The 72,089-nt window shown below is 50.1% G+C and overlaps 3 protein-coding genes across 5 annotated transcripts; 1 reads left to right on the forward strand and 2 right to left on the reverse strand.

Moving 5' to 3' along the window:
• The first annotated feature begins 447 nt into the window (after positions 1-447).
• RRM1 (ribonucleotide reductase catalytic subunit M1) lies at positions 448-24,398 on the forward strand. 3 transcript variants are annotated; one of them, XM_083170589.1, is made up of 19 exons: positions 448-603; positions 5,720-5,808; positions 8,202-8,379; positions 8,783-8,883; positions 9,243-9,302; positions 9,395-9,434; positions 12,153-12,315; positions 15,831-15,972; positions 16,918-17,001; positions 17,249-17,410; positions 17,731-17,810; positions 17,904-18,105; positions 18,194-18,343; positions 18,458-18,679; positions 18,776-18,852; positions 19,010-19,145; positions 21,639-21,734; positions 21,899-22,087; positions 23,967-24,398. In XM_083170589.1, the coding sequence occupies exons 1-19, from the start codon at positions 585-587 to the stop codon at positions 24,150-24,152; spliced, it is 2,376 nt and encodes a 791-aa protein (XP_083026715.1). In that variant the 5' UTR covers positions 448-584; the 3' UTR covers positions 24,153-24,398. The 3 variants fall into 3 exon arrangements, with proteins under 3 accessions (XP_083026715.1, XP_083026717.1, XP_083026716.1); XM_083170591.1 differs by lacking the exon at positions 448-603 and adding an exon at positions 1,557-1,589; XM_083170590.1 differs by lacking the exon at positions 448-603 and adding an exon at positions 1,707-1,731.
• A 9,484-nt stretch (positions 24,399-33,882) lies between these two features.
• Positions 33,883-34,920, reverse strand: LOC146058628 (olfactory receptor 52K2-like). The gene has a single exon (XM_083170902.1). The coding sequence runs from the start codon at positions 34,918-34,920 to the stop codon at positions 33,883-33,885; it is 1,038 nt and encodes a 345-aa protein (XP_083027028.1).
• A 33,172-nt stretch (positions 34,921-68,092) lies between these two features.
• On the reverse strand, positions 68,093-69,085 carry LOC146058629 (olfactory receptor 52L1-like). Its single transcript, XM_083170903.1, has one exon. The coding sequence runs from the start codon at positions 69,083-69,085 to the stop codon at positions 68,093-68,095; it is 993 nt and encodes a 330-aa protein (XP_083027029.1).
• Positions 69,086-72,089: the final 3,004 nt, after the last annotated feature.

The following is a 72,089-nucleotide window of genomic DNA, read 5'->3' on the forward strand; positions in this document are numbered from 1 at the left end:
GCAGAAGTTGGGAGATATGTGATAGGACAATGCTCTAGTACAAGTAACAATGCAAAACACATACGGAATACTAAAAAGCAAAAGTCTTTGGAAAAGGTATTGCTAGTGGCAGGGAGGTGTTCATAAGGGTGTGCACAGCATTAGGGGGTGCCTGTGCACCCCTAACACTCATAGGGGCAGATGTAATAAGCCTTAATAAGAGATAAATACAGGGGTGATAAGGAGAGATAAACCTCCAGCCAATCAGCTCCTTACTGACTTGTCAAACACAGCCTGTGACATACACATACAACAAGCACTACAGACTGTCACGCTCTATGAGAAGGCAGGCCGCAGCTGACACATTGTATAACGGGATAATGTGTCTGCACACGAGGCGCCATTTTGCTGTAGCTTAGTGAAGTTACTGAGAGAAGGGGGCGGGGCTAATGTACATTTCCCCAGTACGCCCTTCCCCGCCAATACGCAATACAGCCGCGCCCATCGCTGACGTCACGCTTTGGCGCGGAATTTGTTTGCTGCGGGTTCGCGCTCATTTTCCGGCTCCTGACAGACAGAGAAAGACCCCGGAGCAGCTCTGCACCATGCACGTCATCAAGCGAGGTGAGATCCCCCCCAAATACACCCCAATGTCACCCCCGGCCCAGCTCAGCACCATGCACGTCATCAAGCGAGGTGAGACCCCCCAAATACACCCCAATATCCCCACCCGGCCCAGCTCAGCATCATGCACGTCATCAAGCGAGGTGAGACACCCTCCAAATACACCCCAATATCCCCCCGGACCAGCTCAGCATCATGCACGTCATCAAGCGAGGTGAGAACCCCCCAAATACACCCCAATACCCCCCTGGCCCAGCTCAGCATCGATGTCATGCATAGGGTGACCAACTCATCCCTTTAATCCGGGACACATATTAATTACACAGGTTCTGTGGCAGTTTAAAACCAGGTGAAATGGAGTCTTGAGGTGTAGCAGTTTAAAACCAGGTGAAAGCCAGCCCCAGAACCTGTGTAAATAATATGTGTCCCGGATTAAAGGGATGAGTTGGTCACCCTAGTCATGCACGTCATCAAGCGAGGTGAGAACCCCCCAAATATACCCCAATACCCCCCTGGCCCAGCTCAGCATCGATGTCATGCACGTCATCAAGCGAGGTGAGACCCCCCCCGGCCCAGTTCAGCACCATGCACGTCATCAAGCGAGGTGAGACCCCCCCCCCCAATACCCCCCCGGCCCAGCTCAGCACCATGCACGTCATCAAGCGAGGTGAGGCCCCCCCCCGGCCCAGCTCGGCATCATGCACGTCATCAAGCGAGGTGAGACCCCCCCAATACACCCCCCCGGCCCAGCTCAGCACCATGCACGTCATCAAGCGAGGTGAAACCCCCCAAATACACCCCAATACCCCCCACCCCCCCGGCCCAGCTCAGCACCATGCACGTCATCAAGCGAGGTGAGACCCCCCAAATACACCCCAATACTCCCCCCGGACCAGCTCAGCATCATGCACGTCATCAAGCGAGGTGAGACCCCCCCAAATATACTCCCCCGGCCCAGCTCTGCACCATGCACGTCATCAAGCGAGGTGAGACCCCCCAAATACACCCCAATACCCCCCCCCCGGCCCAGCTCTGCACCATGCACGTCATCAAGCAAAGTGAGAACCCCCTAATGCACCCCAATATCCCTCCTGGCCCAGCTCAGCACCATGCACGTCATCAAGCGAGGTGACACCCCCCAGCACCATGCATGTAATGAGCACAGTTTAGGCCTCCTAATACCCCGGGGTACTCCCCCCATCCCGAGTCAGCACTGCACAGTCCCGCGGTTACATTACCGTCTGCCTTTCCCCTATCCCACCCAGGATCTGCTCTGTCAGGGAAACTACAAGTTATTTCCCCCAGTGACAGCCATCACTAAATATTAGCCAGACTGATGATTAGACAGTGCTTTGTGATATTTACCGACCCCGTCTGCTACCCCCCCCCCCTCCCCAGCGGTCACAGATCACGTATAGGGTGGTGGTCACTGCTGGGTCTACCCTCCCCAGCGGTCACAGATCACATATAGGGTGGTGGTCACTGCTGGGTCTACCCTCCCCAGCGGTCACAGATCATGTATAGGGTGGTGGTCACTGCTGGGTCTGCCCTCCCCAGCGGTCACAGATCACGTATAGGGTGGTGGTCACTGCTGGGTCTGTCCTCCCCACAGCGGTCACAGATCACGTATAGGGTGGTGGTCACTGCTGGGTCTACCCTCCCCAGTGGTCACAGATCACGTATAGGGTGGTGGTCACTGCTGGGTCTGTCCTCCCCACAGCGGTCACAGATCACGTATAGGGTGGTGGTCACTGCTGGGTCTACCCTCCCCAGTGGTCACAGATCACGTATAGGGTGGTGGTCACTGCTGGGTCTGTCCTCCCCACAGCGGTCACAGATCACGTATAGGGTGGTGGTCACTGCTGGGTCTGTCCTCCCCACAGCGGTCACAGATCACGTATAGGGTGGTGGTCACTGCTGGGTCCGTCCTCCCCACAGCGGTCACAGATCACGTATAGGGTGGTGGTCACTGCTGGGTCCGTCCTCCCCACAGCGGTCACAGATCACGTATAGGGTGGTGGTCACTGCTGGGTCCGTCCTCCCCAGCGGTCACAGATCACGTATAGGGTGGTGGTCACTGCTGGGTCTGTCCTCCCCAGCGGTCACAGATCACGTATAGGGTGGTGGTCACTGCTGGGTCTGTCCTCCCCACAGCGGTCACAGATCACGTATAGGGTGGTGGTCACTGCTGGGTCTGTCCTCCCCAGCGGTCACAGATCACGCATAGGGTGGTGGTCACTGCTGGGTCTGTCCTCCCCACAGCGGTCACAGATCACGTATAGGGTGGTGGTCACTGCTGGGTCTGTCCTCCCCACAGCGGTCACAGATCACGTATAGGGTGGTGGTCACTGCTGGGTCTGTCCTCCCCAGCGGTCACAGATCACGCATAGGGTGGTGGTCACTGCTGGGTCTGTCCTCCCCACAGCGGTCACAGATCACGCATAGGGTGGTGGTCACTGCTGGGTCTGTCCTCCCCACAGCGGTCACAGATCACGTATAGGGTGGTGGTCACTGCTGGGTCCGTCCTCCCCAGCGGTCACAGATCACGTATAGGGGGGTGGTCACTGCTGGGTCCGTCCTCCCCACAGCGGTCACAGATCACGTATAGGGTGGTGGTCACTGCTGGGTCCGTCCTCCCCACAGCGGTCACAGATCGGGTATAGGGGGGTGGTCACTGCTGGGTCTGCCCTCCCCACAGCGGTCACAGATCACGTATAGGGTGGTGGTCACTGCTGGGTCTGTCCTCCCCACAGCGGTCACAGATCACGTATAGGGTGGTGGTCACTGCTGGGTCTGTCCTCCCCACAGCGGTCACAGATCACGTATAGGGTGGTGGTCACTGCTGGGTCTGTCCTCCCCACAGCGGTCACAGATCACGTATAGGGTGGTGGTCACTGCTGGGTCTGTCCTCCCCAGCGGTCACAGATCACGTATAGGGTGGTGGTCACTGCTGGGTTCGTCCTCCCCAGTGGTCACAGATCACGTATAGGGTGGTGGTCACTGCTGGGTCCGTCCTCCCCACAGCGGTCACAGATCACGTATAGGGTGGTGGTCACTGCTGGGTCTGTCCTCCCCACAGCGGTCACAGATCACGTATAGGGTGGTGGTCACTGCTGGGTTCGTCCTCCCCAGTGGTCACAGATCACGTATAGGGTGGTGGTCACTGCTGGGTCTGTCCTCACCAGCGGCCACAGATCACGTATAGGGTGGTGGTCACTGCTGGGTCCGTCCTCCCCACAGCGGTCACAGATCACGTATAGGGTGGTGGTCACTGCTGGGTCTGCCCTCCCCAGCGGTCACAGATCACGTATAGGGTGGTGGTCACTGCTGGGTTCGTCCTCCCCAGTGGTCACAGATCACGTATAGGGTGGTGGTCACTGCTGGGTTCGTCCTCCCCAGTGGTCACAGATCACGTATAGGGTGGTGGTCACTGCTGGGTCTGCCCTCCCCAGCGGTCACAGATCACGTATAGGGTGGTGGTCACTGCTGGGTCTGTCCTCCCCACAGCGGTCACAGATCACGTATAGGGTGGTGGTCACTGCTGGGTCTGTCCTCCCCACAGCGGTCACAGATCACGTATAGGGTGGTGGTCACTGCTGGGTCTGTCCTCCCCACAGCGGTCACAGATCACGTATAGGGTGGTGGTCACTGCTGGGTCTGTCCTCCCCACAGCGGTCACAGATCACGTATAGGGTGGTGGTCACTGCTGGGTCTGTCCTCCCCACAGCGGTCACAGATCACGTATAGGGTGGTGGTCACTGCTGGGTCTGTCCTCCCCACAGCGGTCACAGATCACGTATAGGGTGGTGGTCACTGCTGGGTTCGTCCTCCCCAGTGGTCACAGATCACGTATAGGGTGGTGGTCACTGCTGGGTCCGTCCTCCCCACAGCGGTCACAGATCACGTATAGGGTGGTGGTCACTGCTGGGTCTGCCCTCCCCAGCGGTCACAGATCACGTATAGGGTGGTGGTCACTGCTGGGTTCGTCCTCCCCAGTGGTCACAGATCACGTATAGGGTGGTGGTCACTGCTGGGTCCGTCCTCCCCACAGCGGTCACAGATCACGTATAGGGTGGTGGTCACTGCTGGGTCCGTCCTCCCCACAGCGGTCACAGATCGGGTATAGGGGGGTGGTCACTGCTGGGTCTGCCCTCCCCACAGCGGTCACAGATCACGTATAGGGTGGTGGTCACTGCTGGGTTCGTCCTCCCCAGTGGTCACAGATCACGTATAGGGTGGTGGTCACTGCTGGGTCTGTCCTCCCCACAGCGGTCACAGATCACGTATAGGGTGGTGGTCACTGCTGGGTCTGCCCTCCCCAGCGGTCACAGATCACGTATAGGGTGGTGGTCACTGCTGGGTTCGTCCTCCCCAGTGGTCACAGATCACGTATAGGGTGGTGGTCACTGCTGGGTCCGTCCTCCCCACAGCGGTCACAGATCACGTATAGGGTGGTGGTCACTGCTGGGTCCGTCCTCCCCACAGCGGTCACAGATCGGGTATAGGGGGGTGGTCACTGCTGGGTCTTCCTTCCCCACAGCGGTCACAGATCACGTATAGGGTGGTGGTCACTGCTGGGTTCGTCCTCCCCACAGCGGTCACAGATCACGTATAGGGTGGTGGTCACTGCTGGGTTCGTCCTCCCCACAGCGGTCACAGATCACGTATAGGGTGGTGGTCACTGCTGGGTTCGTCCTCGCCAGTGGTCACAGATCACGTATAGGGTGGTGGTCACTGCTGGGTCTGTCCTCCCCACAGCGGTCACAGATCACATATAGGGTGGTGGTCACTGCTGGGTTCGTCCTCCCCAGTGGTCACAGATCACGTATAGGGTGGTGGTCACTGCTGGGTCTGTCCTCCACAGCGGTCACAGATCACGTATAGGGTGGTGGTCACTGCTGGGTTCGTGCTCCCCAGTGGTCACAGATCACGTATAGGGTGGTGGTCACTGCTGGGTCTGTCCTCCACAGCGGTCACAGATCACGTATAGGGTGGTGGTCACTGCTGGGTTCGTGCTCCCCAGTGGTCACAGATCACGTATAGGGTGGTGGTCACTGCTGGGTCTGTCCTGGGTGTCTCGTGTCCCCACACTAATGTAAGCACGGTCTCTCTGCAGATGGAAGGCAGGAGCGCGTTATGTTTGATAAGATCACGTCTCGGATCCAGAAATTGTGTTATGGACTCAACGGAGACTTTGTGGATCCGGTAAGTGTGAGCATGCTGGCTTCCTTTTCAGCCTGTGGGGGAGATGCATCAACCTTGGCACCGCTTCTGACACTTCTCAAACATGGACAGGTAGCATGACACAAGCTGTTTACTTGCTACTTTGTCTCTCTCCAATGTTTGCTACATAACCCCGTCACCTTAAGTAACTGAGTTATTCTGTATAAAGGATTTCCTGTCCTCTATGTAAATTCATATGTGGTAACCCGGGACATCTACATGTCACATGCTCGGAGCAGTTGGTTGCTGGTTACATTTCTATAATTGTTGCCTGTTGGTAAAGGAGCAGCGGAGAGGCAGCCGGCTGGGGAATTGGGGGGATACCCCTCACACCGAAGCCCTCGGTCTAACCCGGGATACTGGTTAGAGAAGGGCCTCGGATTACTTGCCTCTTGCATGCCCGGCATCGCAGCCCTGGTCTATCGCCATTCTGATATGGCGATACCCCATTGTAGCCTATGGCTACGGGATCGCACTGCCCGAGCGGGGCAGTGCAGTCACAGGGGTCGGCGGGGGTCAGCGCATAACCGCGCATGCGCTGAAATCCCGGCTTCCGGGTTAGGAGCCCTGTCCCTGCACCCTCAGTTTGATAAATCCGGTGTCATCACACCGGCATCGATTTATAATGATAAATGCGCCCCTTAATCCTATTAAAAGGCTAGATGAGGATGGCTCATCTGTAACACCCTACTCCTTGGGGTGTGTTTCTCTCGAGCACCCCCAGGACTGGTTTGGGCATAAGGCCTAGTCATGTTGTGCAAGGCCTTGTTACAGATCCCTTTCTGTGGATCTGGTTCTCAAACGCCTTGGCCTGGTCCTTCATGCACCCACACTCTCTCCGTCCTGGGTGTTCTGTTCCACTCATGAAGGCCACAGAGAAATCCGATGTGGAGTGTTGTGTTTTGGGGAGGGCTGTGCCTGATGGCAAAGGGCGGCTGCTTTGTGTGGGAAATTTGGCAAGCACCTCTCGCCCAGGGCAGTGAGGCAGCAATGGAGCCTGACAACAGTAAATGGGAGCAGCCTTTGTTCCCTCTTCTGCATTTGTAAAATATTGCTGAATATGTGACTGGTAAACACAGAGCTAAGAAACCTCTGAGCAATTTGTGGAGTAAGTACAGGTGGGTCCAGGAGGTGGCATCAGCTCTCTGGTAACAGGATTGGTTACGTCTATCGTACCATCGGGTTAGTGCATCTAGCTGTCGGTGTGGCAGATGCATTCTGGGATAAAGGGAGTAACTTTATCATTAAGGTTTAACGGTCAGAACTTTGAGAACTCCCCCAAGAGAGGGCGGCACTCGCAAAAATAGGCGTTTCGCAGAACGGGACCACCCAACAGGCCTCCTATAGTAACAGGGAGAGCTGTTCTCCTGACTTCACCTGAAGGTGCTTCCAGTACAGACTCCAGATTTATGTAAAAATAAATCTGGAGTCTGTACTGGGGGATCTGTTGGCTCCAGTTATGTTACACCTGGGGCAGCCAACTCCAGTCCTCAAGAGCTACCAACAGTTAATGATTTCCAGGTCTCCTCACAGAATCACAAGTGAAGTCATTGGCTCCAGCGGTGGATCTTTTAAATTGTGTCAGTGAGTAATGAGTGCACCTGCTGAGTGACCTGGAAAACGTGAACTGTAGCTCTCGAGGACTGGAGTTGGCTACACCTGTGTTAGAAGGATGCTAGGCGGTCCACTAGTGTGATTCTGCAAGCTTCTACAGTACCCAGTGGATGGCGCTGTGTGGTTGTGCCGCGGATGACCTCACGTAGCTTAGGGTCCTAAGCGCCTTCAGATGAAAAACTCTCCACATTGTGAATGTATGTAAACGTGTGTGTGTGTGTCTGGATATATTCGCTTTGGTCCTTTCCTCTGATTTGAGTGATGGAGACCCGATGTGTGAGTGATACTTCTCTGTGGTTCTGTCCTGAAGGGTTTTATATTAAAGATTTAAGAGGTGTATCAAGCAGAGTAAAGCCTAAATATTATTAACAGATCAGTCTGAATAAGATTCATTATGTGGGAGAAAGATGCGCGTCACGTGGGAGCTGTCGGTTCCCTTGTGCCCTGTGTGCCGCGACTCATAAGATATGGCAGGTAGAAGCTGGTCTAATACTCTGCTGTGTTCACTGCTTGATACTGTGACCTTCAGGTCCCTATGTTATGTCCTCTGCCCCTATGGTCTGGTGTCCTCCATATGGATGTACAGCTCAGCCTGCCCGTTCTGCAGTATCACATGCTGATATTTTTGTACTGATTTACGGGTCTTCCAGAACAAACCCAGATGAGGCGGTGTTCTTACACCTGAGTGACGCCTGTTACACAGCGTTTGGAGATTTGTACTATTCATGTTAATGGCGTCCTTTGTGTTAACCCATCTGTAGACTCAGATCACAATGAAGGTCATCCAGGGTCTGTACAGCGGAGTCACCACAGTGGAACTGGACACCCTGGCAGCAGAAACTGCAGCGACCCTGACCACCAAACACCCGGATTATGCCATTCTGGCTGCACGGATCGCAGTCTCCAATCTCCACAAGGAAACAAAGAAAATATTTAGTGGTGGGTATAGTAATGTCGTGTTCTGGGCATGTGGTGGGCAGCCAGAAGGGTAAGAGTGAGTGGGACTGTGGGTGTATGCAGAGGCTTGGGGTGGGACTGTGGGGGTATGCAGAGGCTTGGGGTGGGACTGTGGGGGTATGCAGAGGCTTGGGGTGGGACTGTGGGGGTATGCAGAGGCTTGGGGTGGGACTGTGGGGGTATGCAGAGGCTTGGGGTGGGACTGTGGGGGTATGCAGAGGCTTGGGCCTTGTTTAGGGCAGGGATGGGGCTTGTGGGTATACCATTAGATGGAAATGACGCGACTGCAGAGGGCGACCCGACGGTCCGATTAGCTTCCGCCTTTAATCACAAGATATCAACAGCAATCGCTAGAACCGCATCTGAATCAGATCTCTGCTTACAGATGTCATGGAGGATCTCTATAACTACATGAACCCGCTGAACGGACTTCACTCCCCCATGGTTTCCAAAAAAACACTGGACCTCGTGCTGGCCAACAAAGACGTAAGCCCGCTATACCTGAGATCACATGTATGGTCATTGTCTGGGTTACATGGTGCCTGTTGTGGCGGGTGTATAGGTGGCTGCCTGTGACGTTCCTGTCCGCAGATCATGGTCTGGATCAGGGAGATATAAGGCCACTATGTAGGACAGTCATGTGACCATGTGACCACAGCTACATGTGTAAGTGGGTGGGGCTTCAGCTTTGTTATGAGAGTGTGGGTGGTAACTTATTACAGTGTAGCCAATGAACCGTGACATTAACTCTCATGGCTTGTCTGGGGTGGTCCATTTGGGGTGGGGGGGATAAGTGGCTCACATGATGTGCACCCAGATATTTATCAGTGTTATGTTGTCTTTAGCGCCTCAACTCCGCCATCATCTACGACCGAGACTTCTCCTACAACTTCTTTGGGTTTAAGGTGAGCACTCGCTGGCTGAATATATCAGTAGGTTACAGTCTGGAACGCGGACTCCTCATTGGCTGACCTGCATTATTCTGGTTCTCTTTCAGACTCTGGAACGCTCTTATCTGCTGAAAATCAATGGGAAAGGTAACGGTGCACAGTTGTGTTGTACTTGGTGTCCTCCCGCTATAGGCTGCTGGTTGGTGGTGAAGATGGTGATAGGCTGTGTATGTATATATTGCAGAGACAGGCAGATCTTTGTGGCTGTAATTGGTCATTGCGGAGTCAGAAGGATGTTTCAACCGGATTCCCACATTTTACTTCTCTACAATCTTCACTCTCCAATTTGGAATTCTATCACCATTCATATATTATATTTTATTTATATCTGAAGTATAAAGTTGGTTTCCACATTGTAGCGCTATGTTGGTTTGGGGTAAGGGGGTTGTTTGAGTATAAAAAGAACACACTGAAGTATTGTGCGAACTGAGCCAAAGCATGTCATTGGATAGGAAAGAAGAGAAGGCTTGTGATTGGGTAGAATGAATGTGTCTGACAATTGAACGAAGATGAGTATTGAGGGAACCTCTTGCAGCATTCGGTATAGGCTGTAGGGGCAATACATAGTAAGGGGCAGAACAGTAATCCGTGTGATGTGTAAGGCTGTGTACACACGGGGGGCGATCTTGTCTAATATCGCGGGCAATGGCAATATATCCCAGGTGCGCGCTCCCGTTTTCTCCCCCCGTAGTGATCGCTGATTGCAGGAACATGCTGATTTCCACTGCTGGGCTTCCCCGGCAGTTTCTTTTTCATCAGCGTCCATCTCTGGTCGCTGATGCAAACGGGACACTGAGCGATATATCCCCCCGTGTGTACGGGGCTTAAGATATAGCCAGAGCAGGCGGACAGCTAGTATATACATAGTATAATGATGACGTGGGTGTGTAGAACAATGAAACAGACAGAAATACAGCCATATGGATTGGTGAGACAATGATATAATGCAGACTAAGTGGTGTAGTAATGTCTCCTATCAGTGCTGCTGCTAATATAGTACTAGGTGATACACTGACTATGCTGGACACTGGGGTTTATTCTGGTTCACCCGCAAAAGCAAATTCCTTCTCAAATGGACAAAACCATGCTGCACTGCAGGGGGACAGATGTAACATGTGCAGAGATAATTAGATTTGGGTGAGTTATTTTGTTTCTGTGCAGGGTAAATACTGACTGCTTTATTTTTACACTGCAATATAGATCTCGCTGTGAAGTAAAACCCCACCCAAATCTAACTCTCTCTGCACAAGTAACATCTACCCCACCTGCAGTGCACATGGTTTTGTCCATTTGAGAAGGAATTTGCCTTTGCGCGTGAACCAGAATAAGGGCCACTGTCACATGCATATGGTGCAGCTCCTATCGGTAGGACTTTCATGTAGGGACTCTTGGACTTCTGCTTTTAAGAGGATCAATCATTCAGAAAACAGGACATTTTAATAGCAGTTGTGACCTGTGTATTATGTCCTAATGTAATATCAGCCGTACTTAGCCGTGATAAACTGCAATCGTTATACAGTCACACTATAGTATCTGCTATCATTAATACAATTCATTACTAATTAATACAAAACCAGTCTGGCCTTTGATTTTTGTACAACTCACTCACAAGCTCAGCGAGCGATCCTGGGGAATTAGCAGTGAGTAATGGCGGCCTATGTATGACCGCACCTCTGCTCTTGTAGTGAGTGAGGAGAAATGGCCTGTGTCTCTGCACCCCCGCAGGGAGCAGTGAGGAGAAATGGCCTGCAGAGATGGTGTGCACCTCTGCATGTGGGGGGGAGGATGGCGTGCGCCCCCGCAGTTAGGAGGGGGAGGCGGGGGGAGGTGGCGTGCGCCCCCACAGTTAGGGGGGGGGAGGATGGCGTGCGCCCCCGCAGTTAGGGGGGGGGGAGGATGGCGTGCGCCCCCGCAGTTAGGATGGGGGGGGGGGGGAGGTGGCGTGCACCCCCGCAGTTAGGAGTTAGGAGGAGGGGGGGGAGGTGGCGTGCGCCCCCGCAGTTAGGAGGGGGGGGGGGGGGAGGCGGCGTGCGCCCCCGCAGTTAGGAGGGGGGAGATGGGCTGCACCCTCACAGGGAGGAGGGGGGAGAGAGATGCCCTGTCCCTGTAGACTTAATGATATTCTAGTCCTATTTTTCCTACTGTAGAATCCTTTTCATAAATGGCTCCATGCTGAGTTACCATCCCTGTAGAGAGGGAGGAAGAGGAGGAGGCATGTCTGGTTGTGCGTGGCTGTGTGTGCGGGTCATGTGACAGATGCTGCAATACATGCTCTCTCCCTGCAGTGGCGGAGCGGCCCCAGCACATGAGGGGGGATCTGTCAGTGGGTTGTGTATGGCTCTGTGAGGGTCATGTGACAGATGCTGCAATACATGCTCTCTCCCTGCAGTGGCGGAGCGGCCCCAGCACATGAGGGGGGATCTGTCAGTGGTTTGTGTATGGCTCTGTGAGGGTCATGTGACAGATGCTGCAATACATGCTCTCTCCCTGCAGTGGCAGAGCGGCCCCAGCACATGGGGGGGGGGGCTGTCAGTGGTTTGTGTATGGCTCTGTGCTGGTCATGTGACAGATGCTGCAATACATGCTCTCTCCCTGCAGTGGCAGAGCGGCCCCAGCACATGAGGGGGGATCTGTCAGTGGGTTGTGTATGGCTCTGTGCTGGTCATGTGACAGATGCTGCAATACATGCTCTCTCCCTGCAGTGGCAGAGCGGCCCCAGCACATGAGGGGGATCTGTCAGTGGGTTGTGTGTGGCTCTGTGCGGGTCATGTGACAGATGCTGCAATACATGCTCTCTCCCTGCAGTGGCGGAGCGGCCCCAGCACATGCTGATGAGGGTGGCAGTCGGGATTCATCATTCGGACATTGATGCCGCTATAGAGACCTACAACCTGCTGTCTGAGAAGTGGTTCACACACGCCTCACCCACGCTCTTCAATGCGGGCACTAACCGGCCCCAGCTCTCCAGGTGAGTGTGAGAGGACCGCTGTCCGGCGTTTAGATCATGTCTGCCTACAATAGTAACTGGGAAAGGCCGCGCTAGCAAAAGAATATTCCTTACTTATTCATTTTTATTAAGCGTCTTACACAGAGCAGCAAATTCTGTTGTGTTTTACAATTGGAAGCGGTGATCAAACATTCTCAGTAATAACGGATAAAAAGGTGGGAGGGCCCTGCTCGCAAGCTTACAGTTTATAGGGAATGGGTAATGGTACATATGGAATATTGGTTAAAAAAAATCTATTTGTATGCAGCAGATAGAAGCTACAGCCTATAACTAGGTACTTCCACAACCAGATGTAACGAGTCATCTTCTCTATAGAAGTCCTCTCTGTACTGTACAATCCTACACCGCGGAGGGGACACTATATAATGATCGCTATCTCCTGTCTGTACTGTACAATTGTATAGTGATCGCTAACTCGTGTCTGTACAGTGATCGTTATCTCCTCTCTGTACTGTACAATCCTACACCGCGGAGGGGACACTATATAGTGATCACTAACTCGTGTGTACTGTACAATCCTACACCGCGGAGGGGACACTATACAGTGATCGCTAAATCGTGTCTGTACTGTACAATCCTACACCGCGGAGGGGACACTATACAGTGATCGCTAACTCGGTCTGTACTGTACAATCCTACACCGCGGAGGGGACACTATATAGTGATCACTAACTCGTGTCTGTACTGTACAATCCTACACCGCGGAGGGGACACTATACAGTGATCGCTAACTCGTCTGTACTGTACAATCCTACACCGCGGAGGGGACACTATATAGTGATCGCTAACTCGTGTCTGTACTGTACAATCCTGCACCGCGGAGGGGACACTATATAGTGATCGCTATCTCCTGTCTGTACTGTACAATCCTACACCGCGGAGGGGACACTATATAGTGATCGCTAACTCGTGTCTGTACTGTACAATCCTACACTGCGGAGGGGACACTATAGAGTGATCGTTATCTCCTGTCTGTACTGTACAATCCTACACCGCGGAGGGGACACTATATAGTGATCGCTAACTCGTGTCTGTACTGTACAATCCTACACCGCGGAGGGGACACTATATAGTGATCGTTATCTCCTCTCTGTACTGTACAATCCTACACCGCGGAGGGGACACTATATAGTGATCGCTAACTCGTGTCTGTACTGTACAATCCTACACTGCGGAGGGGACACTATATAGTGATCGTTATCTCCTCTCTGTACTGTACAATCCTACACCGCGGAGGGGACACTATATAGTGATCGCTAACTCGTGTCTGTACTGTACAATCCTACACTGCGGAGGGGACACTATAGAGTGATCGCTAACTCGTGTCTGTACTGTACAATCCTACACCGCGGAGGGGACACTATATAGTGATCGTTATCTCCTGTCTGTACTGTACAATCCTACACCGCGGACGGGACACTATAGTGATCGTTATTTCCTGTCTGTACTGTACAATCCTACACCGCGGAGGAGACACTATATAGTGATCGTTATTTCCTGTCTGTACTGTACAATCCTACACTGCGGAGGGGACACTATACATTGATCGTTATCTCCTCTCTGTACTGTACAATCCTACACCACGGAGGGGACACTATACGGAGATCGTTATTTCCTCTCTGTACTGTACAATCATATAGTGATCGCTAACTCGTGTCTGTACTATACAATCCTACACCACGGAGGGGACACTGTATAATGATCACTAACTCGTGTCTGTACTGTACAATCGTACACCACGGAGGGGACACTATATAGTGATCGTTATCTCCTCTCTATACTGTTCAATCATATAGTGATCGCTAACTCGTGTCTGTACTGTAAGATCCTACACTGCGGAGGGGACACTATACAGTGATCGTTATCTCCTCTCTGTACTGTACAATCCTACACCAAGGAGGGGACACTATACAGTGATCGTTATCTCCTCTCTGTACTGTACAATCCTACACCACAGAGGGGACACTGTATAGTGATCGCTATCTCCTGTCTGTACTGTACAATCCTACACCACGGAGGGGACACTATATAATGATCGCTATCTCCTGTCTGTACTGTACAATTGTATAGTGATCGCTAACTCGTGTCTGTATAGTGATCGTTATCTCCTCTCTGTACTGTACAATCCTACACCACGGAGGGGACACTATATAGTGATCGTTATCTCCTCTCTGTACTGTACAATCCTACACCGCGGAGGGGACACTATAGAGTGATCGTTATCTCCTCTCTGTACTGTACAATCATATAGTGATTGCTAACTCGTGCCTGTACTGTAAGATCCTACACCGCGGAGGGGACACTGTATAGTGATCGCTATCTCCTGTCTGTACTGTACAATCATATAGTGATTGCTAACTCGTGCCTGTACTGTAAGATCCTACACCGCGGAGGGGACACTGTATAGTGATCGTTATCTCCTCTCTGTACTGTACAATCATATAGTGATTGCTAACTCGTGTCTGTAATAGCACTTTTCTTCTGCTAATGCGCCAGGTATTGGGGGGACACGTCCCAGGAGAGGCCCCCCTGTCACTTTGTCAGTAACTCTTACCTGCTACGGTTATGTTGTCACATGCCCATAATACGTATAGAGGAAGGAGGGCAGAGGGCCTTCCCCTATAGTAGGGATTGGGAACTTTTGGAACTCACTCTGTTGGACTACACATCCCAGCATGCCCTGCAACTGTTTTGGCCAAGTAGCAAAAATGTAGCAGAGCATGCTGGGATGTAACAGCTAGAGGGCGGAAGGTTTCCACTGCCTGCCCTATTGGCATTTCCGATATTGGGGCCCATTTATCACATAATATAATATTTGCGCTTAATTCCCCCCAAAGCACCCATTTGCGGGGGTTAGCTGTAAATATGAAGTATCCCCTGAATGTATCAGGCGGAATCCTGTGGTCCCTGCTGGCGCATGCATCCCCCATAGGTTTCTATGAGGGACGCGATGCTGGATATCGGTGTTGGGCAGAATTGCAGTGGGACCCCGGGCTGCCGCCATTCTGGATGTGCGGTCAGGGGGGGTCGGCCTGGGGTCCGCGCTAACCGTGCATGCACAGACCCCCGGCGGAGTAGAGTGCAGGGACAGGCCGTTCTGTGTCTGCAGGGAGATACAACCAGGAGAGAGGATCGCATATTGTAATGGGAACCTGAGCAGTACATCCCGCCCAGATCCAGTAGTAATTGGGCCCCACTCAGAGCCGTTCTCTGCTTCCTATGGGACATAACCTACAATACACCCGTCTTTGCTCCAGGGGGCCCTCTAGTGGTCAGATTTCAGTGTTGCTCGCTGTTACCACATTCCGACAGCTGTGAAATGAGAGGTCCGATTCTGGGTGTCACAGGTACTTTCTGTGGGTTTTGTAATATGATGGCACAGGCTTCGGTAGTAATACCAGTATGGCGATGGCCTTTGAGACTGCAGGTAGTAACCCTTGTGGGCCGTAACGTCCTGTTGTGTCCCCTCCTCCCAGCTGCTTCCTGCTCTGTATGAAAGATGACAGCATAGAAGGCATTTACGACACGTTAAAGCAGTGCGCCCTGATATCGAAGTCTGCCGGAGGGATTGGTGTTGCCGCCAGCTGTATACGAGCCACTGGGAGTTACATTGCTGGGGTGAGTGTTACTGTCTTCTGTGTCCACCCTTTGGGTTACGATGCCCAGTGTTACAGGTGGGCATTAGGATCTCTGTGCATGTTGTAACTTGGAGTGGCCTTTTACTGGTAAGCCACGCCCACAGCTGGTTATGCCCGCCTACCCCCTGCATGATATCTTGTGTATGGAGTAACTACAGAATTCCCCATCTTGCCCCGATTTAGCGTAATACCCATCTTCATGCATGGCAGAAACCAAAATAAATTGTGTATGACCTATGTAATGGCAAAACCAGTGCTTGGGCTGCCAATCATTGCATTTGTGCGCAAACCGAAGCGGATCTCCGTCCGCCACCATATAACTGACTGATTGTACATGAACACCATTTACATATCATTACTCCTGAATTTCTCAGTAAGATACTATTGGCCCAGGGCCGTCGTGAACAAAATTAGTGTTCCCACTAGGCCCTGCCCAATTTTTAAAGGGCAAAATGCGCCCTGCCCCTCTGGCAGTGCCCCGCTAAAACAGCTTGCCTCCGACCCCTGTGGTGTGACCAGGGAAGCCCGGCCCGCTGTAGATAGCGATGCCCGGCAGTGTAGAGACTTCGGGGTGGCTGGGCCCGCCCCCCCTTCAGTGACGCCGCCCCTTTTCTTAACGGCTCCTGGGCCCGCCCCTTTTCGTCGCAGCCCGGGCACACCCCTTTAGTGATGTTGGCGTCCTGGGACCGCCTAAAACACTGACGTTGGTGGGCCCGGTCCTCTCCCCCCCCCCTACACTGCCCCCGTGCAGCGGCGCCCTGCCCGCCCTAGTTCCTAGAAGGAACACTAACAATGCTGTTACTCTAAGGGGCTGGGATTTCATGGAAGTTTGGGAACCACTGAACTAGATGTTAATAGAAGGATGTTTATGTATATTTCTATGTGTTGCACTGGAGCCCACTAATCGTTTGGTCTTGATTTCTAGACTAACGGGAATTCCAACGGCCTTGTCCCAATGTTACGCGTCTACAACAACACCGCTCGCTATGTGGATCAAGGAGGAAACAAGGTTTGTAGTGCGGCAGTGTTATAGCTGCGGAATCCGTGGGGATGTCTCTTGTGCCGGGTTCTCGGGATCGGTGGCTGTTGCTGTCTGCTCTGATGACACAGTAATGTGACGCGTGATGGGGACCTGCCTGTGGCACCTCCCCTTCACCTTCCTCATTGTGTGCGTCATTGTCACCTCATGAGGCGACCTGACGGCTCCTGTTCGTACATTGTGTGACGTGATCGGGGTTATGTCTGACTCGTTACAGAGACCGGGTGCATTCGCCATCTACTTGGAGCCGTGGCACTACGACGTGTTCGACTTCCTGGATCTGAAGAAGAACACTGGGAAAGAGGAACAGCGAGCAAGGGATCTCTTCTATGCCTTGTGGATCCCAGATCTCTTCATGGAACGTGTGGAATCTAATCAGGTGCGGCACACTGGGCTCTGTACTAAGTCTGTGGTTCTGTTCCGTGATTATACAGCGACCTTTTCATTAGCCTCTGTTTTTACCGTGAAGCCGGCGGTGGGGGTGCAGGGAGCCAGTGGTGGGGGTGCAGAGAGCCGGCTCTGGCGTAAGGCTACTGGTGCTGGCAACCTCCTGGGCGTTTGGTGATGGGTGCAGAGCTCACCTATGGACTGTTGCTGATTTTGGTGTTCTTTGCGCAGTACAACGCCCAATGTGGGCAGAATCTGTGGCAGATAACAGTTCATACCCTAATACAGAGTCTGTGCTTCTCCTCTCTGCAGGACTGGTCCCTGATGTGCCCTCACGAGTGCCCGGGTCTGGAAGAAGTTTGGGGAGAGAAGTTTGAGGAGCTATACGTAAGGTAGGAGCTTGTCCCGATATTGTAACCAGTCCACGGACACTGTTTGTGTTACATATTGTGGCACTGCTTACTAATACACGCTGTGTGCCGCAGGTATGAGAAAGAGGGCAGGGCGCGCAAGGTAGTGAAAGCCCAGCAGCTGTGGTACGCCATCATCGAGTCGCAGACAGAAACGGGCACGCCGTACATACTGTACAAGGACTCGTGTAACCGCAAGAGCAACCAGCAGAACCTGGGCACCATCAAGTGCAGTAACCTGTGTACGGAGATCGTGGAGTACACCAGCGACAATGAGGTGGGCGCAATGTTACACACCTGCCTGGCGATGCAGTCGCTACTATACAGGAGGTTAATGCATCTTGTCTCGTGTGGCCCTCTCGCAGGTTGCGGTCTGTAACTTGGCTTCCCTCGCCCTGAACATGTATGTGACTCCAGAACGCACCTTTGACTTCAAGAAGCTGGCAGATGTCACCAAGGTCATAGTCCGCAACCTGAACAAAATAATAGAAATCAACTTCTACCCTGTTCCCGAGGTGAGTGCTCGCTCGGGGAACCCTGCACCCAGCAGCGTGCCCAGACTCCGCTTCCAGCGCTCAGGTTTTCCTCTTCCATATACTGAGAACAATGACCGCCTTCTTTGTCTGCAGGCTGAATACTCCAACAAGCGGCACCGTCCGATCGGAATCGGAGTGCAGGGTCTGGCCGATGCCTTCATCCTCATGCGATACCCATTTGAGAGCCCCGAGGCCCAGTTACTGAACAAGCAGATCTTTGAGACCATCTATTATGCAGCCCTGGAGTCCAGCTGTGACTTGGCCAAAGAGCTCGGAGCCTACGAAACCTATGAGGGGTCTCCGGTTAGCAAAGGAGTAAGGAACAAATGGTTGTGATTGGCAGAATAGTTACCAGCCTCCTACACTCTTCCACCAATGACAGTGTGGCTAAGATTGGTTCTCTCTCCCCAGATCCTGCAGCACGACATGTGGAATGTCACACCCACCGCGCTGTGGGACTGGAAGCCGCTGAAAGAAAAGATTGCCAAGTGAGTCGTGGTGCCTGAGCTGTATATGCGCGTCGCTTGTGTTCCTCTGGCCGGTCCACTCAGGCTTATTACAAGTGGCGTCCGTGCAGTGGTTGCTGTAATTTGTGCCCCCTTTCCGCCTTAATAGATGGTACTAAGTGTGTTACTGATCTTTCAGATACGGTATTAGAAACAGTCTCCTCCTAGCACCAATGCCCACAGCCTCCACAGCGCAGATACTGGGCAACAACGAATCCATCGAACCGTACACCAGCAACATCTACACACGTAGAGTCCTTTCCGGGGAGTTCCAGGTACGGCTGCCCCTGTGGTAGTGTTTGGTGTAGTCCTGGGGAGTTCTGTGTAAGGCTGAGCATGCTGCCCCTGTGGTAGTGCTGGGTGTAGTCCTGGGGGGTTCTGGGTAAGGCTGAGCAGGCTGCCCCTGTGGTAGTGTTCGGTGTAGTCCTGGGGAGTTCTGGGTAAGGCTGAGCATGCTGCCCCTGTGGTAGTGTTGGGTGTAGTCCTGTCCTGGGTAAGGCTGAGCAGGCTGCCCCTGTGGTAGTGTTGGGTGTAGTCCTGTCCTGGGTAAGGCTGAGCAGGCTGCCCCTGTGGTAGTGTTGGGTGTAGTCCTGTCCTGGGTAAGGCAGAGCAGGCTGCCCCTGTGGTAGTGTTCGGTGTAGTCCTGGGGAGTTCTGGGTAAGGCAGAGCAGGCTGCCCCTGTGGTAGTGTTCGGTGTAGTATTGGGGAGTTCTGGGTAAGGCAGAGCAGGCTGCCCCTGTGGTAGTGTTGGGTGTAGTATTAGGGAGTTCTGGGTAAGGCTGAGCAGGCTGCCCCTGTGGTAGTGTTGGGTGTAGTCCTGGGGAGTTCTGGGTAAGGCTGAGCAGGCTGCCCCTGTGGTAGTGTTCGGTGTAGTTCTGGGTAAGGCAGAGCAGGCTGCCCCTGTGGTAGTGTTCGGTGTAGTCCTGGGGAGTTCTGGGTAAGGCTGAGCAGGCTGCCCCTGTGGTAGTGTTCGGTGTAGTCCTGGGGAGTTCTGGGTAAGGCAGAGCAGGCTGCCCCTGTGGTAGTGTTTGGTGTAGTCCTGGGGAGTTCTGGGTAAGGCAGAGCAGGCTGCCCCTGTGGTAGTGTTCGGTGTAGTCCTGGGGAGTTCTGGGTAAGGCAGAGCAGGCTGCCCCTGTGGTAGTGTTCGGTGTAGTATTGGGGAGTTCTGGGTAAGGCAGAGCAGGCTGCCCCTGTGGTAGTGTTGGGTGTAGTATTAGGGAGTTCTGGGTAAGGCTGAGCAGGCTGCCCCTGTGGTAGTGTTGGGTGTAGTCCTGGGGAGTTCTGGGTAAGGCTGAGCAGGCTGCCCCTGTGGTAGTGTTCGGTGTAGTTCTGGGTAAGGCTGAGCAGGCTGCCCCTGTGGTAGTGTTCGGTGTAGTCCTGGGGAGTTCTGGGTAAGGCAGAGCAGGCTGCCCCTGTGGTAGTGTTCGGTGTAGTTCTGGGTAAGGCTGAGCAGGCTGCCCCTGTGGTAGTGTTCGGTGTAGTCCTGGGGAGTTCTGGGTAAGGCAGAGCAGGCTGCCCCTGTGGTAGTGTTCGGTGTAGTCCTGGGGAGTTCTGGGTAAGGCAGAGCAGGCTGCCCCTGTGGTAGTGTTCGGTGTAGTATTGGGGAGTTCTGGGTAAGGCAGAGCAGGCTGCCCCTGTGGTAGTGTTGGGTGTAGTATTAGGGAGTTCTGGGTAAGGCTGAGCAGGCTGCCCCTGTGGTAGTGTTGGGTGTAGTCCTGGGGAGTTCTGGGTAAGGCTGAGCAGGCTGCCCCTGTGGTAGTGTTCGGTGTAGTCCTGGGGAGTTCTGGGTAAGGCAGAGCAGGCTGCCCCTGTGGTAGCGTTTGGTGTAGTATTGGGGAGTTCTGGGTACGGCTGAGCAGGCTGCCCCTGTGGTAGCGTTTGGTGTAGTATTGGGGAGTTCTGGGTACGGCTGAGCAGGCTGCCCCTGTGGTAGTGTTCGGTGTAGTTCTGGGGAGTTCTGGGTAAGGCAGAGCAGGCTGCCCCTGTGGTAGTGTTCGGTGTAGTCCTGGGGAGTTCTGGGTAAGGCAGAGCAGGCTGCCCCTGTGGTAGCGTTTGGTGTAGTATTGGGGAGTTCTGGGTACGGCTGAGCAGGCTGCCCCTGTGGTAGCGTTTGGTGTAGTATTGGGGAGTTCTGGGTACGGCTGAGCAGGCTGCCCCTGTGGTAGTGTTCGGTGTAGTCCTGGGGAGTTCTGGGTAAGGCAGAGCAGGCTGCCCCTGTGGTAGCGTTTGGTGTAGTATTGGGGAGTTCTGGGTACGGCTGAGCAGGCTGCCCCTGTGGTAGTGTTCGGTGTAGTTCTGGGTACGGCTGAGCAGGCTGCCCCTGTGGTAGTGTTGGGTGTAGTCCTGGGGAGTTCTGGGTAAGGCTGAGCAGGCTGCCCCTGTGGTAGTGTTGGGTGTAGTCCTGGGGAGTTCTGGGTAAGGCAGAGCAGGCTGCCCCTGTGGTAGTGTTGGGTGTAGTCCTGGGGAGTTCTGGGTAAGGCAGAGCAGGCTGCCCCTGTGGTAGTGTTCGGTGTAGTTCTGGGTACGGCTGAGCAGGCTGCCCCTGTGGTAGTGTTCGGTGTAGGTCTGGGTACGGCTGAGCAGTCTGCCCCTGTGGTAGTGTTTGGTGTAGTTCTGGGTAAGGCTAAGCAGGCTGCCCCTGTGGTAGCGTTCGGTGTAGTTCTGGATACGGCTGAGCAGGCTGCCCCTGTGGTAGTGTTTGGGGCCTGCGGCAGACTCTCACCTATAAACGCTTTTTCCTGTGTCTAAGCCAATGTTTCTCCGCTTAGATTGTGAACCCGCACTTGATGAAAGATTTGACGGAGAGAGGTCTGTGGGATGAAGAAATGAAGAATCGGATCATTTCCTGCAATGGCTCTGTTCAGGTACCTCCACCCTTGTTACCGTAGTATGAAGGCTTTTGGGTTATGAGCGCATTTGCCTGTGAGTCGCGTTGATGATTTCCTGGCCATCTGCGCATGTGAGAATCTGTCAGGATCTGTCCTGATTAACGGATTTAATTTCACCTCTCTCCATCGTGTCCCCACAGACTATCGACGAGATCCCCGAAGATCTGAAAGAGCTCTACAAGACTGTCTGGGAGATTTCCCAGAAAACAATCATTCAGATGGCCGCCGACAGAGGAGCCTTCATTGACCAGAGTCAGTCTTTGAATATTCACGTGGCAGAGCCCAACTACGGCAAGCTGACCAGCATGCACTTCTACGGCTGGAAGCAGGTGCGCCATGCATGGGGGGATGGGACTGTAACACATGGTCAATGCTTCATATGGTGGGGGAGTCCGGTGCGCCATGCATGGGGGGATGGGAATGTAACGCATGGTCAATGCTTCATATGGTGGGGGAGTCCGGTGCGCCATGCATGGGGGGATGGGAATGTAACGCATGGTCAATGCTTCATATGGTGGGGGAGTCCGGTGCGCCATGCATGGGGGGATGGGACTGTAACACATGGTCAATGCTTCATATGGTGGGCGGGTCAGGTGCGCCATGCATGGGGGGACGGGACTGTAACACATGGTCAATGCTTCATATGGTGGGCGGGTCCGGTGCGCCATGCATGGGGGGATGGGACTGTAACACATGGTCAATGCTTCATATGGTGGGCGGGTCAGGTGCGCCATGCATGGGGGGATGGGACAGAGTAACACATGGTCAATGCTTCATATGGTGGGCGGGTCAGGTGCGCCATGCATGGGGGGACGGGACAGAGTAACACATGGTCAATGCTTCATATGGTGGGGGAGTCCGGTGCGCCATGCATGGGGGGACGGGACCGAGTAACACATGGTCAATGCTTCATATGGTGGGGGAGTCCGGTGCGCCATGCATGGGGGGATGGGACTGTAACACATGGTCAATGCTTCATATGGTGGGCGGGTCAGGTGCGCCATGCATGGGGGGATGGGACAGAGTAACACATGGTCAATGCTTCATATGGTGGGCGGGTCAGGTGCGCCATGCATGGGGGGACGGGACTGTAACACATGGTCAATGCTTCATATGGTGGGCGGGTCCGGTGCGCCATGCATGGGGGGATGGGACTGTAACACATGGTCAATGCTTCATATGGTGGGCGGGTCAGGTGCGCCATGCATGGGGGGATGGGACAGAGTAACACATGGTCAATGCTTCATATGGTGGGCGGGTCAGGTGCGCCATGCATGGGGGGACGGGACAGAGTAACACATGGTCAATGCTTCATATGGTGGGGGAGTCCGGTGCGCCATGCATGGGGGGACGGGACCGAGTAACACATGGTCAATGCTTCATATGGTGGGGGAGTCCGGTGCGCCATGCATGGGGGGATGGGACTGTAACACATGGTCAATGCTTCATATGGTGGGCGGGTCAGGTGCGCCATGCATGGGGGGATGGGACAGAGTAACACATGGTCAATGCTTCATATGGTGGGCGGGTCAGGTGCGCCATGCATGGGGGACGGGACAGAGTACCACATGGTCAATGCTTCATATGGTGGGCGGGTCAGGTGCGCCATGCATGGGGGGATGGGACAGAGTAACACATGGTCAATGCTTCATATGGTGGGCGGGTCAGGTGCGCCATGCATGGGGGACGGGACAGAGTACCACATGGTCAATGCTTCAGGCTGCTGCCTTGTGAGAACGTCCTACTGGCCGATTTCCCTCTAGGGTAGTGAGTGCTGGACTTAGACAAAAACCGTCAGTTGCACCTTGTGGTGTTTGAGTAAGCTATTTAGTGTTGTGCAGCGTCTGTGTTCCGGTCGATGCGTTTCGTAGCTGTTGGACACGCGGTGAAAAGTGCCGTAAATTGCCATCAGCCTGAGCATGGTGATGGCTGCTGGTGGTGTCAGATTAGAATGGCGGATAGATCTTAGAGGCGATGGGTATGAATGACTAAGTGTTCCCATGGCACAGTGCATGGGTAACTTGCAAAGTGTAGGCTCTACTTGTGACTGCCTCCTGGGTGGCTGCGGTATCCGAGTCAAGTGGGACATCTACCTTTATCCTGAGCTTCCCTCTGTGATACCCAGGCTTTCCTTAGTGTGACTTAGCTTCTGCGCTAATCTAGGCTGTTTACATAGGACCTGTCTCACAAGTCTTCTCTTCTTGGCAGGGATTGAAGACCGGCATGTACTATCTCCGAACCCGGCCGGCCGCCAACCCCATCCAGTTTACATTAAACAAGGAGAAGCTAAAAGAAGGCTCCAAAGAGGAGTCTGAAAAAGAGAAGGAGCGTAACAAAGCCGCCATGGTCTGCTCTCTGGAGAACCGCGACGATTGTCTAATGTGCGGCTCGTAGGAGACGTGAAACCAGCTGGCTGGAGCGGCCGCTCTGAGGAACACGAACTGGATGGGAGGCTGGGAAGTGGGCTGTCCGGGTATGGGGTCCCCCCCCCCCACACCTTCCTGTAAACACGCACATATAGTCTGTAGTCTTTGCGATTGGGCTTGCAGTCTCTGTACAGTTATCTGCAGGTCAGGAGTGCCGTTACCACTCCACCATTGTTCACACTGCTGGAGATTAATGAATTGTTTTCTACAAAGCTGATTCTTGTGCCTCATCCTTGTTGTGTTCTGTGGATATGGGGGTTCCGGTGCGGAATGCTCAGTACTTAGGGCCTGATAAGGTAAAAGCACGCTGCGCTGGCTGTGGAGATTGGATCAGCGTTCCTCTCCCAGCAGCCCCCTGCGTTTCCTAGGTCATTCCCAGAAGACTGCGTTATGCTCGGGGCCTGTCCATTAACTTGCGTATGGCCAGCCACTGTCTCTGATCACAAGGACGGCTCGTGCATGAGCGATAATCACTCGGGCTGCAATTGAGTTTGAATCAGGCCCTTGGTGTCTTTGGGTGCATGCGCAGTTCTGGGTTTGTGTTTGGGGTGTGTGGCTGTTGAATGTGAAATGTATGTCACTTTATGATGTGGGTTACAATTGGCTGAGGGATGTCAGCTTATATACTACACACCAGTCTAATGCGTCCCCTACCTTCTGTGCGGTGCTCAGGAGACCCACCACTTGGCTATTCTCTGTTCAGCAAAGGAAGGTGCAGTAGCTGCTTTATATGCCTGGTGCTCCTCTGAATGTTTCTGCACATTTTCATTTATATATGGATTAAGTGCTACAGCCGGCCACTCTCCCCTGTGCTCTGATCCAGCATTGCTCCTGTGGGCCGCCCTGTAGCAGAAGGTGCTCACAGTACAGCTACAGCCGGCCACTCTCCCCTGTGCTCTGATCCAGCATTGCTCCTGTGGGCCGCCCTGTAGCAGAAGGTGCTCACAGTACAGCTACTGCCGGCATCGCCCCTGTGCTCTGATCCAGCATTGCTCCTGTGGGCCGCCCTGTAGCAGAAGGTGCTCACAGCTACAGCCGGCCACTCTCCCCTGTGCTCTGAGTCAGCATTGCTCCTGTGGGCCGCCCTGTAGCAGAAGGTGCTCACAGTACAGCTACAGCAGGCATCGCCCCTGTGCTCTGATCCAGCATAGCTCCTGTGGGCCGCCCTGTAGCAGAAGGTGCTCACAGTACAGCTACAGCCGGCCACTCTCCCCTGTGCTCTGATCCAGCATTGCTCCTGTGGGCCGCCCTGTAGCAGAAGGTGCTCACAGTACAGCTACTGCCGGCATCGCCCCTGTGCTCTGATCCAGCATTGCTCCTGTGGGCCACCCTGTAGCAGAAGGTGCTCACAGCTACAGCCGGCCACTCTCCCCTGTGCTCTGAGTCAGCATTGCTCCTGTGGGCCGCCCTGTAGCAGAAGGTGCTCACAGTACAGCTACAGCCGGCCACTCTCCCCTGTGCTCTGATCCAGCATTGCTCCTGTGGGCCGCCCTGTAGCAGAAGGTGCTCACAGTACAGCTACAGCCGGCCACTCTCCCCTGTGCTCTGATCCAGCATTGCTCCTGTGGGCCGCCCTGTAGCAGAAGGTGCTCAGTACAGCTACAGCCGGCCACTCTCCCCTGTGCTCTGATCCAGCATAGCTCCTGTGGGCCGCCCCGTAGCAGAAGGTGCTCACCGTACAGCTACATCCAGCCACTCTCCCCTGTGCTCTGATCCAGCATTGCTCCTGTGGGCCACCCTGTAGCTGAAGGTGCTCACAGTACAGCTACAGCCGGCCACTCTCCCCTGTGCTCTGATCCAGCATTGCTCCTGTGCGCCGCCCTGTAGCAGAAGGTGCTCACAGTACAGCTACAGCCGGCCACTCTCCCCTGTGCTCTGATCCAGCATTGCTCCTGTGGGCCGCCCTGTAGCAGAAGGTGCTCACAGTACAGCCGGCCACTCTCCCCTGTCCTCTGATCCAGCATTGCTCCTGTGGGCCGCCCTGTAGCAGAAGGTGCTCACCGTACAGCTACATCCAGCCACTCTCCCCTGTGCTCTGATCCAGCATTGCTCCTGTGGGCCGCCCTGTAGCTGAAGGTGCTCACAGTACAGCTACAGCCGGCCACTCTCCCCTGTGATCTGATCCAGCATTGCTCCTGTGGGCCGCCCTGTAGCAGAAGGTGCTCACAGTACAGCTACAGCCGGCATCTCTCCCCTGTGATCTGATCCAGCATTGCTTCTGTGGGCTGCCCTGTAGCAGAAGGTGCTCACAGTACAGCTACATCTGGTCTCTACCCTGTGCTCTGATCCAGCATTGCTCCTGTGGGCCGCCATGTAGCAGAAGGTGCTCACAGTACAGCTACATCTGGTCTCTCTCCCCTGTGCTCTGATCCAGCATTGCTCCTGTGGGCCGCCCTGTAGCAGAAGGTGCTCACAGTACAGCTACAGCCGGCCACTCTCCCCTGTCCTCTGATCCAGCATTGCTTCTGTGGGCTGCCCTGTAGCAGAAGATGCTCACAGTACAGCTACATCTGGTCTCTCTCCCCTGTGCTCTGATCCAGCATTGCTCCTGTGGGCCGCCCTGTAGCTGAAGGTGCTCACAGTACAGCCGGCCACTCTCCCCTGTCCTCTGATCCAGCATTGCTCCTGTGGGCCACCCCGTACCAGAAGATGCTCACCGTACAGCTACATCCAGCTACTCTCCCCTGTGATCTGATCCAGCATTGCTCCTGTGGGCCGCCCTGTAGCAGAAGGTGCTCACAGTACAGCTACATCTGGTCTCTCTCCCCTGTGCTCTGATCCAGCATTGCTCCTGTGGGCCGCCCTGTAGCAGAAGGTGCTCACAGTACAGCTACAGCCGGCATCTCTCCCCTGTGATCTGATCCAGCATTGCTTCTGTGGGCTGCCCTGTAGCAGAAGGTGCTCACAGTACAGCTACATCTGGTCTCTACCCTGTGCTCTGATCCAGCATTGCTCCTGTGGGCCGCCATGTAGCAGAAGGTGCTCACAGTACAGCTACATCTGGTCTCTCTCCCCTGTGCTCTGATCCAGCATTGCTCCTGTGGGCCGCCCTGTAGCAGAAGGTGCTCACAGTACAGCTACAGCCGGCCACTCTCCCCTGTCCTCTGATCCAGCATTGCTTCTGTGGGCTGCCCTGTAGCAGAAGATGCTCACAGTACAGCTACATCTGGTCTCTCTCCCCTGTGCTCTGATCCAGCATTGCTCCTGTGGGCCGCCCCGGAATCAGAAGGTGCTCACAGTACAGCTACAGCCGGCCACTCTCCCCTGTCCTCTGATCCAGCATTGCTCCTGTGGGCCGCCCCGTAGCAGAAGGTGCTCACATTACAGCTATATCCAGCCACTCTCCCCTGTGATCTGATCCAGCATTGCTCCTGTGGGCCACCCTGTAGCAGAAGGTGTTCATAATACAGCTATATCCAGCCACTCTCCCCTGTGATCTGATCCAGCATTGCTCCTGTGGGCCGCCCCGTAGCAGAAGGTGCTCACATTACAGCTACATCCAGCCACTCTCCCCTGTGATCTGATCCAGCATTGCTCCTGTGGGCCGCCCCGTAGCAGAAGGTGCTCACAGTACAGCCGGCATCTCCCCTGTGCTCTGATCCAGCATTGCTCCTGTGGGCCGCCCCGTAGCAGAAGGTGCTCACAGTATAGCTACAGCCGGCCACTCTCCCCTGTGCTCTGATCCAGCATTGCTCCTGTGGGCCGCCCCCGTAGCAGAAGGTGCTCACAGTACAGCCGGCATCTCCCCTGTGCTCTGATCCAGCATTGCTCCTGTGGGCCGCCCCGTAGCAGAAGGTGCTCACAGTACAGCCGGCATCTCCCCTGTGCTCTGATCCAGCATTGCTCCTGTGGGCCGCCCTGTAGCAGAAGGTGCTCACAGTACAGCTACAGCTGGGCACTCTCCCCTGTGATCTGATCCAGCATTGCTCCTGTGGGCCGCCCTGTAGCAGAAGCTGCTCACAGTACAGCTACATCTTGTCTCTCTCCCCTGTGCTCTGATCCAGCATTGCTCCTGTGGGCCGCCCTGTAGCAGAAGGTGCTCACAGTACAGCTACAGCCGGCATCTTTCCCCTGTGATCTGATCCAGCATTGCTTCTGTGGGCTGCCCTGTAGCAGAAGGTGCTCACAGTACAGCTACAGCCGGCCACTCTCCCCTGTCCTCTGATCCAGCATTGCTCCTGTGGGCTGCCCCGTAGCAGAAGGTGCTCACATTACAGCTATATCCAGCCACTCTCCCCTGTGATCTGATCCAGCATTGCTCCTGTGGGCCGCCCTGTAGCAGAAGGTGTTCATAATACAGCTATATCCAGCCACTCTCCCTTGTGATCTGATCCAGCATTGCTCCTGTGGGCCGCCCTGTAGCAGAAGGTGCTCACAGTAGTTACAGCCGGCATCTTCCCTGTGATCTGATCCAGCATTGCTCCTGTGGGCTGCCCGTAGCAGAAGGTGCTCACAGTACAGCCGGCATCTCCCCTGTGCTCTGATCCAGCATTGCTCCTGTGGGCCGCCCCGTAGCAGAAGGTGCTCACAGTACAGCTACAGCCGACATGTCCCCTGTGCTCTGATCCAGCATTGCTCCTGTGGGCTGCCCTGTAGCAGAAGGTGCTCACAGTATAGCTACAGCCGGCCACTCTCCCCTGTCCTCTGATCCAGCATTGCTCCTGTGGGCCGCCCTGTAGCAGAAGGTGCTCACCGTACAGCTACATCCAGCCACTCTCCCCTGTGCTCTGATCCAGCATTGCTCCTGTGGGCCGTCCTGTAGCTGAAGGTGCTCACAGTACAGCTACAGCCGGCCACTCTCCCCTGTGCTCTGATCCAGCATTGCTCCTGTGCGCCGCCCTGTAGCAGAAGGTGCTCACAGTACAGCTACAGCCGGCCACTCTCCCCTGTCCTCTGATCCAGCATTGCTCCTGTGGGCCGCCCTGTAGCAGAAGGTGCTCACAGTACAGCTACAGCCGGCCACTCTCCCCTGTGCTCTGATCCAGCATTGCTCCTGTGGGCCGCCCTGTAGCTGAAGGTGCTCACAGTACAGCCGGCCGCTCTCCCCTGTCCTCTGATCCAGCATTGCTCCTGTGGGCCACCCCGTAGCAGAAGGTGCTCACCGTACAGCTACATCCAGCTACTCTCCCCTGTGATCTGATCCAGCATTGCTCCTGTGGGCCGCCCTGTAGCAGAAGGTGCTCACAGTACAGCTACATCTGGTCTCTCTCCCCTGTGCTCTGATCCAGCATTGCTCCTGTGGGCCGCCCTGTAGCAGAAGGTGCTCACAGTACAGCTACAGCCGGCATCTCTCCCCTGTGATCTGATCCAGCATTGCTTCTGTGGGCTGCCCTGTAGCAGAAGGTGCTCACAGTACAGCTACATCTGGTCTCTCCCCTGTGCTCTGATCCAGCATTGCTCCTGTGGGCCGCCCTGTAGCAGAAGGTGCTCACAGTACAGCTACCTCTGGTCTCTCTCCCCTGTGCTCTGATCCAGCATTGCTCCTGTGGGCCGCCCTGTAGCAGAAGGTGCTCACAGTACAGCTACAGCCGGCCACTCTCCCCTGTCCTCTGATCCAGCATTGCTTCTGTGGGCTGCCCTGTAGCAGAAGATGCTCACAGTACAGCTACATCTGGTCTCTCTTCCCTGTGCTCTGATCCAGCATTGCTCCTGTGGGCCGCCCTGTAGCAGAAGGTGCTCACAGTACAGCTACATCTGGTCTCTCTCCCCTGTGCTCTGATCCAGCATTGCTCCTGTGGGCCGCCCTGTAGCAGAAGGTGCTCACAGTACAGCTACAGCCGGCCACTCTCCCCTGTCCTCTGATCCAGCATTGCTCCTGTGGGCCGCCCCGTAGCAGAAGGTGCTCACATTACAGCTATATCCAGCCACTCTCCCCTGTGATCTGATCCAGCATTGCTCCTGTGGGCCACCCTGTAGCAGAAGGTGTTCATAATACAGCTATATCCAGCCACTCTCCCCTGTGATCTGATCCAGCATTGCTCCTGTGGGCCGCCCCGTAGCAGAAGGTGCTCACATTACAGCTACATCCAGCCACTCTCCCCTGTGATCTGATCCAGCATTGCTCCTGTGGGCCGCCCCGTAGCAGAAGGTGTTCACAGTACAGCCGGCATCTCCCCTGTGCTCTGATCCAGCATTGCTCCTGTGGGCCGCCCTGTAGCAGAAGGTGCTCACAGTATAGCTACAGCCGGCCACTCTCCCCTGTGCTCTGATCCAGCATTGCTCCTGTGGGCTGCCCCCGTAGCAGAAGGTGCTCACAGTACAGCCGGCATCTCCCCTGTGCTCTGATCCAGCATTGCTCCTGTGGGCCGCCCCGTAGCAGAAGGTGCTCACAGTACAGCCGGCATCTCCCCTGTGCTCTGATCCAGCATTGCTCCTGTGGGCCGCCCTGTAGCAGAAGGTGCTCACAGTACAGCTACAGCTGGGCACTCTCCCCTGTGATCTGATCCAGCATTGCTCCTGTGGGCCGCCCTGTAGCAGAAGCTGCTCACAGTACAGCTACATCTTGTCTCTCTCCCCTGTGCTCTGATACAGCATTGCTCCTGTGGGCCGCCCTGTAGCAGAAGGTGCTCACAGTACAGCTACAGCCGGCATCTTTCCCCTGTGATCTGATCCAGCATTGCTTCTGTGGGCTGCCCTGTAGCAGAAGGTGCTCACAGTACAGCTACAGCCGGCCACTCTCCCCTGTCCTCTGATCCAGCATTGCTCCTGTGGGCTGCCCCGTAGCAGAAGGTGCTCACATTACAGCTATATCCAGCCACTCTCCCCTGTGATCTGATCCAGCATTGCTCCTGTGGGCCGCCCTGTAACAGAAGGTGTTCATAATACAGCTATATCCAGCCACTCTCCCCTGTGATCTGATCCAGCATTGCTCCTGTGGGCCGCCCTGCAGCAGAAGGTGCTCACAGTAGTTACAGCCGGCATCTTCCCTGTGATCTGATCCAGCATTGCTCCTGTGGGCCGCCCCGTAGCAGAAGGTGCTCACAGTACAGCCGGCATCTCCCCTGTGCTCTGATCCAGCATTGCTCCTGTGGGCCGCCCCGTAGCAGAAGGTGCTCACAGTACAGCTACAGCCGACATCTCCCCTGTTCTCTGATCCAGCATTGCTCCTGTGGGCTGCCCTGTAGCAGAAGGTGCTCACAGTATAGCTACAGCCGGCCACTCTCCCCTGTGCTCTGATCCAGCATTGCTCCTGTGGGCCGCCCCGTAGCAGAAGGTGCTCACCGTACAGCTACATCCAGCCACTCTCCCCTGTGATCTGATCCAGCATTGCTCCTGTGGGCCGCCCCGTAGCAGAACGTGCTCACAGTACAGCCGGCATCTCCCCTGTGCTCTGATCCAGCATTGCTCCTGTGGGCCGCCCCGTAGCAGAAGGTGCTCACAGTACAGCTACAGCCGGCATCTCCCCTGTGCTCTGATCCAGCATTGCTCCTGTGGGCCGCCCCGTAGCAGAAGGTGCTCACAGTACAGCCGGCATCTCCCCTGTGCTCTGATCCAGCATTGCTCCTGTGGGCCGCCCTGTAGCAGAAGGTGCTCACAGTACAGCTACAGCCGGCCACTCTCCCTTGTGCTCTGATCCAGCATTGCTCCTGTGGGCCGCCCTGTAGCTGAAAGTTGCTCATAATACAGCTACAGCCGGCCTCTCTCCCCTGTGATCTGATCCAGCATTGCTCCTGTGGGCCACCCTGTAGCAGAAGGTGCTCACATTACAGCTACATCTGGCCTCTATCCCCTGTGCTCATATCCAGCATTGCTCCTGTGGGCCGCCCTGTAGCAGAAGGTGCTCACAGCACAGTTACATCCGGCCTCTCTCCCCTGTGCTCTGATCCGGCATTGCTCCTGTGGGCCGCCCTGTAGCAGAAGGTGCTCACAGTACAGCTACAGCCGGCCACTCTCCCCTGTGCTCTGATCCAGCATTGCTCCTGTGGGCCGCCCTGTAGCAGAAGGTGCTCACATTACAGCTACATCCGGTCTCTCCCCTGTACTCTGATCCAGCATTGCTCCTGTAGGCCGCCCTGTAGCAGAAGGTGCTCACATTACAGCTACATCTGGCTTCTCTCCCCTGTGCTCTGATCAGTATTGCTCCTGTGGGCCGCCCTGTAGTGGAAAGTCCTCATAATACAGCTACAGCCGGCCACTCTCCCCTGTGCTCTGATCAGCATTTCTCCTGTGGGCCGCCCCGTAGCAGAAGGTGCTCACAGTACAGCCGGCATCTCCTCTGTGCTCCGATCCAGCATTGCTCCTGTGGGCCGCCCCGTAGCAGAAGGTGCTCACAGTACAGCCGGCATCTCCCCTGTGCTCTGATCCAGCATTGCTCCTGTGGGCCGCCCTGTAGCAGAAAGTTGCTCATAATACAGCTACAGCCGGCCACTCTCCCCTGTGCTCTGATCAGTATTGCTCCTGTGGGCCGCCCTGTAGTGGAAAGTGCTCATAATACAGTTACATCCGGCCTCTATCCCCTGTGATCTGATCCAGCATTGCTCCTGTGGGCCGCCCCGTAGCAGAAGGTGCTCACATTACAGCTACATCTGGCTTCTCTCCCCTGTGCTCTGATCCAGCATTGCTCCTGTGGGCCGCCCTGTAGCGGAAAGTTGCTCATAATACAGCTACAGCCGGCCACTCTCCCCTGTGCTCTGATCAGCATTGCTCCTGTGGGCCGCCCTGTAGCAGAAGGTGCTCACAGATACAGTCGGCCTGTCCCCTGTGCGCTGATCCAGCATTACTTATGTGGACCGCCCTGTAGCAGAAGCTGCTCACGGTACAGCTACATCCTGCGTCTCCCATGTGATCTGATCCAGCATCATGCCTCTGATGGGTCAGCTGACCCATGTGCTGCAATGCCTAATGACTCTGGTACATTCAACTCAGCATGAACCCTGCTGTCCTATCCCGGAACAATCTGCAGTCACATGGCAGGCCTCCAGTAAGCTGCCAACGATGGGGAGACTACTGATTAATTGTGCAACCATCGATACCTGCCTACCAGATCCTCAGAGCAGTCCCCAGGTTACAGCTAGGTTTGAGTGACCAACAGCGGGCCGTAACCTGACCCACCCCGCCTTTACAGTGAAACCGTATCTCCTTGCGGGTGTCCCTGGAGAAGACCACTGGTAGGTTTAGACTCTAAGCCTCTGTTTGGAGTATCCTCCACAGGCTCACAGCCGGGAACACCTGATACCCGAACCCTGAGATTACCTGTCTCCTATCAGCCATACTGTCCCAGCATTAGGTGTAAGATGGTGGTCCTGGGGACACATGGTCGCACACTGAGGTACGTAGTGTGGTCAGGTACAGTATCTGCACCTTATGGGCACATCTGCTACTGACCTGCATCACCAGCTTCACCAGGTGCACGGTGATCAGGTTTGGTTTGGTTTACTGCATGAGGTGGACGTGCTTGGCCAGGCAGACCACTGATCATCTTCAATGTCTCTCCCGTTATCAAACCTGTTTCTGACAAGACATTATCACTGTACATCCCAACAAGTTCCGGATGCATGTTAGCTGCTGCCCTTTAGAAGCAGACATCTGATAACGCTATGCACATCAATGTCTGACTTTCTCCCAGCCGCCCTCTTACACCTGACCCATCCTCGTAAATTGTCCGTTCATGCTTATGAAGGCAGATAGAAGTTATATCATTTATTATTAACCATGGAAAACGTTGTTATAGCTTAAGTCCACCAGATCCTACTAGTCCATTACCCCTCTGGCCAGGGGAATCCTCCGCTGGTTGCCAAACCTCGTTTTGAGGATGTAGCAATTGTTCTTATCTGGCCGATGAAGGTTCTTCTGTGGCTTAACGTTCTCAGTATCCTGCATCTGATCTCCTTGGTCCTCAGTCCATATATTAGTGGGTTGATCAAGGCAGGGATGAGTAGGTAGATGGCACTGAGAAGATTGTGGGTATCAGGGGTGACGGAGCCGGATACCCTGTAGACGATGGATGAAGACAAACTGAAGAAGTAGACGATGAGAATGACCAGAGCGTGTGTACCACACGTATGTAGGGCTTTGTGTCTCAGAGTCCCAGCGGAGAGCCTTAGTGCAGCCCTGATGATGCTGCCATACGAAGTGGCGAGGAATGACATGTCCAATACAACGGAGATCACCCTCAGGCTCAACCCCGTGAGCTTGTTTCTGAAGACGTTTCCACAAGCCAAATGTAGCAGGGCCATGTGCTCACAAGCAAAATGGCGGATGGTGTTGGAGCTGCAGAAACTCACAATGGACGCCAGGTAGATTACCGGGCTGACAAAGGAGACACTGCGTATGGTGGCCGCCATGGTCAGCTGAACCAGTCTGTGATTGGTCATAATATGGGAATAATGCAGCGGTTTGCAGACCGCGATGTACCGGTCCAGTGCCATCATCAGCAGAACGTTGCAGTCCAGCATGATGATGAAGTAGATGAAGAACATTTGCACTAAGCAGCCAATCAGAGAGATGTGGTTGAGGCCGAAGAGGAAGCCGACAAGCATTTTGGGCATAATGGTGGTGGTGCCACAGATATTGATGGCGGACAGCATGGAGATTAGGATGTACATTGGAGCATGGAGGGAACTCTCCGTCCTCACTGTGTGGATGATTAGACTGTTGGTGACCAGGATCACCACATAGATAAGGAAGAATGGGATAAAGAGAAGATGCCTAATCTCGTGGAAGCCTGGAAATCCATCTAAGGTGAATTCCTGGTGAGAACAGAGCGTAGTGTTCATAGTGGTCAGCGGACAAGTCATGTCCGGATACCTGTGGGGGAAGCGGGAGATGACAGTGACAGGGTGGAGTATAAATTCCTAACGCAAGTCACCATGTATGGTGATGGACAACCAGAACTGCTCAATTCTCTATACAATAATAGCGCCAATACAGTCATGTGAAGGGAGGAGACCTGTGTATCTGGGCAGGGGGGGGGGGGGGGGGGGCGCTGTATTTTGTGATCTGTATTAGGGAGCATCAGAGGCTGCATATTGTGCACATATAATCATACATGTTAAGATATATGTGCTGGCTGAATTGCAGTGCTGTAACTGCCACTGCTAGGGACACTAATCTATGACCGGTATTAAGGTGGGGCACGGGACACTAATCTATTACCGGTATTATGCCCTGGAATGGGGCACTAATCTATGACCGGTATTATGCTGGGGAACGGGACACTAATCTATTACCGGTATTATGCTGGGGAACGGGGCACTAATCTATGACCGGTATTACGCTGGGGCCAGGGACACTAATATATGACCGGTATTATGCCGGGGAATGGGGCACTATAATCTATGACCATATTATGCTGGGGAACGGGGCACTATAATCTATGACCGGTATTGTGCTGGGGAATGGGGCACTATAATCAATGAACGGTATTATGCTGGGGAACGGGGCACTATAATCTATGACCGTTATTACGCTGGGGAACGGGGCACTATAATCTATGACCGTATTATGTTGGGGAATGGGGCACTATAATCTATGACCGGTATTACGCTGGGGAACGGGGCACTATAATCTATGACCGGTATTGCGCTGGGGAACGGGGCATTATAATCTATGACCGGTATTATGCTGGGGAACGGGGCACTATAATCTATGACCGGTATTACGCTGGGGAACGGGGCACTATAATCTATGACCGTATTATGTTGGGGAATGGGGCACTATAATCTATGACCGTATTATGTTGGGGAACGGGGCACTATAATCTATGACCGTATTATGTTGGGGAATGGGGCACTATAATCTATGACCGGTATTATGCTGGGGAACGGGGCACTATAATATATGACCGGTATTATGCTGGGGAATGGGACACTATAATCTATGACCGGTATTATGCTGGGGCCAGAGGCACTATAATCTATGACCGGTATTACGCTGCGGAACGGAGCACTATAATCTATAATCGATGTTACGTTGTGGAACGGGGCACTATAATCTATGGTTGGTATTACGCTGGGGCCAGGGGCACTATAATCTATGACCGGTATTATGCTGGGGAACGGGGCACTATAATCTATGACCGGTATTACGCTGGGGAACGGGGCACTATAATCTATGACCAGTATAACTCTGGGGAACGTGGCACTATAATCTATGACCGGTAGAACGCTGGGGAACGGGGCACTATAATCAATGACTGGTATTACGCTGGGGAACGGGGCACTATAATCTATGACCGGTATTATGCTGGGGAATGGGGCACTATAATCTATGACCGGTATTATGCTGGGGAACGGGGCACTATAATCTATGACCGGTATTACGCTGGGGAACGGGGCATTATAATCTATGACTGTATTATGTTGGGGAATGGGGCACTATAATCTATGACCGGTATTATGCTGGGGAACGGGGCACTATAATCTATGACCGGTATTACGCTGGGGAATGGGGCATTATAATCTATGACCGTATTATGTTGGGGAATGGGGCACTATAATCTATGACCGGTATTATGCTGGGGAACGGGACACTCTAATATATGACCGGTATTATGCTGGGGAATGGGGCACTATAATCTATGACCGGTATTATACTGGGGCCAGAGGCACTATAATCTATGACCGGTATTACGCTGCGGAACGGGGCACTATAATCGATGTTACGTTGTGGAACGGGGCACTATAATCTATGGTTGGTATTACGCTGGGGCCAGGGGCACTATAATCTATGACCGGTATTATGCTGGGGAACGGGGCACTATAATCTATGACCAGTATTACGCTGGGGAACGGGGCACTATAATCTATGACCGGTGTAACGCTGGGGAACGTGGCACTACAATCTATGACCGGTATAACGCTGGGGAACGTGGCACTATATTCTATGACCGGTATTATGCTGGGGAATGGGGCAATATAATCTATGACTGGTATTACGCTGGGGCCAGGGGCACTATAATCTATGACCGGTATTATGCTGGGGAACGGGGCACTCTAATCTATGACTGGTATTACGCTGGGGAACGGGGCACTATAATCTATGACCGGTATTATGCTGGGGCCAGGGGCACTATAATCTATGGCCGGTATTATGCTGGGGGAATGGGGCACTATAATCTATGACTGGTATTATACTGGGGATCGGGGCACTATAATCTATGACTGGTATTATGCTGGGGAATGGGGCACTATAATCTATGACTGGTATTATGCTGGGGAATGGGGCACTATAATCTATGACTGGTATTATGCTGGGGAATGGGGCACTATAATCTATGACTGGTATTATGCTGGGGCCAGGGGCACTATAATCTATGACCGGTATTATGCTGGGGAATGGGGCACTATAATTTATGACTGGTATTATGCTGGGGATCGGGGCACTATAATCTATGACTGGTATGCTGGGGAATGGGGCACTATAATCTATGACTGGTATTATGCTGGGGAATGGGGCACTACAATCTATGACTGGTATTATGCTGAGGATCGGGGCACTCTAATCTATGACCGGTATTATGCTGGGGAATGGGGCACTATAATCTATGACCGGTATTTTCCTGGGGAACGGGGCACTATAATATATGACCGGTATTATGCTGGGGAATGGGGCACTATAATCTATGACTGGTATTATGCTGGGGAACGAGGCACTATAATCTATGACCGGTATTATGCTGGGGGAATGGGGCACTATAATCTATGACTGGTATTATACTGGGGATCGGGGCACTATAATCTATGACTGGTATTATGCTGGGGAATGGGGCACTATAATCTATGACTGGTATTATGCTGGGGAATGGGGCACTATAATCTATGACTGGTATTATGCTGGGGAATGGGGCACTATAATCTATGACTGGTATTATGCTGGGGAATGGGGCACTATAATCTATGACTGGTATTATGCTGGGGCCAGGGGCACTATAATCTATGACCGGTATTATGCTGGGGAATGGGGCACTATAATCTATGACTGGTATTATGCTGGGGAATGGGGCACTATAATCTATGACTGGTATTATGCTGGGGAATGGGGCACTATAATCTATGACTGGTATTATGCTGGGGATCGGGGCACTATAATCTATGACCGGTATTATGCTGGGGAATAGGGCACTATAATCTATGACTGGTATTATGCTGGGGAATAGGGCACTATAATCTATGACCGGTATAACGCTGGGGAACGTGGCACTATATTCTATGACCGGTATTATGCTGGGGAATGGGGCACTATAATCTATGACTGGTATTACGCTGGGGAACGGGGCACTATAATCTATGGCTGGTATTACGCTGGGGAACGGGGCACTATAATCTATGACCGGTATTTTCCTGGGGAACGGGGCACTATAATATATGACCGGTATTATGCTGGGGAATGGGGCACTATAATCTATGACTGGTATTATGCTGGGGAATGGGGCACTATAATCTATGACTGGTATTATGCTGGGGAATGGGGCACTATAATCTATGACTGGTATTACGCTGGGGAACGTGGCACTACAATTTATGACCGGTATAACGCTGGGGAACGTGGCACTATATTCTATGACCGGTATTATGCTGGGGAATGGGGCACTATAATCTATGACTGGTATTATGCTGGGGAATGGGGCACTATAATCTATGACTGGTATTATGCTGGGGAATGGGGCACTATAATCTATGACTGGTATTATGCTGGGGAATGGGGCACTATAATCTATGACCGGTATTATGCTGGGGCCAGGGGCACTATAATCTATGACCGGTATTATGCTGGGGAATGGGGCACTATAATTTATGACTGGTATTATGCTGGGGATCGGGGCACTATAATCTATGACTGGTATGCTGGGGAATGGGGCACTATAATCTATGACTGGTATTATGCTGGGGAATGGGGCACTACAATCTATGACCGGTATTATGCTGGGGAATGGGGCACTACAATCTATGACCGGTATTATGCTGGGGATCGGGGCACTCTAATCTATGACCGGTATTATGCTGGGGAATGGGGCACTATAATCTATGACCGGTATTTTCCTGGGGAACGGGGCACTATAATATATGACCGGTATTATGCTGGGGAATGGGGCACTATAATCTATGATCGGTATTATGCTGGGGCCAGAGGCACTATAATCTATGACCGGTATTACGCTGCGGGTCGGGGCACTATAATCTATAATCGATGTTACGTTGTGGAACGGGGCACTATAATCTATGACCGGTATTATGCTGGGGAACGGGGCACTATAATCTATGACCGGTATTACGCTGGGGAACGTGGCACTATAATCTATGATCGGTATTACGCTGGGGAACGTGGCACTATATTCTATGACCGGTATTATGCTGTGGAATAGGGCACTATAATCTATGACTGGTATTACGCTGGGGAACGTGGCACTATATTCTATGACCGGTATTATGCTGGGGAATAGGGCACTATAATCTATGACTGGTATTACGCTGGGGCCAGGGGGCACTATAGTCTATGATCGGTATTATGCTAGGGAACGGGGCACTATAATCTATAACTGGTATTACGCTGGGGAACGGGGCACTATAATCTATGAACGGTATTATGATGGGGAACGGGGCACTATAATTTATGACAGGTATTACGCTGGGGAACGGGGCACTATAATATATGTACGGTATTACGCTGGGGAACGGGGCACTATAATCTATGACCGGTATTACGCTGGGGAACGGGGCACTATAATCTATGACTGGTATTATGCTGGGGCCAGGGGCACTATAGTCTATGACCGGTATTATGCTGGGGAACGGGGCACTATAATTTATGACCGGTATTATGCTGGGGAACGGGGCACTATAATCTATGATCGGTATTATGCTGGGGAACGGGGCACTAAAATTTATGACCGGTATTACGCTGGGGAACGGGGCACTATAATATATGACCGGTATTACGCTGGGGAACGGGGCACTATAATATATGACCGGTATTACGCTGGGGAACGGGGCACTATAATCTATGACTGGTATTATGCTGGGGCCAAAGGCACTATAATTTATGACTGGTATTATGCTGGGGAACAGGGCACTATAATCTATGAATGGTATTATGATGGGGAACGGGGCACTATAATTTATGACCGGTATTAGGCTGGGGAACGGGGCACTATAATCTATGACCGGTATTACGCTGGGGAACGGGGCACTATAATCTATGACTGGTATTATGCTGGGGCCAGGGGCACTATAGTCTATGACCGGTATTATGCTGGGGAATGGCGCACTATAATTTATGACTGGTATTACGCTGGGGAACGGGGCACTATAATCTATGAACGGTATTATGCTGGGGAACGGGGCACTATAATCTATGATCGGTATTATGCTGGGGAATGGGGCACTATAATCTATGACCGGTATAATGCTGGTGAACGGGGCACTATAATCTATGACCGTTATAATGCTGGGGAACGGGGCACTATAATCTATGGCTGGTATTACGCTGGGGAACGGGGCACTATAATCTATGACCGGTATTACGCTGGGGAACGGGGCACTATAATCTATGACCGGTATTACGCTGGGGAACGAGGCACTATAATCTATGACCAGTATTACGCTGGGGAACGGGGCACTATAATCTATGACCAGTATTACGCTGGGGAACGGGGCACTATAATCTATGACCGGTATAACTCTGGGGAACGTGGCACTATAACCTATGACCGGTATAACGCTGGGGAACGGGGCACTATAATCAATGACTGGTATTACGCTGGGGAACGGGGCACAATAATCTATGACCGGTATTATGCTGGGGAATGGGGCACTATAATCTATGACCGGTATTATGCTGGGGAACGGGGCACTATAATCTATGACCGGTATTACGCTGGGGAACGGGGCATAATAATCTATGACCGTATTATGTTGGGGAATGGGGCACTATAATCTATGACCGGTATTATGCTGGGGAACGGGGCACTACAATCTATGACCGGTTTTACGCTGGGGAACGGGGCATTATAATCTATGACCGTATTATGTTGGGGAATGGGGCACTATAATCTATGACCGGTATTATGCTGTGGAACGGGGCACTCTACTATATGACCGGTATTATGCTGGGGAATGGGGCACTATAATCTATGACCGGTATTATACTGGGGCCAGAGGCACTATAATCTATGACCGGTATTACGCTGCGGAACGGGGCACTATAATCCATGTTACGTTGTGGAACGGGGCACTATAATCTATGGTTGGTATTACGCTGGGGCCAGGGGCACTATAATCTATGACCGGTATTATGCTGGGGAACGGCGCACTATAATCTATGACCGGTATTACGCTGGGGAACGGGGCACTATAATCTATGACCGGTATAACGCTGGGGAACGTGGCACTTCAATCTATGACCGGTATAACGCTGGGGAACGTGGCACTATATTCTATGACCGGTATTATGCTGGGGAATGGGGCACTATAATCTATGACTGGTATTACGCTGGGGCCAGGGGCACTATAATCTATGACCGGTATTATGCTGGGGAACGGGGCACTCTAATCTATGACTGGTATTATGCTGGGGAATGGGGCACTATAATCTATGACTGGTATTATGCTGGGGAATGGGGCACTATAATCTATGACTGGTATTATGCTGGGGAATGGGGCACTATAATCTATGACCGGTATTATGCTGGGGCCAGGGGCACTATAATCTATGACCGGTATTATGCTGGGGAATGGGGCACTATAATTTATGACTGGTATTATGCTGGGGATCGGGGCACTATAATCTATGACTGGTATGCTGGGGAATGGGGCACTATAATCTATGACTGGTATTATGCTGGGGAATGGGGCACTATAATCTATGACTGGTATTATGCTGGGGAATGGGGCACTACAATCTATGACTGGTATTACGCTGGGGATCGGGGCACTCTAATCTATGACCGGTATTATGCTGGGGAATGGGGCACTATAATCTATGACCGGTATTTTCCTGGGGAACGGGGCACTATAATATATGACCGGTATTATGCTGGGGAATGGGGCACTATAATCTATAATCGGTATTATGCTGGGGCCAGAGGCACTATAATCTATGACCGGTATTACGCTGCGGAACGGGGCACTATAATCTATAATCGATGTTACGTTGTGAAACGGGGCACTATAATCTATGACCGGTATTATGCTGGGGAACGGGGCACTATAATCTATGACCGGTATTACGCTGGGGAACGGGGCACTATAATCTATGATCGGTATTACGCTGGGGAACGTGGCACTATATTCTATGACCGGTATTATGCTGGGGAATAGGGCACTATAATCTATGACTGGTATTACGCTGGGGAACGTGGCACTATATTCTATGACTGGTATTATGCTGGGGAATAGGGCACTATAATCTATGACTGGTATTACGCTGGGGCCAGGGGGCACTATAGTCTATGATCGGTATTATGCTAGGGAACGGGGCACTATAATCTATAACTGGTATTACGCTGGGGAACGGGGCACTATAATCTATGAACGGTATTATGATGGGGAACGGGGCACTATAATTTATGACAGGTATTACGCTGGGGAACGGGGCACTATAATATATGTACGGTATTACGCTGGGGAACGGGGCACTATAATCTATGACCGGTATTACGCTGGGGAACGGGGCACTATAATCTATGACTGGTATTATGCTGGGGCCAGGGGCACTATAGTCTATGACCGGTATTATGCTGGGGAACGGGGCACTATAATTTATAACCGGTATTACGCTGGGGAACGGGGCACTATAATCTATGATCGGTATTATGCTGGGGAACGGGGCACTAAAATTTATGACCGGTATTACGCTGGGGAACGGGGCACTATAATATATGACCGGTATTACGCTGGGGAACGGGGCTCTATAATATATGACCGGTATTACGCTGGGGAACGGGGCACTATAATCTATGACTGGTATTATGCTGGGGCCAGAGGCACTATAATTTATGACCGGTATTACGCTGGGGAACGGGGCACTATAATCTATGAATGGTATTATGATGGGGAACGGGGCACTATAATTTATGACCGGTATTACGCTGGGGAACGGGGCACTATAATCTATGACCGGTATTACGCTGGGGAACGGGGAACTATAATCTATGACTGGTATTATGCTGGGGCCAGGGGCACTATAGTCTATGACCGGTATTATGCTGGGGAATGGGGCACTATAATTTATGACTGGTATTACGCTGGGGAACGGGGCACTATAATCTATGAACGGTATTATGCTGGGGAACGGGGCACTATAATCTATGATCGGTATTATGCTGGGGAACGGGGCACTATAATCTATGACCGGTATAATGCTGGGGAACGGGGCACTATAATCTATGACCGGTATAATGCTGGGGAACGGGGCACTATAATCTATGGCTGGTATTACGCTGGGGAACGGGGCACTATAATCTATGACCGGTATTACGCTGGGGAACGGGGCACTATAATCTATGACCGGTATTACGCTGGTGAACGAGGCACTATAATCTATGACCAGTATTATGCTGGGGCCAGGGGCACTATAATCTATGACCGGTATTATGCTGGGGGAATGGGGCACTATAATCTATGACTGGTATTATACTGGGGATCGGGGCACTATAATCTATGACTGGTATTATGCTGGGGAATGGGGCACTATAATCTATGACTGGTATTATGCTGGGGAATGGGGCACTATAATCTATGACTGGTATTATGCTGGGGAATGGGGCACTATAATCTATGACTGGTATTATGCTGGGGAATGGGGCACTATAATCTATGACCGGTATTATGCTGGGGCCAGGGGCACTATAATCTATGACCGGTATTATGCTGGGGAATGGGGCACTATAATTTATGACTGGTATTATGCTGGGGATCGGGGCACTATAATCTATGACTGGTATGATGGGGAATGGGGCACTATAATCTATGACTGGTATTATGCTGGGGAATGGGGCACTATAATCTATGACTGGTATTATGCTGGGGAATGGGGCACTACAATCTATGACTGGTATTATGCTGGGGATCGGGGCACTCTAATCTATGACCGGTATTATGCTGGGGAATAGGGCACTATAATCTATGACCGGTATTTTCCTGGCGAACGGGGCACTATAATATATGACCGGTATTATGCTGGGGAATGGGGCACTATAATCTATGATCGGTATTATGCTGGGGCCAGAGGCACTATAATCTATGACCGGTATTACGCTGCGGAACGGGGCACTATAATCTATAATCGATGTTACGTTGTGGAACGGGGCACTATAATCTATGACCGGTATTATGCTGGGGAACGGGGCACTATAATCTATGACCGGTATTACGCTGGGGAACGGGGCACTATAATCTATGATCGGTATTACGCTGGGGAACGTGGCACTATATTCTATGACCGGTATTATGCTGGGGAATAGGGCACTATAATCTATGACTGGTATTACGCTGGGGAACGTGGCACTATATTCTATGACCGGTATTATGCTGGGGAATAGGGCACTATAATCTATGACTGGTATTACGCTGGGGCCAGGGGGCACTATAGTCTATGATCGGTATTATGCTAGGGAACGGGGCACTATAATCTATAACTGGTATTACGCTGGGGAACGGGGCACTATAATCTATGAACGGTATTATGATGGGGAACGGGGCACTATAATTTATGACAGGTATTACGCTGGGGAACGGGGCACTATAATATATGTACGGTATTACACTGGGGAACGGGGCACTATAATCTATGACCGGTATTACGCTGGGGAACGGGGCACTATAATCTATGACTGGTATTATGCTGGGGCCAGGGGCACTATAGTCTATGACCGGTATTATGCTGGGGAACGGGGCACTATAATTTATGACCGGTATTACGCTGGGGAACGGGGCACTATAATCTATGATCGGTATTATGCTGGGGAACGGGGCACTAAAATTTATGACCGGTATTACGCTGGGGAACGGGGCACTATAATATATGACCGGTATTACGCTGGGGAACGGGGCACTATAATATATGACCGGTATTACGCTGGGGAACGGGGCACTATAATCTATGACTGGTATTATGCTGGGGCCAGAGGCACTATAATTTATGACTGGTATTACGCTGGGGAACGGGGCACTATAATCTATGAATGGTATTATGATGGGGAACGGGGCACTATAATTTATGACCGGTATTACGCTGGGGAACGGGGCACTATAATCTATGACCGGTATTACGCTGGGGAACGGGGAACTATAATCTATGACTGGTATTATGCTGGGGCCAGGGGCACTATAGTCTATGACCGGTATTATGCTGGGGAATGGGGCACTATAATTTATGACTGGTATTACGCTGGGGAACGGGGCACTATAATCTATGAACGGTATTATGCTGGGGAACGGGGCACTATAATCTATGATCGGTATTATGCTGGGGAACGGGGCACTATAATCTATGACCGGTATAATGCTGGGGAACGGGGCACTATAATCTATGACCGGTATAATGCTGGGGAACGGGGCACTATAATCTATGGCTGGTATTACGCTGGGGATCGGGGCACTATAATCTATGACCGGTATTACGCTGGGGAACGGGGCACTATAATCTATGACCGGTATTACGCTGGTGAACGAGGCACTATAATCTATGACCAGTATTACGCTGGGGAACGGGGCACTATAATCTATGACCGGTATTATGCTGGGGCCAGGGGCACTATAATCTATGACCGGTATTATGCTGGGGGAATGGGGCACTATAATCTATGACTGGTATTATACTGGGGATCGGGGCACTATAATCTATGACTGGTATTATGCTGGGGAATGGGGCACTATAATCTATGACTGGTATTATGCTGGGGAATGGGGCACTATAATCTATGACTGGTATTATGCTGGGGAATGGGGCACTATAATCTATGACTGGTATTATGCTGGGGAACGGGGCACTATAATCTATGAACGGTATTATGATGGGGAACGGGGCACTATAATTTATGACAGGTATTACGCTGGGGAACGGGGCACTATAATATATGTACGGTATTACACTGGGGAACGGGGCACTATAATCTATGACCGGTATTACGCTGGGGAACGGGGCACTATAATCTATGACTGGTATTATGCTGGGGCCAGGGGCACTATAGTCTATGACCGGTATTATGCTGGGGAACGGGGCACTATAATTTATGACCGGTATTACGCTGGGGAACGGGGCACTATAATCTATGATCGGTATTATGCTGGGGAACGGGGCACTAAAATTTATGACCGGTATTACGCTGGGGAACGGGGCACTATAATATATGACCGGTATTACGCTGGGGAACGGGGCACTATAATATATGACCGGTATTACGCTGGGGAACGGGGCACTATAATCTATGACTGGTATTATGCTGGGGCCAGAGGCACTATAATTTATGACTGGTATTACGCTGGGGAACGGGGCACTATAATCTATGAATGGTATTATGATGGGGAACGGGGCACTATAATTTATGACCGGTATTACGCTGGGGAACGGGGCACTATAATCTATGACCGGTATTACGCTGGGGAACGGGGAACTATAATCTATGACTGGTATTATGCTGGGGCCAGGGGCACTATAGTCTATGACCGGTATTATGCTGGGGAATGGGGCACTATAATTTATGACTGGTATTACGCTGGGGAACGGGGCACTATAATCTATGATCGGTATTATGCTGGGGAACGGGGCACTATAATCTATGACCGGTATAATGCTGGGGAACGGGGCACTATAATCTATGACCGGTATAATGCTGGGGAACGGGGCACTATAATCTATGGCTGGTATTACGCTGGGGATCGGGGCACTATAATCTATGACCGGTATTACGCTGGGGAACGGGGCACTATAATCTATGACCGGTATTACGCTGGTGAACGAGGCACTATAATCTATGACCAGTATTACGCTGGGGAACGGGGCACTATAATCTATGACCGGTATTATGCTGGGGCCAGGGGCACTATAATCTATGACCGGTATTATGCTGGGGGAATGGGGCACTATAATCTATGACTGGTATTATACTGGGGATCGGGGCACTATAATCTATGACTGGTATTATGCTGGGGAATGGGGCACTATAATCTATGACTGGTATTATGCTGGGGAATGGGGCACTATAATCTATGACTGGTATTATGCTGGGGAATGGGGCACTATAATCTATGACTGGTATTATGCTGGGGAATGGGGCACTATAATCTATGACCGGTATTATGCTGGGGCCAGGGGCACTATAATCTATGACCGGTATTATGCTGGGGAATGGGGCACTATAATTTATGACTGGTATTATGCTGGGGATCGGGGCACTATAATCTATGACTGGTATGATGGGGAATGGGGCACTATAATCTATGACTGGTATTATGCTGGGGAATGGGGCACTATAATCTATGACTGGTATTATGCTGGGGAATGGGGCACTACAATCTATGACTGGTATTATGCTGGGGATCGGGGCACTCTAATCTATGACCGGTATTATGCTGGGGAATGGGGCACTATAATCTATGACCGGTATTTTCCTGGGGAACGGGGCACTATAATATATGACCGGTATTATGCTGGGGAATGGGGCACTATAATCTATGATCGGTATTATGCTGGGGCCAGAGGCACTATAATCTATGACCGGTATTACGCTGCGGAACGGGGCACTATAATCTATAATCGATGTTACGTTGTGGAACGGGGCACTATAATCTATGACCGGTATTATGCTGGGGAACGGGGCACTATAATCTATGACCGGTATTACGCTGGGGAACGGGGCACTATAATCTATGATCGGTATTACGCTGGGGAACGTGGCACTATATTCTATGACCGGTATTATGCTGGGGAATAGGGCACTATAATCTATGACTGGTATTACGCTGGGGCCAGGGGGCACTATAGTCTATGATCGGTATTATGCTAGGGAACGGGGCACTATAATCTATAACTGGTATTACGCTGGGGAACGGGGCACTATAATCTATGAACGGTATTATGATGGGGAACGGGGCACTATAATTTATGACAGGTATTACGCTGGGGAACGGGGCAATATAATATATGTACGGTATTACACTGGGGAACGGGGCACTATAATCTATGACCGGTATTACGCTGGGGAACGGGGCACTATAATCTATGACTGGTATTATGCTGGGGCCAGGGGCACTATAGTCTATGACCGGTATTATGCTGGGGAACGGGGCACTATAATTTATGACCGGTATTACGCTGGGGAACGGGGCACTATAATCTATGATCGGTATTATGCTGGGGAACGGGGCACTAAAATTTATGACCGGTATTACGCTGGGGAACGGGGCACTATAATATATGACCGGTATTACGCTGGGGAACGGGGCACTATAATATATGACCGGTATTACGCTGGGGAACGGGGCACTATAATCTATGACTGGTATTATGCTGGGGCCAGAGGCACTATAATTTATGACTGGTATTACGCTGGGGAACGGGGCACTATAATCTATGAATAGTATTATGATGGGGAACGGCGCACTATAATTTATGACCGGTATTACGCTGGGGAACGGGGCACTATAATCTATGACCGGTATTACGCTGGGGAACGGGGCACTATAATCTATGACTGGTATTATGCTGGGGCCAGGGGCACTATAGTCTATGACCGGTATTATGCTGGGGAATGGGGCACTATAATTTTTGACTGGTATTACGCTGGGGAACGGGGCACTATAATCTATGTACGGTATTACGCTGGGGAACGGGGCACTATAATCTATGACCGGTATTACGCTGGGGAACGGGGCACTATAATCTATGGTATTATGCTGGGGCCAGGGGCACTATAGTCTATGACCGGTATTATGCTGGGGAATGGGGCACTATAATTTATGACCGGTATTACGCTGGGGAACGGGGCACTATAATCTATGATCGGTATTATGCTGGGGAACGGGGCACTATAATATATGACCGGTATTACGCTGGGGAACGGGGCACTATAATATATGACCGGTATTACGCTGGGGAACGGGGCACTATAATCTATGACTGGTATTATGCTGGGGCCAGAGGCACTATAATTTATGACTGGTATTACGCTGGGGAACGGGGCACTATAATCTATGAATGGTATTATGATGGGGAACGGCGCACTATAATTTATGACCGGTATTACGCTGGGGAACGGGGCACTATAATCTATGACCGGTATTACGCTGGGGAACGGGGCACTATAATCTATGACTGGTATTATGCTGGGGCCAGGGGCACTATAGTCTATGACCGGTATTATGCTGGGGAATGGGGCACTATAATTTATGACTGGTATTACGCTGGGGAACGGGGCACTATAATCTATGTACGGTATTACGCTGGGGAACGGGGCACTATAATCTATGACCGGTATTACGCTGGGGAACGGGGCACTATAATCTATGGTATTATGCTGGGGCCAGGGGCACTATAGTCTATGACCGGTATTATGCTGGGGAATGGGGCACTATAATTTATGACCGGTATTACGCTGGGGAACGGGGCACTATAATCTATGATCGGTATTATGCTGGGGAACGGGGCACTAAAATTTATGACCGGTATTACGCTGGGGAACGGGGCACTATAATATATGACCGGTATTACACTGGGGAACGGGGAACTATAATATATGACCGGTATTACGCTGGGGAACGTGGCACTATAATCTATGACTGGTATTATGCTGGGGCCAAAGGCACTATAATTTATGACTGGTATTACGCTGGGGAACGGGGCACTATAATCTATGAATGGTATTATGATGGGGAACGGGGCACTATAATTTATGACCGGTATTAGGCTGGGGAACGGGGCACTATAATCTATGACCGGTATTACGCTGGGGAACGGGGCTCTCTAATCTATGACTGGTATTATGCTGGGGAATGGGGCACTATAGTCTATGACCGGTATTATGCTGGGGAATGGGGCACTATAATTTATGACTGGTATTACGCTGGGGAACGGGGCACAATAATCTATGAACGGTATTATGCTGGGGAACGGGGCACTATAATTTATGACCGGTATTACGCTGGGGAACGGGGCACTATAATCTATGATCGGTATTATGCTGGGGAACGGGGCACTATAATCTATGACCGGTATAATGCTGGGGAACGGGGCACTATAATCTATGACCGTTATAATGCTGGGGAACGGGGCACTATAATCTATGGCTGGTATTACGCTGGGGAACGAGGCACTATAATCTATGACCGGTATTACGCTGGGGAACGGGGCACTATAATCTATGACCGGTATTACGCTGGGGAACGAGGCACTATAATCTATGACCAGTATTACGCTGGGGAACGGGGCACTATAATCTATGACCAGCATTACGCTGGGGAACGGGGCACTATAATCTATGACCGGTATAACTCTGGGGAACGTGGCACTATAATCTATGACCGGTATAACGCTGGGGAACGGGGCACTATAATCTATGACCGGTATAACTCTGGGGAACGTGGCACTATAATCTATGACCGGTATAACGCTGGGGAACGGGGCACTATAATCAATGACTGGTATTACGCTGGGGAACGGGGCACTATAATCTATGACCGGTATTATGCTGGGGAATGGGGCACTATAATCTATGACCGGTATTATGCTGGGGAACGGGGCACTATAATCTATGACCGGTATTACGCTGGGGAACGGGGCATTATAATCTATGACCGTTTTATGTTGGGGAATGGGGCACTATAATCTATGACCGGTATTATGCTGGGGAACGGGGCACTATAATATATGTACGGTATTACGCTGGGGAATGGGGCACTATAATCTATGACCGGTATTATGCTGGGGAACGGGGCATTATAATCTATGACCGTATTATGTTGGGGAACGGGGCACTATAATTTATGACAGGTATTACGCTGGGGAACGGGGCACTATAATATATGTATGGTATTACGCTGGGGAACGGGGCACTATAATCTATGACCGGTATTACGCTGGGGAACGGGGCACTATAATCTAGGACTGGTATTATACTGGGGCCAGGGGCACTATAGTCTATGACCGGTATTATGCTGGGGAACGGGGCACTATAATTTATGACCGGTATTACGCTGGGGAACGGGGCACTATAATCTATGATCGGTATTATGCTGGGGAACGGGGCACTAAAATTTATGACCGGTATTACGCTGGGGAACGGGGCACTATAATATATGACTGGTATTACGCTGGGGAACGGGGCACTATAATATATGACCGGTATTACGCTGGGGAACGGGGCACTATAATCTATGACTGGTATTATGCTGGGGCCAAAGGCACTATAATTTATGACTGGTATTACGCTGGGGAACGGGGCACTATAATCTATGAATGGTATTATGATGGGGAACGGGGCACTATAATTTATGACCGGTATTAGGCTGGGGAACGGGGCACTATAATCTATGACCGGTATTACGCTGGGGAACGGGGCACTATAATCTATGACTGGTATTATGCTGGGGCCAGGGGCACTATAGTCTATGACCGGTATTATGCTGGGGAATGGGGCACTATAATTTATGACTGGTATTACGCTGGGGAACGGGGCACTATAATCTATGAACGGTATTATGCTGGGGAACGGGGCACTATAATTTATGACCGGTATTACGCTGGGGAACGGGGCACTATAATCTATGATCGGTATTATGCTGGGGAACGGGGCACTATAATCTATGACCGGTATAATGCTGGGGAACGGGGCACTATAATCTATGACCGTTATAATGCTGGGGAACGGGGCACTATAATCTATGGCTGGTATTACGCTGGGGAACGGGGCACTATAATCTATGACCGGTATTACGCTGGGGAACGGGGCACTATAATCTATGACCGGTATTACGCTGGGGAACGAGGCACTATAATCTATGACCAGTATTACGCTGGGGAACGGGGCACTATAATCTATGACCAGTATTACGCTGGGGAACGGGGCACTATAATCTATGACCGGTATAACTCTGGGGAACGTGGCACTATAATCTATGACCGGTATAACGCTGGGGAACGGGGCACTATAATCAATGACTGGTATTACGCTGGGGAACGGGGCACTATAATCTATGACCGGTATTATGCTGGGGAATGGGGCACTATAATCTATGACCGGTATTATGCTGGGGAACGGGGCACTATAATCTATGACCGGTATTACGCTGGGGAACGGGGCACTATAATCTATGACCGGTATAACGCTGGGGAACGTGGCACTACAATCTATGACCGGTATAACGCTGGGGAACGTGGCACTATAATCTATGACTGGTATTACGCTGGGGAACGGGGCATTATAATCTATGACCGTATTATGTTGGGGAATGGGGCACTATAATCTATGACCGGTATTATGCTGGGGAACGGGGCACTCTAATATATGACCGGTATTATGCTGGGGAATGGGGCACTATAATCTATGACTGGTATTATACTGGGGCCAGAGGCACTATAATCTATGACCAGTATTACGCTGCGGAACGGGGCACTATAATCGATGTTACGTTGTGGAACGGGGCACTATAATCTATGACCGGTATTACGCTGGGGAACGGGACATTATAATCTATGACCGTATTATGTTGGGGAACGGGGCACTATAATTTATGACAGGTATTACGCTCGGGAACGGGGCACTATAATATATGTACGGTATTACGCTGGGGAACGGGGCACTATAATCTATGACCGGTATTACGCTGGGGAACGGGGCATTATAATCTATGACCGTATTATGTTGGGGAACGGGGCACTATAATTTATGACAGGTATTACGCTGGGGAACGGGGCACTATAATATATGTACGGTATTACGCTGGGGAACGGGGCACTATAATCTATGACCGGTATTACGCTGGGGAACGGGGCACTATAATCTATGACTGGTATTATGCTGGGGCCAGGGGCACTATAGTCTATGACCGGTATTATGCTGGGGAACGGGGCACTATAATTTATGACCGGTATTACGCTGGGGAACGGGGCACTATAATCTATGATCGGTATTATGCTGGGGAACGGGGCACTAAAATTTATGACCGGTATTACGCTGGGGAACGGGGCACTATAATATATGACCGGTATTACGCTGGGGAATGTGGCACTATAATATATGACCGGTATTACGCTGGGGAACGGGGCACTATAATCTATGACTGGTATTATGCTGGGGCCAAAGGCACTATAATTTATGACTGGTATTACGCTGGGGAACGGGGCACTATAATCTATGAATGGTATTATGATGGGGAACGGGGCACTATAATTTATGACCTCTATTAGGCTGGGGAACGGGGCACTATAATCTATGACCGGTATTACGCTGGGGAACGGGGCACTATAATCTATGACTGGTATTATGCTGGGGCCAGGTGCACTATAGTCTATGACCGGTATTATGCTGGGGAATGGGGCACTATAATTTATGACTGGTATTACGCTGGGGAACGGGGCACTATAATCTATGAACGGTATTATGCTGGGGAACGGGGCACTATAATTTATGACCGGTATTACGCTGGGGAACGGGGCACTATAATCTATGATCGGTATTATGCTGGGGAACGGGGCACTATAATCTATGACCGGTATAATGCTGGGGAACGGGGCACTATAATCTATGACCGTTATAATGCTGGGGAACGGGGCACTATAATCTATGGCTGGTATTACGCTGGGGAACGGGGCACTATAATCTATGACCGGTATTATGCTGGGGAACGGGGCACTATAATTTATGACCGGTATTACGCTGGGGAACGGGGCACTATAATCTATGATCGGTATTATGCTGGGGAACGGGGCACTATAATCTATGACCGGTATAATGCTGGGGAACGGGGCACTATAATCTATGACCGTTGTAATGCTGGGGAACGGGGCACTATAATCTATGACCGGTATTACGCTGGGGAACGGGGCACTATAATCTATGACCGGTATTACGCTGGGGAACGAGGCACTATAATCTATGACCGGTATTACGCTGGGGAACGAGGCACTATAATCTATGACCAGTATTACGCTGGGGAACGGGGCACTATAATCTATGACCGGTATAACTCTGGGGAACGTGGCACTATAATCTATGACCGGTATAACGCTGGGGAACGGGGCACTATAATCAATGACTGGTATTACGCTGGGGAACGGGGCACTATAATCTATGACCGGTATTATGCTGGGGAATGGGGCACTATAATCTATGACCGGTATTATGCTGGGGAACGGGGCACTGTAATCTATGACCGGTATTACGCTGGGGAACGGGGCACTATAATCTATGACCGGTATAACGCTAGGGAACGTGGCACTACAATCTATGACCGGTATAACGCTGGGGAACGTGGCACTATAATCTATGACTGGTATTACGCTGGGGAACGGGGCATTATAATCTATGACCGTATTATGTTGGGGAATGGGGCACTATAATCTATGACCGGTATTATGCTGGGGAACGGGGCACTCTAATATATGACCGGTATTATGCTGGGGAATGGGGCACTATAATCTATGACCGGTATTATACTGGGGCCAGAGGCACTATAATCTATGACCGGTATTACGCTGCGGAACGGGGCACTATAATCGATGTTACGTTGTGGAACGGGGCACTATAATCTATGTTTGGTATTACGCTGGGGCCAGGGGCACTATAATCTATGACCGGTATTATGCTGGGGAACGGCGCACTATAATCTATGACCGGTATTACGCTGGGGAACGGGGCACTATAATCTATGACCGGTATAACGCTGGGGAACGTGGCACTACAATCTGTGACCGGTATAACGCTGGGGAACGTGGCACTATATTCTATGACCGGTATTATGCTGGGGAATGGGGCACTATAATCTATGACTGGTATTACGCTGGGGCCAGGGGCACTATAATCTATGACCGGTATTATGCTGGGGAACGAGGCACTCTAATCTATGACTGGTATTATGCTGGGGAATGGGGCACTATAATCTATGACTGGTATTATGCTGGGGAATGGGGCACTATAATCTATGACTGGTATTATGCTGGGGAATGGGGCACTATAATCTATGACCGGTATTATGCTGGGGCCAGGGGCACTATAATCTATGACCGGTATTACGCTGGGGAACGGGGCACTATAATCTATGACCGGTATTATGCTGGGGAATGGGGCACTATAATCTATGACCGGTATAACGCTGGGGAATGGGGCACTTTAATTTATGACTGGTATTATGCTGGGGAACGGGGCACTATAATCTATGATCGGTATTACGCTGGGGAACGTGGCACTATATTCTATGACCGGTATTATGCTGGGGAATAGGGCACTATAATCTATGACTGGTATTACGCTGGGGAACGTGGCACTATATTCTATGACCGGTATTATGCTGGGGAATAGGGCACTATAATCTATGACTGGTATTACGCTGGGGAACGGGGCACTATAATCTATGAACGGTATTATGATGGGGAACGGGGCACTATAATTTATGACAGGTATTACGCTGGGGAACGGGGCACTATAATATATGTACGGTATTACGCTGGGGAACGGGGCACTATAATCTATGACCGGTATTACGCTGGGGAACGGGGCACTATAATCTATGACTGGTATTATGCTGGGGCCAGGGGCACTATAGTCTATGACCGGTATTATGCTGGGGAACGGGGCACTATAATTTATGACCGGTATTACGCTGGGGAACGGGGCACTATAATCTATGATCGGTATTATGCTGGGGAACGGGGCACTAAAATTTATGACCGGTATTACGCTGGGGAACGGGGCACTATAATCGATGTTACGTTGTGGAACGGGGCACTATAATCTATGTTTGGTATTACGCTGGGGCCAGGGGCACTATAATCTATGACCGGTATTATGCTGGGGAACGGCGCACTATAATCTATGACCGGTATTACGCTGGGGAACGGGGCACTATAATCTATGACCGGTATAACGCTGGGGAACGTGGCACTACAATCTGTGACCGGTATAACGCTGGGGAACGTGGCACTATATTCTATGACCGGTATTATGCTGGGGAATGGGGCACTATAATCTATGACTGGTATTACGCTGGGGCCAGGGGCACTATAATCTATGACCGGTATTATGCTGGGGAACGAGGCACTCTAATCTATGACCGGTATTATGCTGGGGAATGGGGCACTATAATCTATGACTGGTATTACGCTGGGGAATGGGGCACTATAATCTATGACCGGTATTACGCTGGGGAATGGGGCACTATAATCTATGACCGGTATTATGCTGGGGATCGGGGCACTATAATCTATGACCGGTATTATGCTGGGGAATGGGGCACTATAATCTATGACTGGTATTATGCTGGGGAATGGGGCACTATAATCTATGACTGGTATTATGCTGGGGAATGGGGCACTATAATCTATGACCGGTATTATGCTGGGGCCAGGGGCACTATAATCTATGACCGGTATTATGCTGGGGAATGGGGCACTATAATTTATGACTGGTATTATGCTGGGGAACGGGGCACTATAATCTATGACTGGTATTACGCTGGGGAACGGGGCACTATAATCTATGACCGGTATTACGCTGGGGAACGGGGCACTATAATCTATGACTGGTATTACGCTGGGGCCAGGGGGCACTATAGTCTATGATCGGTATTATGCTAGGGAACGGGGCACTATAATCTATAACTGGTATTACGCTGGGGAACGGGGCACTATAATCTATGAACGGTATTACGCTGGGGAATGGGGCACTATAATCTATGACTGGTATTACGCTGGGGAATGGGGCACTATAATCTATGACCGGTATTATGCTGGGGAATGGGGCACTATAATCTATGACTGGTATTATGCTGGGGAATGGGGCACTATAATCTATGACTGGTATTATGCTGGGGAATGGGGCACTATAATCTATGACCGGTATTATGCTGGGGCCAGGGGCACTATAATCTATGACCGGTATTATGCTCGGGAATGGGGCACTATAATTTATGACTGGTATTATGCTGGGGAACGGGGCACTATAATCTATGACTGGTATTACGCTGGGGAACGGGGCACTATAATCTATGACCGGTATTACGCTGGGGAACGGGGCACTATAATCTATGACTGGTATTACGCTGGGGCCAGGGGGCACTATAGTCTATGATCGGTATTATGCTAGGGAACGGGGCACTATAATCTATAACTGGTATTACGCTGGGGAACGGGGCACTATAATCTATGAACGGTATTATGATGGGGAACGGGGCACTATAATTTATGACAGGTATTACGCTGGGGAACGGGGCACTATAATATATGTACGGTATTACGCTGGGGAACGGGGCACTATAATCTATGACCGGTATTACGCTGGGGAACGGGGCACTATAATCTATGACTGGTATTATGCTGGGGCCAGGGGCACTATAGTCTATGACCGGTATTATGCTGGGGAACGGGGCACTATAATTTATGACCGGTATTACGCTGGGGAACGGGGCACTATAATCTATGATCGGTATTATGCTGGGGAACGGGGCACTAAAATTTATGACCGGTATTACGCTGGGGAACGGGGCACTATAATATATGACCGGTATTACGCTGGGGAACGGGGCACTATAATATATTACCGGTATTACGCTGGGGAACGGGGCACTATAATCTATGACTGGTATTATGCTGGGGCCAGAGGCACTATAATTTATGACTGGTATTACGCTGGGGAACGGGGCACTATAATCTATGAATGGTATTATGATGGGGAACGGGGCACTATAATTTATGACCGGTATTACGCTGGGGAACGGGGCACTATAATCTATGACCGGTATTACGCTGGGGAACGGGGCACTATAATCTATGACTGGTATTATGCTGGGGCCAGGGGCACTATAGTCTATGACCGGTATTATGCTGGGGAATGGGGCACTATAATTTATGACTGGTATTACGCTGGGGAACGGGGCACTATAATCTATGAACGGTATTATGCTGGGGAACGGGGCACTATAATTTATGACCGGTATTACGCTGGGGAACGGGGCACTATAATCTATGACCGGTATAATGCTGCGGAACGGGGCACTATAATCTATGACCGGTATAATGCTGGGGAACGGGGCACTATAATCTATGGCTGGTATTACGCTGGGGAACGGGGCACTATAATCTATGGCTGGTATTACGCTGGGGAACGGGGCACTATAATCTATGACCGGTATTACGCTGGGGAACGAGGCACTATAATCTATGACCAGTATTACGCTGGGGAACGGGGCACTATAATCTGTGACCGGTATTGTTCTGATTTGGAGGTTCTCCTAAACTCATTACAGTAATGACCTACATATTTTTGAACTTTCGGTTCTCCGTTGATAATGTTAAGCAGTGATTTTAGGAAGCCACGTACCTCTCTGTGACATACTTGCCAGGTCGGCTGGGTGACTGCGTCGGTGAGTTTGGGATCTGAAGTCTGCGATAAGTTTATATCTGTGTGTTCCTCTCTAAGGTGCCGTGTAAAGGCGGATCCTGGGGGACACTTACTACCTCTCGGAGAACCAGCGTCACCTGTGTGTACTGGTCACTGAGCTTTGCTGATGTGACATGGGACACAGAGGAGCACCACAGAGAGATGCTGGAACAATGCATTGTGTAGTAGCCGTGCGGTATTCAGCAGGGGATACGGTCATTTGGTCTACAGCATAATTGTAGACAGTCATTAGGTCGACACCATTAGGTCGACATGGGTGTAGGTCGACATAGGAAAAGGTCGACATGGTTCTGGTCGAAAGGTCATTAGTTCGACAGGTCGTTAGGTTGACCGGTCATTAGTTCGACAATGTCAGGTCGACAGTCAAAAGGTCAACATTGGGTTTTTCACTGTTTGTTGAGCCGACATGTGTCGATAGGCGGTATTTCACGCCCTACCATCCACTAGGGCGTGGTGGGAGAATATAATAGTGTGCCGAGCGTAGCGAGGCACCGTGCCCGAAGCATTGTGAGCGCAGCGAGCGATGCTAGGGGATGCGCTGCACTTTAAACTGTGTCCATGTCGACTGTGTTGACATTCAGGTAAAAAAACTGTGAAAAACCCCATGTCGACATTTTGACTGTCGACATAGACATTGTCGAACTAATGACCTGTCGAACTAACGACCTGTCGACCTAGAACCATGTCGACCTTTTTCCATGTCGACCTAGACCCATGTCTACCTTTTCCCATGTCGACCATGATGCTGTAGACCAAATGATCCCAACCCTTCAGCAGTAACTCAGGTAAACATTCATTTTATCTCCTATATATTATATATCGCCATGGTGAGGCCGCTACTGTATGTGGCATTGCTATAAAAACGTATTAGTACTTAAACACCGCATGCAGGGACTTGGAGAGCCACAAGTCCCAGTATGTGGGACATTAAAGGGCCGGCTGGGTCTTGTAGTTCCACAACATGGCAAATAGTGAATTAGAACACACACAGAAACAGTATAACTTTATTACATACTAGCAGTGGCGACTCTTATTCTGTGGAGAAGGGGGGCTGCTGCAATGCTTCCGCTCCTCGCCCCCTCCACTGCCACCGCTGCTGGACCCCGCCGCTGGCCCTGACCCTGACTTCGGTACTGGCCCCAACCTCTATGCGCTGCTTCGGCAGCAGTCCATGGAAGCATATTCACTGTCCCGGGTCCAGGCGCATGCGCAGTAGCGTCCTCAGTACTGAACATGTGCAGAACCCATTTCTATGGGCTGCCGCCAGAACGGCCCACAGAGGCTTCCCAGAGAGAGGGAATGTCTCCCATTGGGTCTGCCTTGGGTGACTGGCAGGTCGGACTTCCAATAGGAAGTCACTGCCAGTCACAGCGAAGCCGCTGCAGTCTCACAGGCTACATCCAGAGCTGCAAGTATGGCGGTACGGGGTGGTACGGCGTACCGTTAAAAGAAATACTGCCGGTACCCCGTACCGCCATAACAAATCTGCCCCAAAGTGTTTTATGCGCGCATATGTAAGTGGCGGGGGGCGTGGTTTTCGCCACCCCTCCACAGCTGATTGCTTTCGGAGCGGAGGGGAGCGCATTGTGCTTCTCTCCCTCCCCTCCCTGCAGGGGCGGATTGGGCATTATAGCCAGGGGCGTAGCGAGGGTGGCGCTGGTTGAGCACCACCTCCGGGCGCGGGAAGATCAAATGGCGCCGGAGCTGTGTCTGCATCGCCTGCCAGCCTTGCACCACCAGCCCTGCCTGCTCACCCGCCCGCTCCCTGCTCCTCACTGTGCAGGGTGAAAACAGGGCGCCCCCCCCTTCCGCGGCTGCGACTGTGACCACAAGCCGCTGCTTTCAGCCTCACGGGACCAGCTCGGCAGCTCCTAATGCGGACGGATGATGGCCCGGTCCGCAGTTGACAAGGAGACAGGTCCCGGCTACCTTGTCAGTGGGTAGCAGCGCTGGTGAGGGTGCTGACGACCTTTCACCATGGGAGGAGGTGGGGCTGCAAGTGGCTGTGGAGGCGGACTTCCAGGAGATATGGAAGCCGCAGGACCTCCGCACGAGTGCAGCCGCTGGGGAGTTATTCAGAAGCTGGGGAGGAATCTTACCATTGGGAGAGGCGGCCAGTATACAGTATGTGAGTATGCTGTGGCTGTTCTATTATTAACTTTGTAAATGCTGCCAGTAATGGGTATACAGGTGTGTATATCTACTTATGTGCACTCACTTTACCCTATACATACCCTCTCCCCCATTATTTTCTAACCCTTTTCCTACCTGCAACTTCATCATACCCCCAATTTTAGTGTCTAACCCTAACTCCCCCCTCAGCCTAACCTTACCCCCCCCAAACACTAACTTCCCCCTAGTAGTGCCTAAACCTAATCCTCTCCCCACTTAACACTGACACATAGGTGCTGAGCATATGTTTTCTTAACACCTATTAAAAACACTATAACACTCCACTGTCATAACATTAAGCTAATGAGCTTGCACACACTTATCAAACCTAATATCCTAACCCAATACCCTGAATGAATCCATATAATGTGTATAAAGGAAACTGTTGTTTGGAATAATTTGACTTGGGATACTATTGTTTGGCCACACCACTTCCAAGCAATGCAATGTTAATTTTTGTCTATATTTAAAATATTCGGGATGGGGGTGCTGATACTCTTCCTGGCACAGACCACCAAAATGTCTACTTATGGCTCTGTTTATGAGTAATGCTATGGGTGAGGGGTGATACTGTAGCTGCTGCTGTGGTTACCTGCTGCGGTGATCTGTGCTGATGAAGCTGTGCCTGGAGAGGGGTGGTGGGACAGAATCAGAACTAGCGGTGGTTCTAGAGGCACCAATTCAAATTTTGCCTAGGTCATCAAATTGGCTAGGGCCGGCTCTGGCTGCCAGCCCTGCTTGCTCCCCCGCCTACTCAGCGCTGTGCCGGGGCCCGGGTGACATGCAGGGCGCCGCCAGCCCTGCACTTCCCTGCACCACCAGCCCCGCTTGCTCCCCTGCCAGCTCCCGGCTCCCTACTGTGCCGGGTGACATGCAGGGCGCCGCCAGCCTGTGTATTGGGCATTGCGGTGTGTTATATAGTATGTATTGGGCATTACAGTTTGTTATATAGTATGTAATGGGCATTACGGTGTGTTATATAGTATGTAATGGGCATTACGGTGTGTTATATAGTATGTAATGGGCATTACGGTGTGTTATATAGTATGTATTGGGCATTACGGTGTGTTATATAGTATGTAATGGGCATTACGGTGTGTTATATAGTATGTAATGGGCATTACGGTGTGTTATATAGTATGTAATGGGCAGTACGGTGTGTTATATAGTATGTAATGGGCATTACGGTGTGTTATATAGTATGTAATGGGCATTACGGTGTGTTATATAGTATGTAATGGGCATTATGGTGTTATATAGTATGTAATGGGCATTACGGTGTGTTATATAGTATGTAATGGGCATCACGGTGTGTTATATGGTATGTAATGGGCATTACGGTGTGTTATATAGTATGTAATGGGCATTACGGTGTGTTATATAGTATGTAATGGGCATTACGGTGTGTTATATAGTATGTATTGGGCATTACAGTTTGTTATATAGTATGTAATGGGCATTACGGGGTGTTATATAGTATGTAATGGGCATTACGGGGTGTTATATAGTATGTTATGGGCATTACAGTGTGTTATATAGTATGTAATGGGCATTACGGTGTGTTATATAGTATGTAATGGGCATTACGGGGTGTTATATAGTATGTTATGGGCATTACAGTGTGTTATATAGTATGTAATGGGCATCACGGTGTGTTATATAGTATGTAACGGGCATTACGGTGTGTTATATAGTATGTGATGGGCATTACGGGGTGTTATATAGTATGTAATGGGCATTACGGTGTGTTATATAGTATGTAATGGGCATTACGGGGTGTTATATAGTATGTATTGGGCATTACAGTGTGTTATATAGTATGTAATGGCCATTACGGGGTGTTATATAGTATGTAATGGGCATTACGGGGTGTTATATAGTATGTAATGGGCATTACGGTGTGTTATATAGTATGTAATGGGCATTACGGTGTGTTATATAGTATGTAATGGGCATTACGGTGTGTTATATAGTATGTATTGGGCATTACGGTGTGTTATATAGTATGTAATGGGCATTACGGTGTGTTATATAGTATGTAATGGGCATTACGGTGTGTTATATAGTATGTAATGGGCAGTACGGTGTGTTATATAGTATGTAATGGGCATTACGGTGTGTTATATAGTATGTAATGGGCATCACGGTGTGTTATATAGTATGTAACGGGCATTACGGTGTGTTATATAGTATGTGATGGGCATTACGGGGTGTTATATAGTATGTAATGGGCATCACGGTGTGTTATATGGTATGTAATGGGCATTACGGTGTGTTATATAGTATGTAATGGGCATTACGGTGTGTTATATAGTATGTAATGGGCATTACGGTGTGTTATATAGTATGTATTGGGCATTACAGTTTGTTATATAGTATGTAATGGGCATTATGGGGTGTTATATAGTATGTAATGGGCATTACGGGGTGTTATATAGTATGTTATGGGCATTACAGTGTGTTATATAGTATGTAATGGGCATTACGGTGTGTTATATAGTATGTAATGGGCATTACGGTGTGTTATATAGTATGTAATGGGTGTTACGGTGTGTTATATAGTATGTAATGGGCATTACGGTGTGTTATATAGTATGTAATGGGCATTACGGTGTGTTATATAGTATGTAATGGGCATTACGGTGTGTTATATAGTATGTAATGGGCATTGCGGTGTGTTATATAGTATGTAATGGGCATTACGGTGTGTTATATAGTATGTAATGGGCATTACGGTGTGTTATATAGTATGTAATGGGCATTACGGTGTGTTATATAGTATGTAATGGGCATTACGGGGTGTTATATAGTATGTTATGGGCATTACAGTGTGTTATATAGTATGTAATGGGCATCACGGTGTGTTATATAGTATGTAACGGGCATTACGGTGTGTTATATAGTATGTGATGGGCATTACGGGGTGTTATATAGTATGTAATGGGCATTACGGTGTGTTATATAGTATGTAATGGGCATTACGGGGTGTTATATAGTATGTATTGGGCATTACAGTGTGTTATATAGTATGTAATGGCCATTACGTGGTGTTATATAGTATGTAATGGGCATTACGGGGTGTTATATAGTATGTTATGGGCATTACAGTGTGTTATATAGTATGTAATGGGCATTACGGTGTGTTATATAGTATGTAATGGGCATTACCGTGTGTTATATAGTATGTAATGGGCATTACGGTGTGTTATATAGTATGTCATGGGCATTACGGTGTTATATAGTATGTAATGGGCATTACGGTGTGTTATATAGTATGTAATGGGCATTACGGAGTGTTATATAGTATGTAATGGGCATTATGGTGTTACATAGTGTGTAATGGGCATTACGGTGTGTTATATAGTATGTAATGGGCATTACGGTGTGATATATAGTATGTAATGGGCATTACAGTGTTATATAGTATGTAATGGGCATTACAGTGTGTTATATAGTATGTAATGGGCATTGCGGTGTGTTATATAGTATGTAATGGGCATTACAGTGTGTTATATAGTATGTAATGGGCATTACGGTGTGTTGTATAGTATGTAATGGGCATTACGGTGTGTTATATAGTATGTCATGGGCATTGTGGTGTGTTATATAGTATGTAATGGGCATTACGCTGTGTTATATAGTATGTAATGGGCATTACGGTGTGTTATATAGTGTGTAATGGGCATTACGGTGTGTTATATAGTATGTAATGGGCATTACGGTGTGTTATATAGTATGTAATGGGCATTACGCTGTGTTATATAGTATGTAATGGGCATTACGGTGTGTTATATAGTGTGTAATGGGCATTACGGTGTGTTATATAGTATGTAATGGGCATTACGGTGTGTTATATAGTATGTATTGGGCATTACGGTGTGTTATATAGTATGTAATGGGCATTACGGTGTGTTATATAGTATGTAATGGGCATTGCGGTGTGTTATATAGTATGTAATGGGCATTACGGTGTGTTATATAGTATGTAATGGGCATTGTGGTGTGTTATATAGTATGTAATGGGCATTACGCTGTGTTATATAGTATGTAATGGGCATTACGGTGTGTTATATAGTGTGTAATGGGCATTACGGTGTGTTATATAGTATGTAATGGGCATTACGGTGTGTTATATAGTATGTATTGGGCATTACGGTGTGTTATATAGTATGTAATGGGCATTACGGTGTGTTATATAGTATGTAATGGACATTACGGTGTGTTATATAGTATGTAATGGGCATTACGGTGTGTTATATAGTATGTGATGGGCATTACGGTGTTATATATTATGTAATGGGCATTACGGTGTGTTATATAGTATGTAATGGGCATTACGGTGTGTTATATAGTATGTAATGGGCATCACGGTGTGTTATATAGTATGTAATGGGCATTACGGTGTTATATATTATGTAATGGGCATTACGGTGTGTTATATAGTATGTAATGGGCATTACGGTGTGTTATATAGAGTGTAATGGGCATTACGGTGTGTTATATAGTATGTAATGGGCATTACGGTGTGTAATATAGTATGTAATGGGCAGTACGGTGTGTTATATAGTATGTAATGGGCATTACGGTGTGTTATATAGTATGTAATGGGCATTACGGTGTGTTATATAGTATGTAATGGGCATTATGGTGTTATATAGTATGTAATGGGCATTACGGTGTGTTATATAGTATGTAATGGGCATCACGGTGTGTTATATGGTATGTAATGGGCATTACGGTGTGTTATATAGTATGTAATGGGCATTACGGTGTGTTATATAGTATGTATTGGGCATTACAGTTTGTTATATAGTATGTAATGGGCATTACGGTGTGTTATATAGCATGTCATGGGCATTACGGTGTGTTATATAGTATGTAATGGGCATTACGGTGTGTTATATAGTATGTAATGTGCATCATGTGTGGCCTTATGTGTCATTGGCATTAGGGCATGTGGCTTTATGTGTAAATGGTATTACAAAGTTCGCTAAAATGTGCAATGAGCATTACGGTATGTATTTTGTGTATGTGGACCTGAATGGATCAACAGCTGGATCCACCCCTTCTGATTTTCACTAATAATGTTCTATACTAGGTTGTAAGGGGCTGCGCCCCTTTAACCTGTGAAAGGATGTATTGCATGGGGTGCTATGGGTGGTGGCGGAGATGTTGTCGGTGGGAGGTGGGTGCGTGTGGGCATTATGGCATGGGTCATATGTATTGGGTGTGTGACGCTTAACAGGCATTACTGTGTAAACTTTGGCCGTGTGCCTTCGGCGTACAATATTCCAGCCACTCCCCCTAGTGTCATATGACCACGCCCCTGGTCACCCCCCCTGACCACGCCCATTTTTCGGCGCGGCACAGTACCACTAAGACCTTTTTCCTACTTGCACCACAGGCTACATCTAGCTTTACACAGTGGCGGATTATACCTGGGGGGCTGCAGCCGGCACTGCATACTACATATATTACCTATGGATCCTATTGGGTTCTCCTTGGAGAAGAGGACAGGCCTTCGGTGGATCCATAGGTAATGTATGTAGTATGTAATAAAGTTATACTGTTCCTATGTGTGTGTTATACTTCACTATTTGTAATGTTGTGGAACTACAAGACCCAGTGGGCCCTTTTTTGCCCCGCATGCTGGGACTTGTTGTTCTCCAAGTCCCTGCATGCGGTACAGGCTTGCTGGGACTTGTAGTTCCACAACATGAATAGTTTAATCTAATAGCCATTTTTCAGCCCGGTGCGCACCCCCCCAGGGGCACTGGAGACAGCCCCGTGCTTCAGCCTGGCCAGGAGTAACTCTGGAGGGGGGACCGGGGCGGCTTTTATTGGGGGGCCCCCACTCCTCCAGGGAGCCTGCCCGGGCTGACCAGCTATGGTAACAAGAAGAAAAAGTAGTTTCAGGTGCTAGGGAATATAGGGATGTAGTGTTCTACCCTACAGCTACCACCCAAGGGGATTACCAACCCCCAAACCAACAGTGGAGAAAATCAAAAAAGAAAAGGGTGGGGCGCTCTAAAGGTACACAATCTAGTAACATGTATCACCACACGCAACACACAGACAATACATATATATATTAAAATATGTATATCACAATAACTATAAATGCCAATTAATACTTAAACGTTCAATTAGCCAAAAGACGTTATCAGTCTTTACTAAATTGTTGAAGAGCTATTAGTCGCGTATAAAGTTCATATGTAAGACTTTGCATCAGCTGTAATGATGACAGTGTCTCTTGATAACATGGAGACCATCCAGCAAACAAATAAAGCTAGCCGGGTATACAGGTGGAAATGACAAAGTTGTTGTGTTACCTCCGATTGTTTGTGAATTGTTCACCAGTTCTGGACAAGTGATGGCATCTGTTGTAACTGATACTGCGTTTATGAACTCGCACGGTTCAATGTCTCTAGTGGTCAGTAGCTTGAAATTGTAGCAGTATCCCGGCTCTGTCTCCCATGCCGCTCAGATGTAAGTCCTCGGCACTCACCTAGAGGTTCCCCCCGGGCAGCCGTTACCTTTCAATGAGCGGCTATGTGGGACATAAACAGCCGGTCTTGCTTTCTGCCACAGCGCAGACCGTAGTTGTCGATGGATGCCGATTGGGGGTGACGAACTTGCTGGTGTGAGTCGGGGCACAAATAGCCGGGTGCCATGTCCACAAACTCCTCCTGAAGACGCGTTTGAAAAAGCCGCCCAGAGAGCGGCGAAACGCCCTTAAAAAAAACAACAAAAAAAAACACAAATCGCACCTGAGCATTAATTTGTACATTCTCACGACTAAAAATGGCACCACATTGCACTATATCGCATTTTCAGCCGCTAATTCCCGTCCCATTAAATAGATGATTTTTTTAAAATAAAAAGTCAGAATTTCAAAAAATGCGATAAGGGGAGATTTCAGTACTTTACTAAATATCGCATCCTATGAAATGTCACCCCATACCTCTGTGATTGGTTCAGGAATACCCTTTGGCTGGCCATTGGTTACTGGTAGTCACCTGATGGTCTCCAACATGGTGGCATCCAGCATGCAGACACACAAGGACGCCGATCACTTGGAAGACAGCCACACCCCAAACAGGCCACTCTCTCACATGCCCATTCGCTGCTTTAGTAGCACCAGGATAGGCAAGTCCTGCAAATTAGTGCCTGAAACACACACAGTCCTGACACTAGTGGCTTGTTGGCCTTTGGATGATGCGCTCTTTATGAGTATATCCACAATGCCACCTGCCATAGATATTCTTCAGGCTGTTCCTGATTTCCTTCATTTTCAGTCCATAGATGATGGGGTCAGCACTGGCCGGAATCACTAAATTAATGAGGCTTATCAGGTTCTGAACGTCGTGTGAAACCAGCGAGCCGAGTCTGTAGACGGTGGAAGAACAAATGCCACTCACGGACATTAGCACGGCCACCAGCAGTTGGGTGCTACACGTTTGCCAAGCCTTATCAGAAGCTCTTCCATCCAGGACCATCATCACTGTAGAGAGAACCCTCACGTAGGAGACCAGGATAATGACACCATCAGGTACTGAGACCAGGGTCCTCAGACACAGCCCTACAGATTGCAGTTTGGTGATGTCTCCACAAGCCAGGTTCATAAGATTCATAAACTCACAAGTAAAGTTGAAAATGATGTTGGATCTACAAAACTGCACCTTCGAGGCAACAAGAACTGTTGGGGAAACCAGGAGGAGACCCCGGGTGCAGCCAATAAGGACCATCAGCGCCAGCGTTCGCTTAGTGACAATGCGATGGTAGCGTAGTGGCATTATTATAGCCACGTACCTGTCTAGTGCCATTAATACGAGTAAGCTGGACTGACATGTGCTGATTAGGTAGACAAAGAACATTTGTGCTAAGCAGCCGCATAACGTTATCTGGTTCAGATCAAATGTTAGTCCCAGGAGAAACTTTGGCAAGATGGCGGAGGTGTAGGAGAGGTTGCCGGCAAAGAGTAGGGAGATGAGCATATACGCTGGTGAATGTAGAGCCTTCTCCAGCCAGATGGCATAGATCATCACGCCATTAGCGATCACCAGGATTATATAGATGGAGAAGAACAGTATGAAGAGGGCTTGTCGGGACTGCCAGATCCCAGGAAAGCCACAGAGGATGAAGTGCGTGTGCGAGGAGCTGATGTTCTGGGCAGGAGGCTCCATTGTGGGCGGCAAAGTGTAGCAGACGCCTCCTGAGACATGAAGCAAGAATACAGATTAGGAACAGTCTCTCCTATGTATGCAAACACAAATGTATCATACACATTACATTATACCACCCCAGCAGCACTTTATATAACTCTACACCAGCAACACTTTACATCATCCTACCACAGCAGCACTTTATATAATTCTACCCCAGCAGCACTTTATATAACTCTACCCAGTAACACTTTACATCATCCTACCCCCGCAGCACTTTATATAACTCTACCCCAGCAGCACTTTATATAACTCTACCCCAGCAGCACTTTATATAATTCTACCCCAGCAGCACTTTATATAATTCTACCCAGTAACATTTTATATAATTCTACCCAGTAACACTTTATATAATTCTACCCCAGCAGCACTTTATATAATTCTACCCCAGCAGCACTTTATATAATTCTACCCAGTAACACTTTATATAATTCTACCACAGCAGCATTTTATATAATTCTACCCCAGCAGCACTTTATATAATTCTACCCCAGCAGCACTTTATATAATTCTATCCAGTAACACTTTATATAATTCTAACCCAGCAGCACTTTATATATTTCTACCCAGTAACACTTTATATAATTTTACCCCATCAGCACTTTATATAATTCTACCCCAGCAGCCCTTTATATAATTCTACCCAGTAACACTTTATATAATTTTACCCCAGCAGCACTTCATATAATTCTACCCAGTATCACTTTATATAATTCTACCACAGCAACACTTTATATAATTCTACCCCAGCAGCACTTTATATAATTCTACCCAGCAGCACTTTATATAACTCTACCCCAGCAGCACTTTATATACAGTAACTCTACCCCAGCAGCACTTTATATAACTGTACCCCAGCAGCACTTTATATAATTCTACCCCAGCAGCCCTTTATATAATTCTACCCAGTAACACTTTATATAATTTTACCCCAGCAGCACTTCATATAATTCTACCCAGTATCACTTTATATAATTCTACCACAGCAACACTTTATATAATTCTACCCCAGCAGCACTTTATATAATTCTACCTAGCAGCACTTTATATAATTCTACCCAGTAACACTTTATATAATTCTACCCCAGCAGCACTTTATATAACTCTCCCCCAGCAGCACTTTATATAATTCTACCTCAGCAGCACTTTATATAACTCTACCCCAGCAGCACTTTATATAACTGTACCCCAGCAGCACTTTATATAATTCTACCCCAGCAGCACTTTATATAATTCTACCCAGTAACACTTTATATAACTCTACCCCAGCAGCACTTTATATAACTCTACCCCAGCAGCACTTTATATAACTCTACCCCAGCAGCACTTTATATAATTCTACCCAAGCAGCACTTTATATAATTCTACCCAGTAACACTTTATATAATTCTACCCCAGCAGCACTTTATATAACTCTACCCCAGCAGCACTTTATATAATTCTACCCCAGCAGCACTTTATATAATTCTACCCCAGCAGCACTTTATATAATTCTACCCAGTAACACTTTACATCATCCTACCCCCGCAGCACTTTACATCATCCCATTTCAGCAACACTTTATACAATTCTACCCCAGTAACATTTTATATACTTTTACCCCTGTAAAATTTTATATTCTTTTACCTCAGCAACACTTTATATAATTCTACCACAGCAACACTTTATATAATTCTACCCAGTAACACTTGATATCATCCTACCCCAGCAGCACTTTATATAATTCTACCCTGTAACACTTTATATAATTCTACCCCAGCAGCACTTTATATAATTCTACCCAGTAACACTTTATATAATTCTACCCCAGCAGCACTTTATATTACTCCACCCCAGCAGCACTTTAAATAATTCTACCCCAGCAGCACTTTAAATAATTCTACCCCAGCAGCACTTTATATAATTCTACCCCAGTAGCACTTTATATAATTCTACCCCAGCAGCACTTTATATAACTCTACCCCAGCAGCACTTTATATAACTCTACCCCAGCAGCACTTTATATAGCTCTACCCCAGCAGCACTTTATATAGCTCTACCCCAGCAGCACTTTATATAGCTCTACCCCAGCAGCACTTTATATAATTCTACCCCAGCAGCACTTTATATAATTCTACCCAGTAACACTTTATATAACTCTACCCCAGCAGCACTTTAAATAATTCTACCCCAGCAGCACTTTAAATAATTCTACCCCAGCAGCACTTTATATAATTCTACCCCAGCAGCACTTTATATAACTCTACCCCAGCAGCACTTTATATAATTCTACCCAGTAACACTTTATATAACTCTACCCCAGCAGCACTTTATATAACTCTACCCCAGCAGCACTTTATATAACTCTACCCCAGCAGTACTTTATATAATTCTACCCAAGCAGCACTTTATATAATTCTACCCAGTAACACTTTATATAATTCTACCCCAGCAGCACTTTATATAACTCTACCCCAGCAGCACTTTATATAATTCTACCCCAGCAGCACTTTATATAATTCTACCCCAGCAGCACTTTATATAATTCTACCCAGTAACACTTTACATCATCCTACCCCCGCAGCACTTTACATCATCCCATTTCAGCAACACTTTATACAATTCTACCCCAGTAACATTTTATATACTTTTACCCTTGTAAAACTTTATATTCTTTTACCCCAGCAACACTTTATATAATTCTACCACAGCAACACTTTATATAATTCTACCCAGTAACACTTGATATCATCCTACCCCAGCAGCACTTTATATAATTCTACCCTGTAACATTCTACCCCAGCAGCACTTTATATAACTCTACCCCAGCAGCACTTTATATAATTCTACCCAGTAACACTTTATATAATTCTACCCCAGCAGCACTTTATATTACTCCACCCCAGCAGCACTTTAAATAATTTTACCCCAGCAGCACTTTAAATAATTCTACCCCAGCAGCACTTTATATAATTCTACCCCAGTA

The sequence above is a fragment of the Crinia signifera genome, chromosome 2 (assembly GCF_055691185.1).
Source record: "Crinia signifera chromosome 2, ASM5569118v1, whole genome shotgun sequence".
NCBI lineage: Eukaryota > Metazoa > Chordata > Amphibia > Anura > Myobatrachidae > Crinia > Crinia signifera.

Bases quoted from the DNA above. Each gene is read 5' to 3' on its own strand.
- RRM1 (XM_083170589.1), top strand. The intron at 18,853-19,009 runs GTGAGTCGTGGT...CTGATCTTTCAG, and splicing joins CTGAAAGAAAAGATTGCCAA to ATACGGTATTAGAAACAGTC. The intron at 22,088-23,966 runs GTGCGCCATGCA...TCTTCTTGGCAG, and splicing joins ACTTCTACGGCTGGAAGCAG to GGATTGAAGACCGGCATGTA.
- LOC146058628 (XM_083170902.1), bottom strand. From the start codon at position 34,920: ATGACTTGTCCGCTGACCACTATGAACACTACGCTCTGTTCTCACCAG.
- LOC146058629 (XM_083170903.1), bottom strand. From the start codon at position 69,085: ATGGAGCCTCCTGCCCAGAACATCAGCTCCTCGCACACGCACTTCATC.